Here is a 72,089-nt window from a genome sequence, read left to right as displayed (position 1 = left end):
CAGTCCGAGACCGAGCCGGAGCAGTTAGATGATGAGGATGATGATGAGGACGAGGATGAGGAGGGGGAGGAGGAGGATAAGGAGGAAGCACAAGACGAGGAGTGGGTAGCCTCAGAGGATGAGGGCGAGGACGCAGCTTGATCAGGGAGTTTTTCCTACACCCTACTCATTTGTTTTCTTGTTTTGTCAGTTGTCGTCTTAGCCTATTAAAAAAAGAAGTAGAAAAAAATTAGACTCTTCCCGACGATGGATCTCCTAGACAGTTTTCTTGAGGGAATTAAGTCCAAAGAAAAATAAACCAAAAAGATTTTCTTGTAGGTAGTGTAGTAATTCCCCCTTGGTTTTTTTTTTGAGTCGCGGTTCTTTTCCAAGGGTTTTATTTGTACCGGGTGTGGTTAGTTTTAATTTTTAGGAGTAGAAATCACTAGGCTATGAATTGAATTGCAGCGATATCTCTTAACTTTATTATGCCTTGAGAATAGTTAGTACTCTCGTTGTGATGCTTAAGCTCAGTTTTTGACTCTAGTATAAGTACCTTAAATAATAGAATCTTAAATTTGCTTGACTGCTTTGACTGGGGTGTCGTGATAAAACCAATCCTGAGTGAGTTATGTGCCATGTGTGTGTGAGGTTTGTGTGTTATTCTGTGCATTGCATTTGATGTCTAGAACTTGCCCCGTGTGTTTGCAAAGCGAATTAGTAGTTTTGTTCAGTCTTGGAAGTAATATAAGCGTTTCTTTGTTAAGCCAGATATATATAGTTTACCCGCCTAATTGTTATGTAAAGTAATTAACCCCTTTGAGCATGTAATCCTGTTTTTTGGCAACCACATTATAAGCCTTACCCCTTTGTTTGAATTAACCATCTATTTGAACCTTTTCACCTCTCATGAGCACTTGAATTGTTATGAACTTTGTAAAAGTTAAAGTGTGGGGTGGTTGGTTTGGCTTTTGAGTGCAACTAATGAAATAAGGAGAAAGATGCACTGTTTTGAAAAAATAAAAGCCACTTGAATTGAAAAAAAAATTAGTTGTATTATTGTGAAGAATATTCCTTGATGGTGGTGGCTTTTGATGTAATTGTGCTTAAAGAAGTATGGGGTAATATACATTGATGTGAAGGTGGAGTTTTGGTTTGACATAAGTATGGGCTTGAATGTTAAAGTATATGTATTAAAGTGCTTAAGGGATGTGTAGTCACTCATATCCAAATGTATCCTACCCTACCCGTAACCTACAGTACAACCAATTAAAGTCCTACTTGATCCTAGACTGAATGAGCTCGATTAGTAGAGTATTACACTACGGGCAAGCCTATGGTGCATCATTTATGGTATATGAATGTTATTTCTGAGAGCGAGTGAATTTTTCCTATATTGAGTTCCTACGTTCTTAAAATTCATTGTGTGTGGAACTAAGCTCTTTGTTGGGTGAGGGTACGTGATTCATAAAGGAAAAAAAATGTCATTGACCTACATGTTAGAGTAAGTAAATGAATTGTGAATAAGGTATGGTATTTATGAGTCAAATCTTGAGGTGAGGATGTTACACCTTTGTGCTTAGACTATTTTAAAGATTCTTGGTGTGATGAGTTAAGGGAATTGCTTAAAAAGGTTGTGTCTATAAGTGTAGTTTGATTGCTCGAGGATGAGTAATGTTTAAGTGTGGGGTATTGATGTATGGCTATAATTCCATAGTTTCGTACATTATTCGCCTTGCATTTTATATACTTTAATGATAAATTATACTTTATTTGCGCGTAATGGAGTCTATTTTATGTGTAGGTGAATTGGAGATGAAAGTAGAGCAAAAAGAATAATTAAAGTCTAAAGCGTGCTCGAAAACAGTTGAAAAGAAGAAAGAAAGAAGTGAGCTGCGGATAAATGAGAAAGCTGGCGAAGCAAGCTTAATAGCTCGTGTGGGAGCTGGCTTGGCGAGCCTTTTAGCTCGCATGGGAGCAGGCTAGGCGAGGCAGGAGGCGAGGTCCACCTCGCGTTAAGGCTGGCGACGCCAGGTCTGGGGTGAGGTCCTGCTCGCGTGAAGCCTCGCGGGGCGAGGTGTGAGGCGCGCACACTCCGAACTTTGAAGGCTTATTTCGTCTTCTGGTTTGACTAGGACTTGGCCTATGTCGTTTAGGTCTTTTTCTACATATATAAATAGATATAAAATGCCATTTTTGAAAGAGCTTTGCAACCGGAGGCAAGGATAGCTCGTGAAACAACCGTTGGTAGTTAGAATCATTGATTTCTACATTATTTCATCTTTACTTTGTAATTTAATTATGCAAAACATCTGGGATATTGTTACTATGAGTATGAGTAGCTAAACTCCTAATCTAGGGTTTTGATGGAACCTATAGGAGGATGATTTCATGTTACGTTAATATAGATTTGCCGTAGTATTTTCTCTATTTGTTCAACTATATTATTATTGTTGTTGATTGAAGGGCCCTCAATCGACTGTGCCTATTTAGTGTGTATTACTCGTGAGAGAGTGCATATTTAGGTAATTGTTGAACAACATCACTCCTAACGTATATGAGGAATCAATACAGAGGGTTTAAAGGTGGGATTAGGGATAACGAAACCTTGGTGCGATCCGAGTGAGCCGTACTTAATGCCAGCTAGCGTAATTCGGGAGAATATGTCTAGTAAATTGTGGTAGTTACTCGGGAGAGAATTACAACACTCAGAGCGTTCATGATCGGTAGAGAAGAATAAGGCAAATTTATAGAATACGTAACGGAAAGGATTCCGACAATAGGGAAAATCATAACCTTAGATCATTCCAATTCTTGCCTACAACCCGTTCGTAGTTAGTTATTAATTATTGCATTTTCATTACGTGATATTTAGTTAGTAAACATCAAATTTGTTACTTAAATATTTTTGAAGATTGATTGCGTGAATTTGTGCGAGTCTAGTAGTTGTGTTTAATAGGTTAATTCCCTGTGGGATTCGACTCCGGACTTATTAACTGGAATATATTTGCAACGCGCTAAGTCCTTTTTACAAGGTATAGTTGGGCGTGATTAATAATTCACAGGAATCCTAATCTTGTAAATACTAAAGAATCAATGCAACAAAAGAAACAAATAAAAAAATAAAAATCTGAACAATTAATTCTTTAAAGTTTAAAATTAAAAATCTTAGCTAAAGAATTAAAATGAGAAATTCAGAAAAATTTAAAACTTACTCTAAGGATTAAGGTCTGAAGATGAAGAGTAACTGCTGAGAGAATTGAGAGAATAAAGCCATAGGGTGACTTTATATACTTAGTGGGTAAAGTTATAATTTTGTTAAAGTTTATTGGGTTATCGGTTAAACCGTTAATAAAATTGGGCAAACCGAGACCCGAATCGATAACCCAATAGTCAAAGAACATTAAACCGTTATCGAATCATTTACCCAATAACCCGATATTGATAAACCCAATAGCATTTTATTGGTTCGGGCTATCGGTTATCCCAATAAATGCCCAGCCCTACGTGACTTGTTTAATAAGCTGGTTTGGTTGAACTAAAATTAAACATGTTCTATCATTTTTGTATGGTGCGGGCTTATTTGGGCGGCAAGAGCTATCTCTAATCTTTTCTAGAGCCATCTCAAACTCTGCAGAATTTATTCTTTTTTCCCTCTTAGTTTCTACAATCCCCTACATTTGAGGGTAAATATCCACCTAAGATTCTAAACCAACGAAAAATATAGAAAGTCATACACTGTCTGACAAGTGACAACTTATCCGGATTGAAAATTTAAAAACTCGATCAATTTTTAAAGAACTTATTGAACTTTGGAAACTATGGGTTAAGAATACAATGATTGTTCCAATTTTAGTGATTTTATTATGTTTCATAGTATTAAAGCATTGAGTATGGTTTAACTTGAACTCCATATCACAAAAGCTCTATCCGCCTATGTCTGGGCCCTGAGGAGAACCACCTCCTCCGACCCAAGTATTGGGATGGTCCTTCTACCATACAAGTCGTAAACATCAATTTCAGTGACAACAAATTTAAATGTGTACTATATGTTTAAAATTGAATTGATTACGAATTTTCATTTGAAACTCAAGGCAATTTTCATGTAGAAATCAAGCCAATGTTGAAAGCTAATTCCTCATTTTTAATATAAGTCTATGATAGCTAAGTATCGTGAGCCATAGTTACCCAAAGCTCGTAGCTAATCATAAATTGTCATGTCATGCTACAGATAGCTTAATTTATTTGCCAAAATGAAATGATGCAAACCACAAATTTATAGCAACAATGAACTTCCGTAACTAATATGAAACTTTGCCATGTATTTGAAGTTACGATAGCAACAGTAGCATTTTCTAGAGGCCCCAAGGCAAAACCAGATCAACATTTTTTCTTTTCGTGCTCTTTATATACCGCTGGTTGGTGTTTTTCTGCTAGCCCAAAAACTAGTAGTCACTGAAAATTCATCACACTTGCTGTCAAATAACGGACAAATCCTCTTCCCAATATCAAATATAGTACTTAGTATCTGGTTTAGCTGCAAAATTTTAATTGGAATAAAGAAAACCTTAAGCCCATAATTTAGACGGCCAAGAAAGAAACTCCAAACCACTAGTACTTGAACAGATAATGAGTAATTCAACAACCTAACGAAAACAGAGAAATCTAAGAATCAGCAATGGTGACCTCAACCTCAACACCGGGTTCAATGGTGATTGAGGTGATCTGCTTGACAACATCTGCGGAACTGAAAAGGTCAATCACACGCTTGTGCACCCGCAGCTCAAACCTGTCCCATGTATTTGTGCCTGCAAGAAAAATAAATATTAATTAATACTGTACACAAGGAGTTCCATACAAGAAACAAAAGCAAAAATCAGATCACTTCATTATATCTACTATATATACCTATATTCTAAACTATTCCAAGTAGGAAATTCTACACTGTTGTCCAATAGTAAGCAGTGTAATCAAAGGCGCGCTTAAAGCGCTCTTAAGCCCTGAAGTGAGGCTCAAAACATGCAGAGCGCTTCGCCTCGCTTAGTGGGTGCTTCAGTGTTGTCATCAAGGCTCTAAGGCACACTTTTCCTTGCCAATGAGCGTAATCTTGAAGAGGCGACACTAAACAATTGATATTTCACTTTATCGTAAACTTTCTTCAATTTCTTTGTCTATATATTTGGTATTCATGCTTATAGATATTAGTGTTGGACTACACATACATATTTGTAGTTTTTTTCTATTTGTGATGTTCTTCATTAAAGCCCACCGTTTATTTACACTTTGCGCTTAAAGCCCCAACAGACCTTAGAGCTTTTTTGCGCTTTTCACCTTTGATAACACTGATAGTAAGCACCAAAAATATCATTACAAAGAAGTTGACACTGAATATATAAACAAACAAGGATGAACCTGACTCACTCGGAGTCTCAGACAACCTCCGCAACTGACAGTGGAGACAATGTCCTTCAGACTAACCAATGCTCTAAACTAGACAAAGGGGATCAAAAAAATTCACCTAGTAGTACCATTTTTACTTTGTTTGGCACACAATAAAATGTTTGTGACAACCAACTTCAACCATGTAAAGCTTCATAAAATTGAACTAAGAACCAATTAAGCCCTGGAAAATACTAAGCGATTGAAACAGGAACAAGCAATTATTTGAATCTAGACATATCATAAAATCATAAAAACAAGCTCACCCACAGAATTGATACAAGCAATAGCACCTTATCGACAGGGAGACTCTCTACTAGTAATGTGAAGAAACTTTGTGGGCATCTGCATAGACAGGGCCCTTCAGACTGACAAATGTTCTAAACTGAGCAAAGGGGGTCTGAAAATTTCATGCAGTAATATCATTGTTATTTCGTTTAACACACAACAATATGTTTGTGACTGACCAGTCTCAACCATGCTAAGCTTCACAAATTGGACTAATAAGAAACTGAATCCAGGCAAATACTAAACAACTCAAACAGAAATACTTGAACCTAGACATATCATAAAATCATATTGATAATTTGATACTAGCAATAGTACCTTCTCCACAAGGAGACTTTCTAGTGGTAATGTTGAGAACCTTTGTGGGCATTCGCACAGGTCCTTTTACCCTGAGCCTCTTGTCCTTGGCACCACGAACCAGATCAGCACACACTACATTTATTAGTCAATACAAACAAGAAATTACAAGTCAGTTATTGATGCAAGATACAAGCAAGTCCATTCACTACATTGATATTAGAAAAACATAACACCACATTATCAAACTTCTGTTGCAGCTAAATAGCCACTTTATACCTATTAAAAATTCAATGTTCGAAAACCCAAAAATAGTAGTACTAGCTTTTTTATGACTGAGAAATAAATCTGGGAAACTAGGGATAATGGGTACACCTGTCTACCCTTCACCACTTAAAATGGTATAGGGCTCGAACTTGTGACCGTCAACCTTTGCCACCTGAACTAAGCCCTGGGCCAAATAGTACTACTAGTAGTATAACACCTAAATTATGCGAAAAAATTTCGGATTACTTAAGATGACTTATCTTCGTTGTTTTTCAACATGTCTGCCTCACAAATCTCTCCCTTGTGGAAATTCTCCTACTGATTTCATAAACTATTTGCAATGTAAAATATTCCCAATATGGAGGCTCGCAGACAGCCATTTATCGCATACCATCTCAATGAGGTATGGGTTAAGAACTTAAGATCCTCGTTTAAGATGTTCAAAATCCTGCATTTTACTACCAAACTAGATATTGATTTTCACTATTATAACGTTCAAAGTCAAAGGCACACTCTACTTTCCTCAATAGACAAGATCTTTTCAGCTAGAAACTAAAGCAAAACATTTCTTAAGGTTCTTGAATGCAGAAAACATAATCACACAGCAAGATCTATAAGTCCCAAAAGCTTAGTCCTAAATACTATTCAAAAAAGATAGGCAAAAGAGAGAAACCTTTCTCAAGATTCTTAACGTTTTTGGAAGAAAGAGTGATTCTAATCTTGTGAATCTGCTCCTGGGGCTCCTCTAGCCCTGGTTTTGTTGCCTTCATTGCTGCATACGCCATATTTTGATTTAATTTGTGGAGAGTGATGCGACGAAGATGCAAAAGACGTAGCCGCAGCTTCGATTTTCTTTAGGGAGGATAATGGGAAAGTTGATTTTGAGTGTACCAGTTTATATGTATAAGATTAGGGTTTCGCTTCCATGGTTTATTACACTTTAGTCCCCAATGTATTGCTTACTTTACCTTTTCATCCCTAGTAAACTAGTTCATTCATTAAACAAAAGTATTTCATTTGTTTTATTTAATTTTATTTCCCTGATTACAAGCACGCAATTCAACTAATTTTATGGGTATCTACTACCTCTCATCAGCATAGGTATAGTATGTTTGCCAATTTGAACTTAATAGCTCATGATTTTCAACTTACTTCATTGACTATTAGGCCACACCTTTGATGCCATTATATTTTAATTTTTATGTAATACAACATTACTATTTGAAAAGTTAGATAAATTTTTCTTTTGCTAATATTTTCTTAAATAATTTTTTGATAGTTTAAAGTATTAGTTATTGTGACTTATAATATTTTTATTTATTTAAAATATTTAATATTGTATTTTAATGAGATTGAACATTCTATGCTCGAATCCATATTAAAAGTTAACGCATCTATATCTATATTATATTAAAAGTACGAAGGTCATTACCGAAATGTCGTTCGCCTTTTTTACCCATTAAAAATAGATTTCATAGTGAATAAATTTATAATTTAATTATTAGTTTGAATCAATTAAAATATTAATTATTAAGTATTAATTCTTTCCTTATTTAAACTATGTAGAAAATCTAAATATTTTAGGAATTCAAAATCAACTATGATTTTCTTTACATAAATTTTTTTCTTATTTGAAATATGTAACATAATTTTTATTCCTTCCATATTATTTGACCTGATAGTATAAAAAGGCTTGCTAATCTATAGTACTTCGCCAACGATATATGCATTGCTCCTTAGTAGGTGAGTTCTTTATATTTTTTCCGATTGTTCTATACAATATTGTTGTAATCTTTGGAGTTTTTTCTTGTTTTAGTTTGTTGTTGTTACTTTTATTTTTAATGCTTTTATATGGATTTTGGAAGAATTATCTTCCGTTAATGTCTTTTTCTTTTCTTATTGACCATCCAATTCAACTTTTTTAGGAGTAAAAGATTATGCTGATTTTGGATTAAAAGAGGTTACACGTTTAAAGAAATATTTAAAGACTAATGTAGATCAATATGGATTTATGTGACTAATCTGCAGGTTTTCATTCTTAGTCAGAAGCTTCTTTCAAAATCTTTGAGGCTACCTTCTTTTCTTATTTTCCATCTAATTTAATTTTCTTTTAGTAATTAAAAATTATGCTGTTTGAGATTTTTGGTTAAAAGAGAATTCCTCACGTTTGACAAAAAAAACCAAACACCATTGTCGCTAATTTATAAAAAGAGCACCACTCTAGCAACATATATGTGCAACAAAATGTTGATTCTTCTCCTAGCATTTAGTAATTAAAATCAATTAAATTATAATTATTTTATATACAACAATAACAACCGAGTATAATCCTACTAGTGGGGTCTGGGGAGGGTAGTGTGTACGCAGACCTTACCCCTACCCTGGGGTAGAGAGGTTGTTTCCGATAGACCCGGAGCTCCCTCCCTCCAAGAACCCCCTACCTTGCTTTTGGAGTGACTCGAATTCACAACCTGTGGAGGGTGCTCACCACTAGAGCAACTCACTCTTGTCAATAATTATTTTATATAGTTTATTCTTTTTATTAGAATAATATATCAGTATTGTAACCCCTTCGACGTTACAGTCAAATATTTCACGCTTAAGATAAGTTAATATTAAGAATTTTAATCAATAAAAATAAAATTAGTTCCTTTAATTTTGAGGATAAATAATTAAATATTTGAGTTAATTAATTAGCAAAAGAACTCAATTCAATTATTTTTTAAATTCATCTTATAAGTAAAGATTATTTTTTTAGTTTACAAAACTTTTAGAATACATAAATTTATGATTGTATTGACAGTAAAACAAGTCAGAAAAAAAGAGTAAAACTTGAAGCAATAAGAATGAAACAATAAAAGACGGCATATTAAATTATTATTAATTATTTTTCTTTCTCTTTTTTGCATTAATTCCAATAAATGATATTTTTCTATATATTTTTTTACAGATTAGGTTATTGGTTTTAAATTATAACTCAATAATATAATTATCAGTTATCACTATTTTTGATGAGCAACCTTTTTATTTCGGAATCACAAACGACCAAAAAAATAATATTTTAATTTGTGTTATTTGACAAATCTCTGAAGAATCGTGATAAGTTTTTTGTATGACTTTTTTATTTTTGTCATAAAAATAATATCAATTTCATAAGATATCTTACAGAAGTCGTCAGAAATCACAATAAAACATCTAAGAACTTTTATGGGACATAATATTTTCCTTTATAGTGCTAGCTAAATGTGATCAATATTCATCACTTTCAAATCTTACACTTTTTTTAAAACAAAATATTTTATAACTCAAACACAATATTTATATATGATTGATGTACGTAAATTTTATAATTCTAGGTATTAAGTGACACGCAAAGCGCGTACATTAAAAATAGATTTTATCTATCTATATATACTATATTAAAAGCACGAAGGCCCTTAGCGAAATGTTGTTCGACTTTTTTACCCCTTTAAAATAGAGTTCACAATAGATAAAATAGTAATTTGATATTTTTTTAAACTATTACCCTAATATTTAGGAATAGCTACTTAATTATCCCTAATATTTAGTATTTTGACTTTTTAGTTCCTTTTGGTTCTAAAATTCCTACGTTTCTCAATTGGAAAGTTTCACCGCTTTGTAAGGGTTTTTTTTTGTTTTTTAATAAAAATTTTACTTTCTAACTCTATTTTGATAAAAAGAGAAGGAACTAGAATTTTACGTCCTGTTGGGGTCACTTACTTTTCTACCACCTTTAAATTTATATAAGGAGCACTAGACATGGACGTATTTGCAATTCAAGAGTTCTCAAAACCCTTGTCTTCTTCTTTCCTACAAGTAGCTGTCAAACAAATTTACAGGGTTTGCTAATGAATAGGCGACAATTAGTGGATTAGAATAGTGATGAATAGCTAATTAAAAGCTTTAGATTTTTCTTATGAGATACTTAATCTTCTGATAAACTCTATTCTTGAGTCCAATCTTGATTAATATATTCCAACTCGTGTGATTTATATTTCTTTTGTCTTTGCTTAATTTCTCTTATGATGTACTCCATAGAATAGTAAGATGAATCTCTATTATGGCTATCTTTTATATTCCCTTTATTCATCATCTTTTAAACTGTAAAAATGTCTAGAGAATACGTATTTTATCGCGTTCTAAATTCTATTAGCGACGCTTACATGATATTTTAAGAAAATTACCAAAAATTAACCGAACCATACCAACACCGAAGAGAAATCGAGATGACCGGGACGGTTTCAAAAAGTCTATTTTTGTTATACAAAATAGAGTAATCGAAAAATTGCTATGATATAAATTTAATAAAATAACCAGCTGAATCGAACTATTAAATTTATCTTGCTTGCTTGGATTTTTAATAACATTTTAACTTTTGTATTTTATTGTATAAAGCGAATATAAATATAATACTTAGGTGCATTTTTTAAAAAAATTAAATTTATTAAGGCAGTGTACACACGCAAAATACATAGCTTGTTAAAGCACAGACGTATGCAAAGTAGCAGTAAATAACTTTTTAAGTTTTTAATGATAACAAATTGCAACTCTTGAATCTTATTATGATGAGTTGGATCTTAATTAAAAATCAAATTCTTGAATCATATTAGGATGACCGATGAGTGGCATGACATGAACCAACTAGAATAAGAGGATGAACCATCGTGAGTGGATTCAAATTCCTAAACATAATCACATTTATAATTTTAAGGAACTTGTAATTTTACTCAATGTTTATTTTACAACTCAAATACATATATTTTAAATATTACTATTTATATTATTTTTAAAAGAATTTATTTTCATTAATTCTGGGAACACGCGCAATCCGCGTACCCTAAGACTAGTACTAATAGGTTTATTAACAAGGACTTATTTAATTTCTAATCACTTGCCATGTTGCATTCCACGTGTGCCATGTTGCATTGTACGTGTATTATTATTCAAAAACAATAATTTAACCGCATATATATATTTCAAAATATTTATTTGTATTATAATCAAAGAGTTAATGACTTTAAAAAACCCCAAACTATCACTATTTTACAAGTTTCATACTTAAACTATCGAGTGTTTATGTTACCTCCCGAACTATAATTTTAGAAGATTACCCCCCTCTCCCTCCTCCCCTCTCCCTAAAGAGTTCGTGATGACTTTTTGAATGGTGTGTGAGATATCACACTGGACTTTTTAACATCTAATTAAGTAAAAAATAGTTTTTTCCAATTCTAAATTTTTTTTTCTCTTCTTTATTTCTTTAATAACCCTTTCTTCTTCCAGTTTTTTCCCATATTATTAAAATAACATCTTCGTCAATACCTTTCTTTGATTTCATTCAATCTTTTTTTGAAAAGCAAACACTTTCTTGAGGATGAAAATAAGTATTTTATGTAGATACAGGTAGCCAACGTCAAACCTAGGAAAACACTATTTTTTGAAGAAAAAAAACCTTAATTGAAATTCTAAAACATAACGTTCTATCAATCTGTTTACCCGAAAAATCGGATAACGTTAGATTTGTGTATGGTTCTAAGGATATGCGATACAATTTGATATAAATCGTATAGAGAAATAGAAATATATATATTCTTGACTATGAGAATGAAAATAGTGAGCAAAAAGAACGAATAAGATAAAATAAAACAAGCAGAAGGGGATATCTTTCAATGTGAGAAGCCATGTTTTGTTACAGTCTATGTCCCTCTTATAGTAGAGGGATCATACTTTATATACAATAAAAAATACGTAGTGAAGAACCCATGATGCATTGTCTCTTCCTCGATTTCTGTCAAGATTCTCTCCCATATTGCGGTTGCAACGGTCCTAGTCCGCGAGCTCGATACTGGCTCGAGTTCGGTACTGGATCGAGCCCTCGGCCTTGGTCCGAGCTCGATTCTGACTTGGGGTCTCGGTATTCGAGGTGAGTGTTGATCGGTCCATGCATCTTCGATAATCCCCGCTTTGCCTCGTAGTTCGGTTTGGATATGAGCTCGATAATGATATCGAGCTTGTCATTGATCGGTCTTAGATCTCGAAGCTCGCCGCCCTTACTTCGGACCTTGACCGAGCTTGTCATACAGATATCCTTTGATCGAAACATTATCGTCTTGACCAGTCCGTACGACTGACTCAGATCGGTTTTGACCGTACACAGATAGTCCCCTCGTTTTTTGGAAAAGGATATGACGAGAAAAGATATGATTTTCCAACAGCTCGATCAGATATATACTGACGTTTTCATCGATTCCGACCCTGAAGTATGTGATAGTTGTCACTTCGATTTGGTTTTACCGAGGCATTTAATGTGTTAGACGGTGGTTGGCCACCTCTGATATTCAACCGTCACTATTCCAATCTATAAATAGCCTTTCCTTCCACCATTCATCATTTTTACGTCTTCAATCTTCCAAATTTTTCAAGTTCCTTTTCGTCTTTTCTGAGTTTTCTGCCTGCAAACCTGTGAGTTTTACTGCAAACTCTTCCTTAGAACACCAAATACTTCCGTTCTTTGTTTACGAAATTTTAAATGGCAAAAACGTCTAAAACTGTTCGGCAAAAAGAGACCGCTTCTTCATCTCGACCTGCTGGTGGCGAGGATGTGGAAGAGCCTCATCCTGAGGAATTCGTTCCGGTTGGGTGTTCGACCGTAGGCGATTTTAAAATTGAAAAGCCTTCTCCGAGACCGAGTCGGTATGAGCCGATGTCGAGGTACCAATGTTCAATCACTGAAAAGGTTCTCGATAAAGTCATACAAGAATGCAACTGGGATAATAAACTTGTACTAATCTCATCGCCCGATGAATCAATTACTACCTACGTCAAAGGGTTCTTAAGTGTTTATAATTATCCTTTCACGTTGGGACCCTTAGACCCTGTCATCGTTGCCTTTTGTAAGAGGTACGATGTGACCCTCGGCCAAATCCACCCTTCCTTTTGGAGGATAGTGATTCTTCTTCAATTTTTCTCGAGCAAGGTCGAGGGGCCTTATCACAGCCGTAGCTCGAATGTCGGAACCGATCCTGGATCTTAGACAATGGGTCGAAAGCCTGGTGTTGCAGAGGCCGTATTCCGAGCGTGCTTGGGTCGAATTATCAAAGGGTCGATGGGAGGCCAGCAGTCATGGTAAATTTTTTTTTTGTCGACTTGTCCCTTCATCTGTTTGTATAGTAAATCTCCCTCTTCCCTTTTGTAGGACTTGGGAAAGATGTAATCATGAGGCGCCCATCTGGTGGCGAAGAAGTTCCAGTCCTGAAGCAGGTAAAAGAAAGGAAGAGAAAAGACGTATCGAGCTCCCCGAGCTCGAAAAAGAAGAAACCGGCTAAGAGATCTCGAAAGCCGAAGTGGGGCTCTGGTGTTATATCTTCGGAAGCGGTCCACCATTCAAGGGACGAGCCCGAAGAAGGAGAGGAGAATTTAGCCTGCGTACGGGCTAATGTTGTGATTCAACAGTCTTCCAATTTAGTGGAAGCAAATCAGGGAACCTTGGCCATAATCCCAGAACAAGAAGAAGCCGAGATTGTCCCTTCTCGAGCTAAGATGATTGAAAGGGATACCGAGGGTGGATCCTCTCAGGCAGTAGCAGATATTTCAAGGGATGAGTTCAAGATAGTTGACATTGGCGGATTCCCTCAAATTTCGGATGCCATGATTCGAGAGGCCATCATGTTGGAGGATCGGTCCTATGAGGGTATTCAGGAGTCGGCCGATATCCACGATTTTCTGGAGGGGCTCGAGTCAGGTGCCTCGGAGGAGGTTACCGGTTTTGGTGGAATGTCGGTACCCCAAAACGCATCGTGGTCGGGTTCCACTGAGCCTTCATCGATTCATAAACTGGTGGACCGATTTCTGGCCCCGAGTATCGATCCCGATCGAAGGCGGAAGATAGTGCTTTCTGTACCTGCGGATACCCGAATTTTTTCTTCCCCTATGGGGATTGCCAGTTGCCTTCGGTCCTTGGTGATCGAAGAAGATCAATCAGTGATGAATGCGGTGGGGCCCGCCTGTCTCTTCAATGAGGCCCAACATGCTTTGAATCGGGTAATTCTGATGGCTTTTTCGCCGCTTCTTTTACATAGAGTTGCAGGTAATTCTAATGTCTCTCATTTTGTTTGCAGGCTTCGGTGTTGCATCACGAGGCCTTTCTTCGAATCAGGGAGGAGCATGATGCCGAGGTTCGGAGCCTCACTGAGAAGAGTGACTCGTACAAACTTCTTAGTGAAGAACTTCGAGCATATTTGACAGCGGCTCGGGAAGAGCATGAGGAGATGGCTGAGCAGGTATTTCGAATGTTCCATGATAGTGAAGATGAAAAAGAGATAACCACTAACGATCTGATTCTGCAGGTTCGGCAGAGGGTCGAGCAGATTGGATGGCTTAACTCACAGGTAGATGCGCTGCTGGCCGAGGCAGAGGAATTTAAAAAGTATATGTATAACCTTGCCTCGAAAAAGGAAACCGTCGAAGCTCAGTTGGAGCTGTCCGATGCCCAACTTTGATCTACAAAAGAAAATGCTTTGGGGCTGATCGAAAAGATGAGAGAGCTTCAGCATCGGTTGGATTTGGCTACTTTAGATAAAGCAGATTTGGCCAAAGAACTCGAAGTGGCCAGATCTGAAGTGATCGAGGCCAACAAAAGAGCCGATGCCAAAGTGGCTCAGTTCAGGATTGATGTCGAGGTTAACCAAGCCAAAGTTGCGAGCATGGTCGAACATGCAAAGTGGAAGGCTCGGAGAGAGGCTCTCGAGGAGGTCAGAGCTCAGGGCTTCGATGTTGGGGCCGAGATTAAAGTCGCCAGGGCGGAGGAGAATAAAGCTCGAAGGTTGGCCTTTCCTGAGGAAGACTCCGATGACTCGGGGGAGTCTGAAGACGAGGACGATGCCGAGAATACGGCCTCCAATGAAGATTGAGTCATTTAGGGCCTTAGGTCGATCGCTTCGTTCATTCGATACCGCTTTTGGTTTTTGTATAAAGAACTTCCTTTTGGAAGAGTAGCCGCATCTGTACAAAAAAAATTGTAAATATAAATCTTTCTTCTTTTTCAAGAAAAATAGCCTTTCAAACTAAATAGATAGTTTGAATTTAAATCTCTGTTGCCTTCGGGCCTCGTGGCTAGTCCCCTTTGCTTTATCGGGCTCGAACATCCTTCAGCTTAAATAGTCAAGTGTTCATTTTAATTCAAAGAAATGAGTAGTTTTGCTCGAAATAATGTAGCCCGTAGGCTTAATAGTCGAGTGAGTGCTTGCTCGAAATAATGTAGCCTGTAGGCTTAATAGTTGAGTGAGTGCTTGCTCGAAATAATGTAACTCGTAGGCTTAATGGTCAAAGTAGCCCGTAGGCATAATGGTCGAGTGAGCGTTTGCTCGAGCTTGAAATAAAAGTAGCCCGTAGGCTTAGTAGTCGAGTGAGTGATTGCTCGAACTCGAAATAAAAGTAGCTCGTAGGCGTAATGGTCGAGTGAGTGTTTGCTCGAACTCAAAATAAAAGTAGCCCGTAGGCTTAGTGGTCGAGTGAATGATTCGAACTCGAAATAATGTAGCCTGTAGGCGTAATAGTCGAAGTAGCCCATAGGCTTAGTAGTCGAGTGGATGATTCGAACTCGAAATAAAAGTAGCCCATAGGCGTAATGGTTGAGTGAGTGCTTGCTCGAACTCAAAATAAAAGTAGCCCGTAGGCTTAGTGGTCGAGTGAATGATTCGAACTCGAAATAATGTAGCCCGTAGGCGTAATAGTTCAAAGTAGCCCGTAAGCGTAATGGTCGAGTGAGTGTTTGCTCGAACTCGAAATAAAAGTAGCCCGTAGGCTTAGTAGTCAAGTGAATGATTCGAACTCGAAATAAAAGTAGCCCATAGGCGTAATAGTTCAAAGTAGCCCGTAGGCATAATGGTCGAGTGAGTGTTTGCTCGAACTCAAAATAAAAGTAGCCCGTAGGCTTAGTAGTCGAGTGAATGATTCGAACTCGAAATAATGTAGCCCATAGGCATAATAGTTCAAAGTAGCCCGTAGGCGTAATGGTCGAGTGAGTGCTTGCTCGAACTCGAAATAAAAGTAGCTCGTAGGCCTAGTAGTCGAGTGAATGATTCGAACTCGAAATAAAAGTAGCCCGTATGCGTAATAGTTCAAAGTAGCCCGTAGGCATAATGGTTGAGTGAGTGTTTGCTCGAACTCGAAATAAAAGTAGCCCGTAGGCTTAGTAGTCGAGTGAATGATTCGAACTCGAAATAATGCAGCCCGTAGGCGTAATAATCAAAATAGCCCGTAGGAGTAATGGTCGAGTGAGTGTTTGCTCGAACTTGATCTTGTTTGCATAATAAATCTTGAACATAGATTATCGGTAAAGAACAGGGATTTCTTTGCAAGTCATTATACATGGGTTCATGTTTTGCGCCAGGGCTCGGGCCAACTACACAAGCATAGTTCGTTTTGACTATTTGGCTCTTACGATGCTTCCTGTTGAGACATTGTTTGTCATGAAGTAACTTCCTTTGCACCGAACTTGATAATCATCACAGATGCGTTCAATGATAAAGTCCCCCAGTATACGAGGTTGATTTTAAAGAGGCCTCGGATACTCAGCAGTAGTGTCATTTTCGCTATATGGCTGGTATCGATCTCTGGTCGACTTTTGCTTTTTCGTAACAGACCTAGAAATCAATTGATCATCTTCGACTCTTATTTTGGATTGATATCGATTGTGCACATCGGTCCAAGTAATAGCTGGGTACTCGATCAGATTTTGCCTCAGCCGCCATGAAGCCATCGAGCTCCGCTCGTTTAGACCTTGAGTGAAAGCTTGAACAGCCCAATCTTCTGTGATTGGTGGCAGATTCATTCGTTCTATTTGAAAACGAGCTACGAACTCTCTTAGCATCTCGTTATCCTTTTGTATTACCTTGTAACATGTCCAACTTTCTGGTTTTGACCTTTATGGCTCCGGCATGTGCTTTTACGAAGCAATCTGCAAGCATAGCAAAAGAATCAATAGAGATAAATGGTAAATTATGATACCATACCATTGCCCCTTTTGACAGGGTTTCACCGAATGTTTTCAATAATACAGATTCGATCTCATCATCTTCCAAATCATTGCCCTGGATGGCACACGTGTAAGAAGTGACATGCTCGTTGGGGTCGGTCGTTCCGTTATATTTGGGTATATCGGGCATACGAAATTTTTTGGGGATTGGTTTTGGGGCTGCACTCGAGGGAAAAGGCTTTTGAATGAATTTCTTCGAATCTAGCCCTTTTATCATTGGTGGAGCTCACGGGATCTGATCGACCCTGGAATTATATGTTTCTACTTTTTTATCGTTGGCTTCGACTCGTTTTGTGAGTTCCTCGATCAATTTAGTAATTTCGGGAGTAGTCCCCGATTCTGGCTCATTTGACTTCACTATGGCTGGTTCCGTTCTGTGGGTGATTTCTCGAAGCGGATTGAGCTCCGGCCTGCTTTGTTCCTGAGTTTGGCTCTGCGACTGAGCTATCACTATTTGCTGGGCTTGTAACATCTCGAAGATCATCCGTAAGCTGACTCCGATCTCCTCAACATTATGGGTGTCTCGAGCTACGGATCGAGTACCGCCCTGAATGCTTTTTTCGGTTCGGAACGTTGGTTCGCCTCAAGAGCCACTTGTGAATTGACATCTAGCGGTAATTCGACTCGAGCTTCGGTGACATCGTTAATTCGCCTTCCGGCCCTGGGTGTCAAGTCGTTGGTTTCATCTTGAAGGCCGGCTTCGTGGTTGATAGGTAAAGCCATCAGTCGAGGGTTTGCCATTGTTGATTTGAAGTTGTAAACTGGTGTGTATTGCAGATTTGTATCAAGCAACCACTGTTACCCTTAGCCCCACGGTGGGTGCCAAACTGTTTATCCGAAAAATCAGATAACGTTAGATTTGTATATAGTTCTAAGGATATGCGATACAATTTGATATAAATCGTGTAGAGAAATAGAAATATGTATATTCTTGACTATGAGAATGAGAATAGTGAGTAAAAAGAACCAATAAGATAAAATAAAACAAGCACAATGGGATATCTTTCAATGTGAGAAGCCCTGTTTTGTTACAGTCCATGCCCCTCTTATAGTAGAGGGATCCTACTTTATATACAATAAAAAATACATAGTGGAGAGCCTAAGATGTATTGTCTCTTCCTCGATTTCCGCCAAGATTCTCTCCCATAGTGCGGTTACAACGGCCCTAGTCCGCGAGCTCGATACTGGCTCGAGCTCGGTACTGGATCGAGCCCTCAGCCTTGGTCCGAGCTCGATTCTGACTTGGGGTCTTGGTATTCGGGGTGAGTGTTGATCGGTCCATGCATCTTCGATAATCCCCGCTTTGCCTCGTAGTTCGATTTGGATATGAGCTCGATAATGATATCAAGCTTGTCATTGATCGGTCTTAGATCTCGAAGCTCGCCACCCTTACTTCAGACCTTGACCGAGCTTGTCATGCAGATATACTTTGATCGAAACATTATCGTCTTGACCAATCCGTACGACTGACTCAGATCGGTTTTGACCGTACACAATCCCTAATTTCAACAGGAAAGGAGTAGCAAAAGAACTAGTATTTTTCAAATTTTATGGCAAAACCAACGACCGGCCCTTCTCTAATTTTTATTTTTGGTTATTTAATTTGTTTTTTCTTTTAACTAGTTTATTCAATTTTTGTTTATTTACTTTGATAGAGTTTTAATTTGAACTAAAAAATACAATACCAAGTGTAGTGCCACTAGGTGCATTGAGAAATATTCTTCTAGTGGTTTTTAACCTTTAAAAATTAAGTACATGTTAACTACAAGTTTGTATAATCCATCCAGGCAGTCGGTGAAAGTGAGAAGTTTAGGATATATTAGTTGATGTTTCTTTCTAGTTGATGTTTCTTTCATAAATCATCCGAATCTACATCATATAGAAGATCATGCTTTTGATTGTCATTCGTTTAACTCTTAATATGTCTGATGTCAAGCCCCAAAATCGGATGACTGGCACTCGATATCTTATCCGATCCGGACCAACCCATATAATAATACCCATCTATATGTCTAATAGATGCATGCGAAAACCTTTTTAAAGTATCATCATTTCAATAAATAAAACAAAGCATAAATATCGCCTTTAAGTCAACCTTCTTCATTTAAAAAAAATTCATAAAGGTAAAGAGTTTTATTCTTGCGTGCAATATGAGTAACCATAGAATTACAACCCAAAAATAAATACTACTATTGTCTCTGGAATCTCTATGACAAGGAATGAAATAGTCATCCGAGGCATACCTCAGTGACTCAAAAGAATAAAAATAAAGTCCTCCACGAGTAAAAGTGTGGAGTTTCACCAAAAAGTAACAACAAGAGATGTGAAGCAATTCTACCACAACGCTCAAGCTGCTAATGTCCGGTCCCTGAAACAGATAAATAAAAATTTGACCAATGGGCCTAAGCTCCACATGCCTAGTACAAATCATAAACCATTTTTCCAAATAAAGAAAATGGGACAAGATTCGAGAAATATTATATATGCATAACAATTGATATAAGAAGGAAATATTTATATCAATTAATAATTCGGACAATGAAATAAGGCAATAATATGAAACATATTTCAAGGTCTTCATTTAGCATCAAGCTTTAATAAAATCAAGTGAGATTTATCTTTAACCGGGAGCACTATACTCGCACCAATATAATAGAACAACACTAGGTGATCAACCTAGCAACAAGTATTTGACTCTACTTGTCCGGGCGGCTTCTCGTAGTGCCGTACGAGTCAGTTTAACCTCATTACATTAATTTATGATCAATTGCCCTCATAATGGAAAAACTTTATCCCACAAATCTCGGCTTAGCCTTGGAATAAGTCCCTATACCGGTACATATAGTTCCATGGTAACAAACTCAACATTTGAACCAATCTCGGTGATCTCCACTAGTAACTCCGAAAATATTTGATATTACAAACAGATTCATAGCCTAAAATCTTTAAAGGATCCATTTTATCAAATCACGGGTGTTCATAACTGATCCAACTTTTTTAATAAAATCAAGTAAAAGTCCTTTCTCAATTTTTTATAATAGTAATTAACAAATGAAAATTTATCTTTTTATTCAACAAGTATTACCTCAATGTGTAAAGAATTTTTAAATATTTTTACTTCACACTTTATAATAAAAATTACATATTAACACTTGAGTCTTTTACAATACAAGGAGTGGTGCAATCCCAACGGGCTCGTCCCCACAAGGTAGGACTCACATTAAGAATTCATTTCTAAATCGATTTTTTATATGAATTTGGAGAAAATTTTTAAAGGGTAGTAAGTTTTAACGTACCTCGATATGCTTCCTAACCTCACCTCAACAATCCAATATCACCAACAACCCACAATCTACAGTCTATTTATTGCTTACAAGACCCATTTAGAGTTCCAACTTAGTGAAAACACCCCTAAATAACCATCATCGGACTTAAACCTTAATATATCTTGTACCACTCAATGTATAATTATATATAAGCTATTGAAGTTCTTATAATCACCCAATAATAATATAAGAATCACCAAGTCACTATTCATCTTCATCCTTATTCAAGAGCCCTACTTCATAAATACTCATTTCAAGAACTATTATTATTCCTTAACCAAATGGTGATTTCTATCTCATAGTACACCTCAAGTACTCATCCCACAGTTGTTCTCGAGCATTGAGTAGAGATTTGACCTCTTGGAGTCAACACACTAGCGTGAAGACTTAAAGAAATTTCTTGAAGATTGGAGGAATCCATATGAATTTTGATCCATTATAGTGTTAATTCTTGCATTAAATGATGTTACATAATTATGATTGCACCATAAGTACTCATCTGAAGTGTATTGAATGCCCTTGGATGAGATCTTCTCTCTTTAGAGTCTCGCCTTTTTAAATGGGGACCTTAAAGGTATTTTATAGGCAAAAGCTAAAATTTGACTTTCAAGAAATATGGTTGGGGCAACCGTAGGGGGCAAGCGACACGGTTGGCGACACGATTAAGGCAACCATAAGGTAGACGATATGGTTGGCAACATGGTTGGGACAAGGCCACAACTGCACTCTCGTTTCCTCTCTGAAACGAGAGTTTGTGGCAACATGGTTGGGACATGTACCATGATCTTAAGCGGATTTACTGGTGGGACGGAATGAAATGTGACGTAGCAGAGTTTGTGGCCCAATGTACTAACTGCCAGCAGGTAAAGTTTGAGCACTAGAAGCCTAGCGGTTTGTTATAAGCGATAGAAATCCCAATATAGAAGTAGGAAGTAGTGAATATGAACTTTATCACATACCTTCCTCATATGCGAAGCATGTATAATTCTATTTGGGTTATAGTTGACAGGCTTACTAAATTAGCTCATTTCTTGCTTGTTAGAACTACCTATACAGCAGAAGATTATGATAGATTGTATATCCGGGAGATTGTATGCCTCTATGGTGTTCCAGTAGCTATCATTTCAAACAGAGGCACACAGTTTACAGCTAACTTCTGACGATCATTCTAGAAAGGTTTGGGGACGCAGGTGAATTTGAGTATAGCCTTTTATCCCCAGACAGATGGACAGGCCGAGCGAACCATACATATGCTCGAGTGCATGTTAAGGGCATGTGTGTTAGATTTCAAAGCAGTTAGTATGAACACTTACCGTTGATAGAGTTTGCATACAACAATAGTTATCATTCAAGCATATAAATGGCGCCTTATGAAGCTTTGTAGGGGAGCAAGTGCAGATCACACATAGGATGGTTCAAAGTTGGTGAGTCTTAGTTGATAGGCCTAGGTTTTATCCAACAGGCAGTGGATAAGGTTAAGCTGACCAGGGAGAGATTGCTAGCAGCCCAGAGTTGACAGAAGTCATATAAAGACAACCGATGCCAAAATCTAGAGTTTCAGGTTGGCGATTGGGTATTCTGAAGGTGTCACCTATGAAAGGCATTATGAGGTTTGAAAAGAAGGGAAAGCTTATCTCTAGGTATATAGGTCCATACCAGATCATCAGACGAGTTGGTTGTGTAGTATATGAGTTGAACCTTCCAGCAGACCTTCAGGAGGTACATCTAGTGTTTCATGTCCCCATGCTTCGAAAGTGTGTTTGAGATCCTTCCAGAGTTGTACCAACTGATTTTGTACATATCACCAAGCAGTTGACTTATGAGGAGGTACCTGTTGCCATTTTAGATCGGCAAGTTCGTCGGTTGAGGGCAAACGATATTCCTTCAATGAAAGTGTTATGGCGGAGCAATAATGTGAAAGAGATGACTTAGGAAGCTGAGAAGGATATGAGATCCAGATATCGACATATCTTTACTACTCTAGGTATGTAATAGCTCTTTGCTTAATGCTTCTGTATACCTCAGTCAACATTCGAGGACGAATGTTCTGAAGGGGGGGAGGGGTGAGATTGTTACACCCCGTACTTCTGTGGTATTGTACATTGTGTAAATGAATTTCTAAGAATAATTTAAATGAGTTTAAAATCAAAATATTACTATATATGATGTTTGGATATAGAATATAAAGTTTGGGAAAAATCATATTTAACTTGCGAAAAAAACGACTAAGGATTTGCTTTATAACAGAATATTTTAAGCAATTAATTTTGTGTTAAATGAGGTCTTTTGGGAACATATTATATACCAAATTGAAGGTCTTGGAATTTAGTTTCCAAATCTCTTGACCGTTTATTCATAAGACGTCTGGATAAAGAGCGTCAGAAGAAGGGCTGGTGAAGCACACATATGGTTACTATAAATATAAGGCTTAGTCTTCCCTTTCCTCATTTTTCAGGAAATTCAAGAACAAGCAGAGATTCCATATCTCTCCAAGAAGTTTCCTTAGGGTTTTGAAGCAAGTCCATCATCCACAATTCAAAATTAAGAAGCGAACACATCAACGCGATCCTTACGACATAGGTAAGACTTTGTCGTCCTACTTTCTCCTTATAACTCGAGTTTTGGAAAGAGATTCGTGGCTAATCAATATTTTCACCTCTGTATTTTAGCAATACAAGCATAATTAAGGGTGTGGATCAAAGGAAACAAGGTTTGAAAGCAAGAACATAAGAGGTATGTAGGGTTTTCGTTTTATTTTCGGCATGATTTAGTTTAGTTGTGTTCTAGCCTTTCTTCTTGATCTTTTAAGAGTTTTTCAAGAGAAATTTCAGCATGTATTGTATAATTTTATATCATTCATTTTCATATGTGAAGTACGGAATAAACTAGTTTAGGTTGGAACTTCAAAACACAACAAAAACAAAAAGGGCGAATCGCCCATTTGGCCTATGTTATCCGGACTTCCGTTTGTTCCGTTCCTTTGATATTTTTATGTACACCTAAACCCCATATGATCCTAATAACTTCATTTAAGATTATATAAGCTTAATTATCATGTGTTGATGCTTATATTATTCCTAAATCATAGTTAGACTTTTATGTCACAAGTTAGCCACTATGAGTCAACATTACGTTCATAATTCCGTTTTGTCGATCGTTTGACACTATTGTGGATAACTGTATCTCCTTTTGTATGATTTTATCATCTTGTTCGGGTATCCATTCATGTTGTGCTTGCTATTTTCTTTGGGGGGATTATCCAGTTTTAGGTGAAACTCTGCCGAATTTTTTAGAAATTCGAAGAGTTGGATAAATTTTGAGTTTTGTGGTTCTAAATTGATTCTAGAGGGATCATAATGAGTTAATTAACCTTATTATATCATGTACATACTCAGTTTCTCCCTAAAATAGGGATAGGCTCGTCCGTTCAACTTATGGACGATGAGCGTCAGATTACGTTTGTGATTCCGTTTATGATTTCCTTCATGATCTCTTCAGTCCATATGATGCTTCCACATGTGTTATGCCTCATACATGCTTACATTGATTATGTTGGGGGATATAGCCCATAACTCCAGCGAGGCCTATTGATTATATGTTGGGGGAGATAGGCCATAACACCAACCGGGCCTATGGATTATATATTTACCTACTAGGGGGATATAGCCCATAACACCAGTCAGCCATATTATATACGTGTATATAGATATAGTTTGAATTTCATGACTATACATGCAGCTAGTTTAGAAGTATATTTACATGATTTGGGGGATATAGCCCAGAACGCCAGACATGTACCAGTTCAGATAGTAGTTCAGTTTCAGCACAGTTTCAGCTTAAACTTTGGTTCAGTTCCAGATCAGTTGCTAGTTCAGACTCCTGTTTAGCTGTAAGCTTATATTCAGATTTCTAGCTTACAATCATACTTTAGTATGCTTTACGTATGATTTTCAACCTACGTACTTTGTACATATCATACTCACGTCCCTTCCGTAGAAATGCGTTTCATGCCGCTCAAGTACAGATAGATCAACGCTTGAGCCACATTAGTAGGCCATCCACCTGCTGTTGGAGTCCCTCCGCTTACTCCTAGAGTTCCTTATCTTTTGGTATGTGTACAGTCAGCTAGTTTGGTTATGGCGGGGCCTTGTTCTGTTTAGTACTTGTTCAGTTCAACACTCCTAGAGGCTTGTAGATATGCACATGTGCAGTTAGTATGTTTTTATATGTCAACTTGTGTTAGTCTTATCAGCTTTTCAGATTGTATAGTTTATATCAGCTATGTTTATGCTTGTTCAATTTATCAGTTTATATTCATGATTAGTAGATTATCAGTAGGTTAGTGATGATCGACATTTAGTGTCGGTTGTCTGTTGCATCCCTAGGTTGGGTCATGATAGTACTGTCCTAGTCTTCAGAGCGGTGTGCCGCAGCAGGATTCTCATGTCATGGTTCCGGAACTGGTTGCTCTACTTCCCGCTTATTCAGTTAGAGCGGGGGTCAGGCAACCCGGGGTGGTGGTCATGCCATTAGAGGTGAAGGCTAGCCAGAAGAGGTCGTCCGAGAGGTCGAGGCCAGACTGGTGGGGCTCAACCCCGTTTCTTTGCATTTCCAGCTAGACCTGAGGCAGAGTCATCTCATCATATGTGTTGTTCCGATTTATCATAGAGATGCATTAGTTTTATTTGATCCGGGTTCCACTTATTCGTATGTGTCATCCTATTTTGCTTCATATATCAATGTGTCTTGTGATTCTTTGAGTGCTCTTGTCTATGTGTCTACGCTTGTGGGAGATTCTATTATGGTAGACCATGTTTATCGTTCGTGTGTGGTCTTTATCGAAGGTTATGAGACTATGGTTGACCTTCTTTTACTTAGCATGGTGGACTTTGATGTCCTTTTGGGCATGGACTGATTGTTACCATATCACGATATTCTAGATTATCACGCTAAGACCGTGACATTGGCGATGCTGGGATTGCCGAGATTGGAGTGGAGAGATTCATTGGGTTATCTTTCCGGTAGGATGGTGTCTTATGTGAAGGCACAGTGAATGGTCGAGAAGGGAAGCTTGGCATATTTAGCCTTCGTGAGGGATGTTAGTGCTGATACTCCTACCGTTGAGTCAGTTCTAGTAGTAAGAGACTCTCCAGATGTGTTCCCAACAGATCTTCCTGGCATGCCGCCTGATCGGGACATCAATTTTGGTATTGACTTGGTGCCGGGTACTCAGTCCATCTCTATTCCACCATATCGCATGGCGCTAGTGGATTTAAAGGAATTAAAGGAACAACTTAAGGAGTTGCTTGATAAAGGCTTCATCAGACCAAGTGTTTTGCCTTGGGGTGCTCCAGTTCTATTTGTGAAGAAGAAGGACAACACTATGAGGATGTGTATTGACTATAGGCAGCTGAACAAAGTTACAGTCAAGAACAAGTATCTATTACCGCGTATTGATGATTTGTTTGATCAGCTTCAGGGTGCTAAGGTGTTCTCGAAGATTGACCTGAGATCAGGATATTATCAGTTGAAGAACCGGGCTTTAGACATTTCGAAGCCGGCTTTCAGGACCGCTATGGTCACTATGAGTTTTTGGTGATGTCTTTTGGGTTGACCAATGCCCCAACAACCTTTATACACTTGATGAACAACGTGTTCCATCCATATCTTGATTCCTTCGTCATCATGTTCATTGACGACATATTGGTGTATTCTCACAACCGAGAGGATCATGAGCAACACTTGAGGATCGTGCTCCAAATTTTGAGGGAGAAGAAGTTATATGCTAAATTCTCCAAGTACGAGTTTTGGCTTGATTCGGTGGTATTCTTGGGCCACATGGTGTCTAGTGAGAGGATAAAGGTAGACCCGATGAAGATTGAGGCAGTTCAAAACTAGCCTAGACCAGCATCAACTATATAGATTCGAAGCTTCTTGGGTTGGGTAGGTTATGATCACCGTTTTGTGGAGGGTTTTTTATCCATCGCAACTCCTTTTACTAGATTGACCTAGAAGGGTACTCTTTCCAGATGGTCTGACGAGTGTAAGGCGATCTTTCAAAAGCTCAAGACTGCATTGACCACACCCCCTATGTTGGTGTTGCCTACTGGTTCGGGATCTTATACCGTGTATTGTGATGTGTAGCGTATTGGGCTTGGTACGGTGTTGATGCAAGACGGTAGGGTGATTGCCTACGCGGCTCGGCAGTTGAAGGTTCATGAAAAGAATCACCCTGTACATGTTTTAGAGTTGGCAGGCATTGTTTTCACGCTGAAGATTTGGAGACACTATCTATATGGCATTCCATGCGAGGTCTATACCGACCATCAGAGTCTCCAGCACCTGTTCAAGCAGAAAGACCTTAATTTGTGGCAGCGGAGATGGTTAGAGTTGCTGAAAGACTGTGATATCACCATATTATATCATCAGCGGAAGGCCGATGCATTGAGTAGGAAGGCTGAGAGCATGGGCAGTTTGGCATATTTACCGATAGGGGAGAGGCCACTAGCCATGGATGTTCAGGCGTTGGCCAATCAGTTCGTGAGGTTGGATGTTTCGGAGCCTAGCCAGGTTCTTACTTGTGTTGTGGCTCAATCATCGTTGTTGGAGAGTATCAAGGCTCGCCAGTTTGATGATCCTCACTTGTTGGTATTGAGGGACACGGTGCATCGGGGTAGTGCCAATGAGGTTGTGATTAGAGATGGTAGGGTTCTGCGGCTTCAAGGCTGCCGGATTTGTGTTCCAAATGTTGATGGGTTGAGAGAGTTGATCCTTGAGGAGGCTCAATTCGCACTATTCCATTCACCCATAAGTCACGAAGATGTACCGTGACTTGAAACAACACTATTGGTGGTAAAGAATGAAGAATGATATTGTTGCTTATGTCTCTTGGTGTTTGAATTGTCAACAGGTGAAGTACGAGCATCATAAATCGGGAGGGTTGATTCAGAGATTGGAGATACTGGAATGAAAGTGGGATCGCATCACTATGGGTTTTGTGGTAGGCTTACCACAAACCTTGAAGAAATATGATGCAGTATGGGTTATTGTGGACCGGTTGACTAAGTCTGCACACTTCATTCCGGTGATGACTTCCTATTCTTCAAAGAAGTTGGCTCAGATTTACATCGGGGAGATTATCTGCCTCCATGGTGTTCCCATTTCCATCATTCTGACCAAGGCACGCAGTTCACATCGTATTTTTGGAGAGTCGTGCAGCGTGAGTTGGGCACCCAGGTCAAGCTGGGTACCGCATTTCATTCTCAGATGGACGGATAGTACGAGAGCACTATTCAGATCTTATAGGACATGTTGCATGCCTGTGTTATTGATTTCGGAGGTTCATGGGATTAGTTTCCCTCGCAGAATTCGCCTACAACAACAGCTATCAGTCGATCATCCAAATAGCTCTGTATGCGAGGCGATGTCATTCGCTGATCAGTTGGTTTGAGCCTGAAGAGGCTAGATTGTTAGGCACTGACTTGGTCCGTGATGCTATGGAGAGGGTTAAGGTGATTCAGGAGCGACTTCATACAGCTCAGTCCAGGCAGAAGAGTTATGCGGAACGGAAGATTCGAGATGTAGCATACATGGTGGATGAGAAGGTTTTTCTCTAAGTGTCGAATATGAAGGGTATGATGCGGTTTGGGAAGAAGGTCAAGCTGAGCCCGAGATTTATTTGCCCGTTCGAGTTCTTGGAGAGAGTTAGGGAGGTTGCTTACAAGCTTGCATTGCCTACTAGCCTAGTAGGGGTACATTCGATATTTCATGTCTCTATGCTTCGGAAGTACCATGAGGACATGCCACATTTTCTAGACTTCAGCACGGTTCAACTTGATGAGAATTTGGCCTATGAGGAGGAGTCGGTGGCTATTCTAAACCGGCAGGTTCGAAAGTTGAGATCCAAGAGTTTTCCTTCTGTGAAAGTGCAATAGAGAGGTCAGCCTATTGAGAAGGCTACGTGGGAGTCCGAGTCCGATATGCAGAGTAGATACCCACACCTTTTTACCGGTCTAGGTACTTTTCTATGTCCGTTCGTGGATGGACGTTTCTTTTAGAGGTGGCGAATGTAATGACCCGATAGTTTGTTTGAGTACTAGCCCTTATTTCCGTGTTTCGAGACCTCTCATAGCTTCATTAGATGTTATATGACTTGCGTGTGTGGTCCGTTTTATTTTCAAAAAGTTTTTATGTGAAATTTTGAAGAAAATGTGATTTTTGGCCTAAAATAGGACTTGAGTTGACCACGGTCAATAATTTTTGTAAAGACCTTGGATTGGTGTTTTGACGATTCTGGTAGGTTTATATGATATTTTTGGACTTGTATGCATGTTTGGTTAGGATCCGGGGTGAAAAGAGCGCGTTTCAGCGTATTGTGTGAAAGATTGTGAAAAATGAGTTTTCAAGTTGAAATCTTGAGTTTTGATGATCGATTCTCGTTATTTGATGTTATTTCGATGATTTGAGGTAGCGAGCAAGTTTGTATGATGTTGTTACTCTTGTGTGCATGTTCGGTTTGGATCTGGAGGGCCTCAGGTGAGTTTCGGATTGGTTTCAGACCATTTTTGGACTTAGAGAACTACTGGTTTTTCTTCTGGTGCACAGTGCTTTGCGATCGCGAAGGGGAATATTTGGGCTAGGGGATGGTTACTCTTCTTGAACGCGAAGTATTGGAGGGATTACCCTTCACGAATGCGAAGCTTTGGGGATAATCTGGGGGATGGTAGGGGTCTTCATTGCGAACGCAGATCGAGGGACGCGAATGCGAAGGCTTGGCTAAGGAATAGCCTTCGCGAACGCGATGTGGACTTCACGAACGTGAAGTCCATTGGGCCTGAGTGCTTCGCGAACGCGTCAGGTGCTTCACGAACGCAAAGAACATCTGACGCCCAGTTAAATGAAATATCAAAGTCAGGATTTTGTCATTCTACACCATTTTTGAAAGCTAGAATTGAAGAGATTTTCATCCCTACTTCATTGGTTAGTATTTTTTTTTTAACTAGTTTTGATGTATTTCCATAAACACCCATTGATTTTTAACCTTTAATCTATGAATTTTATGGTAAAAATTAGAAATTTTGAGTAGAATTTAGAAATTTTATAAAATTGAGATTTAGACCTCAAATTGAGGTTGGATTTCAAAACAAATTACATAACCGGGTGAGAGTGAATGGATAAACATGATTTGGTCAGAATCTCAGATTTTGATCAAGCGGGCCCGGAGTTGACTTTTGTTGACCTTTTTAATTTAGTTAAAGATTGAATCTTTTTCACTCGTGACTAGTTTCTAAAGCTTATTTTGAATTGTTTGAATTATATTTGGTTAGATGTGATTGGTTTGGAGGCTTGTCCTCTAGAAATAATCGTGGTTGATCATTGATTTGGTTACCGAAGAGGTAAGTGTCATGGTTAACCTTGACTTGATAAAATTAGGACTTGATTGATTTATTTGCTGCATAATTTATGTGTGGAGATAGCGTATATGCAAGGTGACGAGTGTATATACATAGTCATGGGTTAATCATGCAGATTGGGGTATTTATTTGTCTTCAATTATTTTATGCCTTCAATTAATTCATGTTAATACTTGTAAATGCTTTAATTGTTACTTGCTCTTACTTGTTAAATTTATGCCTTTATTCGTTACATGCTTTAATTTTTAATTATTTTCATGTACCCGTGCCTTTATTTATTGACTGCCTTTATTTATTCATGCTTTTATCTATGCCTTTATTTATTGATTACCTTTACTTGCTTTATGACTTTGTATGTTATTAGATAACTACTTTTATCTCCTTGTGTCTTTAATTATAAAATTCTCTTTATAATGGAAATGGAAACTGGAGCCAAGTTTAAGTGGCCGTATAGGTAAAGTGTTCAATAGGAAATGGGCTTAGTTAAAGTGTCAAAATAGAAACTGGAGCCAAGTTTAAGTGGTCGTATATGTATTTGGCCTATTTATATTCATTTTTTAAATTATATATTCAATGATATAGACACACGCGCAAAACGCGTACCCTAAGACTAGTTAACCAAAATGTCAAGACAATCGCCAACTTTTCCCTAAGAGCATAATGACTTCCGACTACTACATATTTAGATGACAAAAGATTTCTAGATGCAATAATAACATGTATATAACTTTACTAAAAACTAATGAAATGCAAGCTCATGCATGTATGTCAATGCACCCGAAAAAATTACCTTAAATGATAATTATCACATGATCATCGGAAAATTATGTTAAAAGAATATATGAAAACCAAAATCGAAGATGATGTATCCGTACATTTCATAGACTAACAAAACAAAGATATTGCTATCAAATCATACAATGAAAAATCAGAAGACAAAAAAGGAACGAGAAGAAAACAGAAAATGAATGATATTGTAGTAATTAAATTATTTAGGGAATTAACAAAGAAATAGAGTGTACCATAAACAGATTAAAATATTTGATGGTTCATGTTTCATGGATTTCTCAAAACTTTTATCGATTGAATTATCCATAAACTTTTACACGGAAATATAACAAGGTAAAATATCATTAATTATCTATAGAATTAGCAAAATACTCATAAAATAATTTACCTGATTTGGCACTTGTAGTTGGTATTGTATGTTGCAGATGATGAGCAGATATGCCAAATTTGAAAACGATTTCTTTAAAAAAAATTAAAATTGATAGTGGCTTAACAGTAGGAACAATTGCTAGGAACAATTGCTTGGTTGACTTATTTCTCCACCTATTTTATATTCGAACACGATTTAACAAAAGAATGAGAAAAAAATGACGTACATTTGTACATATAGAGTTACTTCAACTTCCCAAGTAATATTAACTTCTCAAAGTTTGTAATTATTGTTGAAAGTAAGAAAAAAACCCCAACATATTAAATAGACATTCTAAAAGTTGCAATAAGTATTGGTATATATGAAAGAAATTCAAACGTCTTGATAGGCTATAGTAAGTGAGGGTTGCAGCCGGTCAAGTTGTATAGGGTAAAATTGGTTTATATTAAATGCTCGAATGATTGCGTGACACGTGAAACCGGAGGCGGACGGAAGATAAATCGAATGAAAATCAAGACCGAGGACAACAACTTCGGTTGGTACCGGGTAGATCCCGAAGGGAACGCGGTCAACGGAAGCAAATGATCATTTGCCACTAGAAGACATTTAATAAAGAATATTTCTCGGTCAGTTAAAATGTCGACTACAGGACAGGTGACGGAGCCCTGCCGGAGTCCTGAACCAAGCAAAAAATAAAGTTAGAAAAAGTTATCTACGTTCATACAAAGATAAAAGGATGAAGGACTCGGTTTACCATGGTTCTTGGCCTTTCACCCATATTTGGGAGCCATCTCCTTCCATAAGGGGTTTCTGATATGAATCTTCTGAACCCACTGGTCCAGATATTGAACCCCTGGTGGTTCCCACCAGGTAGCTAAAACAAAAGAAACGAAGAGGTCAACAATAACAGAAAATAATCTTTTCACGAAGGAAGGAAATGAATCAAAAACTTACGAAAACGGTTCCACGACTCAGGAAAAGGCAGAGTTATGGATGGGATGATGTCTCTGGTGGCGATGATGACAAATTGCTCCATCCACCTACGATCGTTGTCATCGTCCATACTGGTGAGAAGAACGCGATGGCCATGTTTGCTGAAGTTTATTACTACCACATGGAAAATTTTGAGGGAGTAGAGATTCATCATGTGTGCCAGGGTTAGGGTTTTTCCGGTCTTCGTGCACAGCTAGCGTAGGCAAGCCACCATTCTCTATATAGACGAGCCTACTTGTGCTAAAAAGATCCGGTACCGGTGGCAAAACTCCAAAATTACGGGGTCGAGCCCTTCACTTGTCCCCAAGGAAAACAGACCCAAAGTAAATGGGTACGTATAGACTACGTAAAACCCTCATTGGTGAAGGCAACCCGCTCTATCATATCCGGGGCGAGGATGTTAAGGTTATGGCAGTTGCAGTCCTCCTTCACAGTAGGAATACTGGACAGGCGAATAGAGGAGAGGTACCTACTAACGGCCCAAGTTCGTGGAGACGCAGATGTGACCTTCTCTTAGAAGTCGTTAGCAATACTCAGGTGTTTGGGTATGATGTGTTTACAGTGGGAGACTCGGAATCAACGTCAGCTACTTTGTCTTTATTTCTCTTCGGGCCTCCACCAAAAAGAAGACCAGAGTTTCTAAAAAATACAGTAGAAGAAGCCATGGTAGTAAGAAGGCATTAAAATTTTAAGAAAAAGTTAGAGAAGATGAAAGTTTTCTAAGCAGGAGAAAATTGAGTGCAGAGAAGACGATAATCTTATGGAGATTTTGGAAGTGAAAGAGGTGAAATGATGAGTACAAGTAAAGATATAGATGGCAAAAATCGTGGTCATGATTACCTTGAGAACCGACAAAAATATTGCTGAATAGTGGGGCAACACGTGTTCGGGGTATGCGAGAAGACGTACGTTTTTTCGAGCGTCAGAAACTGTTAAGGAGATTTCCCGCCAAGAAAGGGATCTTCAATAACTTTCCGGTGACACAAAGATATGTCATCGGAAAGCAGAGGGACTATCTGTATAGGGTAAAATTAGTTTATAATAAATGGTCGAATGATAGCATGACACGTGGAACTGAAGATAGGTAAAAAGTGAATCAAGTAACAACCAATACCAGGAACAACAGGTGCAATTGACATCGGATAAACCCCGAAGAGAGAATGGTCAACGGGAGCAAATCGAATATTTTCCATCGGATAGCATTCAATGAAGAATATTCTCTAACATTAAATGGGCAGCCGTTGCAGAGAATATTTGCATTCATGGCCTGTCATTACATATTCATCAATGACTCCTTTATTATCATTTAAGTGGGGCTTGATCCTAGGATCTTGTTTTCCTAGATATAGCTATAAATAGCAGGCTCAGCAGCCATTATAAGACACGAAATTCTTGGCAAAATATAGGCTATATTTCATTTTTTCTCTCAATTAAATACCTTTATTTGCTCTCATTTCTGTCTTCGGAGACACTACTCTCGGAGCCAGGCTTGTCATCTTCTTCAATTTCAATTACTAAGCTTCACTTTTTAATCTTATTTCATTATTATTTTGGATTAAATTAGTTTGCTTGTCTATAAACCACGTAACAAATTTAGTTGTACCGTTTTACGGATAAACAATAACTAAATCCATTTGAGATTTTACATCTTCATATATCTGGTTAAGGTTAACAATACTACTCTCATTTTTTGATGAGTTCGCCCAGGAAGGTAGATGAAGAAGTTGATTTGACTCGCAAACAATTGTAGTTGGTTGTTGCAGAAAAAAAAGCTTCAGTGCTAATTGAAATGTTGGGATGACATAAAAAAATCACACTTTGTGGCTTATATCTCAGTTTTCAAATGGATGTAAAAATAGAACTTCTATACTTGAATTTAGGAAGTGTATTAATTATTTTAAAACATCAAGCGGACCTATCAAAGATTTGTTACATTATGAACTGCAACTTCCACTCTTACAAGAATGTTAGCCAAAGACCTAATGAGGTCTATCTCGAATGGTAATGCAAAAACCCTTGAAATTTAAAGTCTTGAATTTAACTATACTGAAGTACGGTGCCCCTCAGTATTTATTCTTTTGGCATGTAAATAACTGTATGATAAGTGGTGATTTTACCATATATTCTAGTCTCATTTTCTTTAGTTTTTGGTTCATTTATTTATAAAGTGAGGTTATTTATTATGTTAAGTTAGCATTTCAGGTTTGTTGAAGATTAATTGATGTTGGAGTCAAACGAAGGTTGAATGTTCAAAAAGATAAGACAATTGGATGAAATGCCTTCAGTTGTCGCACCTGCGGATAATGCCCCGCACCTGCGGGCTCGCACATGCGATCAAGATGATCGCATATGCGAAAAATGGATAGATTCAGCACCTTCGCACATCTGCGGAGTAAAAGAGTCGCATCTGCGAAAGTGGACTGAGCCAAGTCCTTCGCATCTACGAGGAATTCCATCGCACCTGCGCCCCGGTACCTTCGCACCTGAGATATAAGAATCCACATCTGTGATGTTGGAGGGAATCAAGCCCTTCGCATCCGCGCGGGCTTTCACGCATCTGTGTCCCCTTTTCTCTTGCACCTGCGATGCAATTCTGCAGGTGCGATCGACAATCTTTAGTTCAAGGCAGACTTGCCATTTCACATTTTCGGATCCCAAATCACATATACTCGACCTAGCTCATTTTGAAACACATCTTTGGCATTTGAAAAGAAAATACAAGCTTTGGAGCTTGGGTTTCTTGCACCAACTTGGGGATTGAAGATTTGAAGACTTTGGATGAGATTTTGTTACCCTTTTTACTCATTTTTTAATTCCTTGTTATGTATTGAATATTTAAGTGTATAGTATTTATTCCAATACTTGAAACTTGTTTATGAAAATATTCATTGTGAAAGTTTGGATTAAATCTCTTGTTATGCTTATGTAGTGAATGATTTTTATTAATTATGAAGTGAGTTAAATATTTCTTTAATTATTCTTATTCTTTAATGTTTCCAAAGGGATTAGCTAACCCTAGAACTCGCCCATTAACTTCGAATTAATCTTGGAAAAGGCAAACTCGGGGTTGGGAAAGACTAATTAACAAACAGTTGAGGCGTTGATAGTAGGCTATCACTATGTAGTTTGGCCACTATTTGCACTCTAAATTGGCTGCACTTCATTGATGTTTGAGTGCTAAATGATAATAAATTACTTTGATTGAGTATTTTTATGCTTTGCAGGAGCAATTCCGGGCTACAATGAGGTTAAGGAGTGTTTTGAGATAATATGGAGCGTTGAAGGCCAAGTAAAGGCTTATGGAGTAAATTTGGAGTTCGTTCAAGGATCGAAGGAAGTTAGTGCATTTAAAAAGAAGAACAAAGAAGAGTGCAGAAAATCGCCTAGGTGCGCGACCGCGCACTGACCGCGCAAGTCAGGCAAAAACTGGCCAAAGTGCGCGGCCAGATGCGCGGTCACCTGCATAGGTGCGCGACTGCGCACGTCCTTCCGAGAAAAATTAGTCCAGGGCTAAAATTGTAATCTCAGAGGCGACTGTCCTTAACCTATATGAAGCCCAGCTCGCCCAAAAAGAGGGTATCTTGGTTTTTAGGAGAATTTTGAAGGCAAGAACAGGCAAGGATCAAGACGGAAGATTCAGAAACGAGTTTTTATCTTTCTTTATCCCTTTTTTATCATTGATGATGAATTCTTATGTTGTGATTGTTAAAACAAGTATGAGGACCTAAACTCTTTATTCTAGGGTTTGATGGAACCTCTTGGAGGATGAATCTTTGTTGTGTTTAATATAAATTTGCCATTGAAATTTTCTCTACTTGTTCAACTACGGGATTATTGTGGTTGATTGAAGGTCCCTCAATATACTATGCCTATTTAGTGTGTATTACTCAGAAAAAGGGTATACGTTTAGGTAGTTGTTGAACAACATCACTCCTAACGTATATGAGAGATCAATACAGATGGTTTAAAAGTGGGTTTAGGAATAACGAAACCTTGGTGCGATTGTAGTGAGTGGTAAACTAGTGCTAGATAGCGTAATTCGGAAGAATACGTTTAGTAAATTATTGCATTTACTTGGAAGAGAATTACAATACCTAAAGTGCTCACGATCGGTAGAGAGTATCTAGGCAAATTTGTAGCAGACGTAGCAGGGAGGATTCCGATAAGAGGGAAAATCATAACTCTAGATTTTCCTAATCTCGTCTACAACAGTTGCTTTGTTAGTAATAAAATTTACAGCTTTTTAATTACCTTGTTAATTGTTAGTAAACACTCAAGTCATTATTCAATCTTGTTGGAAGTTGATTATTTGAATTCTGGCTGAACTAAAAGTTGTGATTAGTACGTTAATTCCCTGTGGGATTTGACTCCGGACTTGTAAACCAGATTATATTTGCAACGACCGCTTCATCCTTTTTATAAGGCATAGTTGGGCGTGATCAGGCGTTAACCCTCATTTTATAGATTCTACCCAGGGATGAGAATGAACTACTTATAGCCACATTCAGGTGTACTTAATCCTCTTAATTGTTTTAGGATAATTCAATTAGGAAGTCTTGTTAGTCTTCGGAAGAAGCTAATATAGAATTATTATCCGAGGTTAATTAACATAAACTCATTCATATTTGTGAAATCATGAAACATATTGGATCACTACTTGAGTGTAATTCCCCTTGTATCCATGCTTGTAGCCATTGATCATTTTACTTGCTTTCTAGGCTAGTTTATATTTTCACATTAGTTATAATATTTTCTCAAATCCCCTATTAGTGTTTGACTTAGCATAATAAGCGATAATTCTCTTACTTGCTTAATCGCCTATATATTGTTCCCTGTGGGATTCGACCCCGACTCATAGTTGGGTAAATTATATTGCATGCGACCGTATACACTTACTCTTTGAGGAATGATTTGAGCGTTATCACTGTACACCTTGTAGATTCACTCTTAATTGACAACATTTACGAAGATCAATGTTTTTTTGTCCTGGTGTTGGATAATTGTATCGTCACTTGAAAAGGAATAAACACCAACGTGTAATCTAATTAGCATTAATAAAACCAGAAAAGTACTCGTTTTGGTTGGAACAGATATCTTACATCATACAGTTGGTTAAAGAAATATCTAGCTCTAGCTATATCAAAAGTCTAATATGACATCAAAAGTTGAATGCTGGTGTGATTCCGGATTCCCCTGCCTTTCTACCGTAGTTTACACTTGTCCGTCCAAATAGTCGACCCTTCACTATCTCAGCCCTGTCAGCAAGAGCATCCTCTAACAAGAAGAATTCACTTTTTGCAACTACCCTAGTGTAGAGATTCTGGCAATGGTAACGAAATTCAGACACTTTGCCAGTTTATTGTGTTTCCTTCTTCTACGCGTCCATGTTTGAAGCAATTGACTAATCTAATGCAACCAAAAGCTTCACTGTAGCTAAGATAGAGGACCTCTCGTACATTACAGCAGCCCAAGGATTAACCATGTTAAATACACCACTGTATATGCTTGAATATTGTTTTTCATCAGCCTTCCCTTGCACCTGTTATTGTGTGAGAGGAACACATTCAAGCTCAATCTCTAGTATTCCCCTTTCAACATTCTGCAGCTTCACAGTGATATCCTGTTTCACCTTACCATCTATTAGACTGATAATGCCATCTTTAACTAGAGTGTTTTCTTTGCTTGCTTTCCATTTCCCAAGCAGCATTGATTCACTGAGTGTTGAGTTTTCAGATGCTTTTGCAGCAGTAACAAGAGGCTGAATGTCAATCTCAGCTTCCCCCATGAAGTCGTCAGTTGTAAATGTATCCTTGTCGTAGACAAGCTGCGAAACCATGCCTAAGGTCATTAGGGTGGCTTGAACAATTTAGTGAAGCAACTCTCATATATGCTGATAATTACCTTTTTTATATAAAAAAGGGGCAGCCCGCCGGTGCACAAAGCATCCTGCGTTGACACAGGGTCCGGGAAGGGCCGCACCCCAAGGGGGTGTAAGGTAGACAATTTATTAAGGAAAAATGTGCAGAAGGTGAAGATTCATATGGATATTAGCATTTTCTCTCGAGTTTCTTTCACGTATCATCCATCATATGATACTAAAAAAAATGACTAATCATGTCACTAGAAGGCAATGTAGAAAGTTTTAACAATATTTTTCCTTCATCCAGTCTGGAGTGTCATCTCTGGTTGTGATTGAATTTGATACAAGTTTAGAACACCTCACAGAATCAAAACGACAATCATATTAAGTTAGTTAACAAGATGAAGAGAACAGAGACATGAATGTGATGTGGAACCATTTATATTGAGAAAGCAACAGAAAACATGAATTTACGGTTCATCTGTGTTATTAGGAGATGAAAGCTAAGATGAGAAAGGAGAAGGTATTGAGGCAGGTTTATTATTAGTTTGTTCATATAATTGTCCCTCTTCACATTTAATAGCTAATAAAATTAAATGATAGAAAAACACATACCACTTTCAAAGGAGGAACATTTTCTGGAATTGACAACATTAGCTTTTCATTCCAGACAGGGTTAAGATTGTTCTTGATGACACGCGTCTTGACTGACTGCAACCAAAAAAAGTTCAGAGCTGGGTTTAGTATGAGGATTTTAATGCCATATGTCACCCACAGGTGGTAGGAGAGGGAGGGAAGTTCCAAATAAACCATCAGCCCCATTTCTTTTGGGTGGCAGTAGTTTCCAGTAAGGATGCTACAGATCTGGATAAACTTCAAAAGTTTAGTCGCACTAATACAAACAATGACAAAACTCAAAAAAGAATTAGCATTTACCTGGCTCCCCAAGGAGAGAATTACATAAGGATCACTTGTTACCACATCACGGACAGCTAGGTTGGTCCCTCTCACCACATTGACTTTTATCAATCCTATAAATTCAACCATACCTGCCTATAGACAAAATACGTAGGTGTATGATTCTGTTTTACAAATTGAAAGCTGATTTTGTGATAAATCATGCATGTGTTAAGTATGATATTAAGTCAATCCATGATCTTACAGAATTGCATTATTGTCTTTGAAATTACATAAGAAACCATCTTCTTTGCTCTATAAATTACATAAGGAACAATCCTTAAAACACAGTCTACGTTTTGGTTTCGAGCAATTTTGAAACAAAAGCACCAGCTGGGACATACATTCCGCTAAAGAGCACTATTGAAAATGGGGTTCGGGAGGCCCTCGAAAAGGCAATAGAGCACGAAAGACTTTCCATCCCGTCTCCAAAAGTTTGCAATATAAGTGGCCCTGATTCAAAGCCCCGGAAATGCCCCACCCCCACCTCACACTCTCTCTAAAAGAAGCCCTTCCCCTTTCTTTAACAAGAAATTCCCGCTTTTCAAATAATAATTGACCTTACCAATATGCCTTCCATGTAAGTTGAGAAGCAGAATGGATACAAGAAAAAACATAATTCACTCAGGTTCTGTTAACACAAGTATAGAAGATTTTGTTCCTTACAGAAGAAATTATTACCATTGAGTTACTTTTCTTGGTGCTCCTGTGTTCAGATTCTTTCCTTCTCCAGCTATTACGAAATGCATGCCCTATGCCATGGATGCGATGCCCAGTGGATTGCTTCTCATAATGTCTCTTATCCAGGGCCAAACTACAAGAAAGGCTTAAAGAATTGCAGCGTGAGGATGATGATGGTGGGAAGGGGCAGATCATCTGCACATCAGAGTTTAGAAATTGCTGCAGCTCGTATTTTCTCCTGAGTATCCAGCAAGTGAATTTTCAATTCAGAATAGAATGTGACAATACATATACCTATATCGTATGGTTACTGAAAGACATTACCTGATAAAGTCAGTACGCTCTTCTATTGATGCATCTGGTCTGGGCTTCCGATAACTATCAGGAATGGAAGCTTCATACTTCAAGTTTGCTGCATTATTTCCACCCATATCTATCAAACTATCAACTTGGTCGTCTGTCCATTCGTCGAGCTTCACTGACAGAACCTGTTAATAATGATAGACTAGTTAACCGTCGCACCCCCTTTTAACTTTTATTTTGTTCCCATTGGAAAGAGGAAAGATTATCAAAGTGAATCAAGTACAGGAATGGTGCCTACTACCCAGTCAGGAAAAAGCAAGATCTTGGAATGACAAACATAGAAGATTATGTAAGTTGATATTTTGCAAACTTTAACACACTTCTGCAACATACATGAAGAGTACATACCCTCTATACAACAATATTCATCTGAAATACAATAAAATAACAGCTTGTGAATCAGTAAATTCTCCTAACTTTTAGCTTAACCTAGATAGAAAAGGCTAAATCATGTTTCAAAATGAATAAGATGGAAATAACTGCATGCTTTGTGGAAATTTATTACAACCTAAATGAAATAAAATATTGATACGAGTTTTGCTCTGAACATCAGTTAAGTTGGAGCAACTTGCTTCATCCAGGCAAAGATGAATAGAGAAGTTTAGGTTCTTTCTTTCCATAGAATTTTCCACGAGGCAGCTTTCTTACCCGTACTTCGACATTTCAAGTATCTACTCCGTTTTAGGTTTTCCAATTACAATTTCAGTTCATATAAAGGGGGGGCACGAGAAAAAAAAGGAAATAGATGAAACATTATTCTAATACATTCAACAATAACAGGATATATGGCGGTTAAGACAAACAGCAAGGTTTGAATATCCAACCTTCGATATGTGCACTCCAAGGCTTCGATGTACTCCGGAGCACTTGATACATATAAAAACTCCAAGACTTAAAGATCTGAATATCACGAGATGAGATAGATATAGCAAGCTATTTTAAGACCAAAGAGGAATATACAAGGCTAATTCAATTAAAGGAAAATCTTCAAAGCAGGATTCCTTTTTTCAAAAAACAAAAGATACTGCTAGGTATTAAGTTTCTTGAAATGCAATATAGTGAGGGGAAATAAAGAAAGCATTTTTTCAATAATGTCAAACAACTGATATTCTCAAGTTTGGATGATTTTAAATCTTCTCAAACCATTGTCAACCTCAGTATGTTTGCTGAATGGGAGGAGAGACTATACATGGACACACAAAACAGCAAAACCCCAAAAAAACTAGGTGAAAAAGACTAAATTTACTGTTCCAACAACATTTGAGATACATAAAAGTACCAGCACAAAGGAAAACTTCAGAACACGAAGTAAAAGGTTTCAGTAATGGATGGTCCCTAATCTTTTTCTTTAATTAACGTTCAGCTACAAGATGAAACAAAAAAGAAACTAAAGAGATTGATCAACCTTTTTCTTTAATTGCGATAGGAAACTGGTATGTCATAACTTCTGATACTTACACCCATTTTGGATCAGGAGATCCACAATCTGCACAGAATCTATTGCCAGATTCACTCAACAGCCTCTGTAGTCTGTGTCGAGGACCTGATAAATATAACACAGGAGTACTAGAAACACTTACAAGCTGTGAAAGTGACTATATTTGCAAATCAAGCTTATTCAATCATGTAAAATATGCATTGAATCCAACCAATTTAACAGCATAGCATCAAATATCCAACATTTGATTTAGGAAAAGAGTAAAACTTAACAGAATTGAAAAGAAAGTGACTAATCCTAGGCAACTGATCATGTATATCGTGAAAAAAAGGAAAAACAAATAAAAGAAAAATCATCCTGTGAAAATGTTAAGGAAGATGGTAAGTAAATCTTCAAAATTAGTAAAATTTGGCATTCATGTCATGCTGAGAATAAGATATTACATACTCGAAGAATGCTTTCGTCTATCTGGTTGAGGACCACTACAATTTGAAGATGATTCCATTTGCAGAAGTTCATAGAGGCAAGAACCTAGGACAAATAAAGATGAGCTATTATTACGCTACACTATCCGAACCATGGTCTGCATTCTGTAGAAATAATTGTAACAGCTAGTCAATTCAACACAGAAAAAGGAATTTGGTAAGCAAGTAGCATAAAGATCAACAACCATACCAACAGATTGAAGAAGTAGATGATGTTTTTGGTCTTATTTAGTTGTGCGAAAATAAGAAAAAGAAGTGCATTCTTGTCACAAATTATCCAACATCATCTTATCAAACAAACAAGAATTCAGTGAACCCTGCTAGATAAAAGCCCATATGCAAAACCTGAGACTGAGGATCATGTATAGAATTGTCTAAAAGCTGCACACGTATGTATGTATATTCGCTCATTCCAAATTTCTTTCCTCAAATAGAAAATGCTGATTATAACAAAATAATCTAATCCTAGACAAAATTTAAATTTGGATAATTTTGTTTTAATTAAAGACAAGTGAGAAAGAATACCTGAAACATTGTTGCTATCAGCATTTCCCTCATGAGGAATAGACATTTTCCGTCCTCTAAATTGATTATCCCAAAAAGCTCTATAATTGTAAAGAATTCATCTTCTTTGATCCTTGAAAGGAATTGTCACCACGAGAACCCAAATTCATCCATCAATTCCCTCATGGGTAATGGGATTGTGAGAATGTTTCGCTCCTCTAATTGATACGATTATCTACCAAAAGGAGAAATGTATAATTGTATCTATATGGGAAACAGAAAAAATAAGATAGTTGTTAAAATTCGATTGTGTCTCATGACATGTTTTCCCAGAGCAAAAGAAATCAAATGTTGGGATGGAATGCATTTTTCGGGTGGTTGGGGACAACTACCCAACAAATGATTTGAGGAGATACCAAAGTGCCGTTTTTGGCGCGTACGCAAGATTTGTTTGCATTGTACGATCTCATCCCTTTCAAATTAAAAGGCTCCTTTGTGACTTTATGCCAATAAGGCTTTGCCTACGGGCATCTTTAGAGTCCAAAATTATGAGACTTTTGGATTTACTCTCAATTTAATACTAATTTCTTGTACAATGTTAATACAAAATTGTGACACTGTATTAGAATAAACACTAGTCCGGTATACCATTCAATAACTTGTACCGGTAAAATTCGGTCTTAACACGCTACTCGTTACTGCAGTGACACATAGCAGGAATGGTTCGGTACCTAGAAGCATGAAAGCTAAAGCCGGGAGAGCCAGAAGAACTACAATGGGGATTGTCCATTCAAATTCAAATCCAGAACAAGAGTGACTAGAAGGGACTCGCCAACTTAACACCTTTGGTCCGAACTCCAGTATACCCAAGATCCTCCCGGGAGATTATGGCCCCTACCTGTTATGCCATTGTAGTTATTTCTAGCAAGGATCTCGCCACCAGCTAGCCATATACATAACGTGTAGGCTTGAAACTCGTAACGGTCATATCCTATAGAGACTATACGTACTTTACTTCATGCACTTGTAAAAATCATGCACAACACTCCACAAGTTATTATTTCAATTATATTCCTGAAGAATTGTACTGCATTCTTGTGTAGCCCCATCAAAGGCCGACATCTAATAAGAATCTCTCTATTTAGCTCTTTAATTCAACTTTAATTGTCATTTTTATTTCTTATTTCATTCAAAGCACTTTAGATAAATCTATTTGCTAGCCTTATAATATAAATTTAATTATGTATTCTAAAACTAATTTTTAGGTTAAACAGTTTTGCGCTCATCGTGAGGCCTAGCAATTGAGCATTTGATCCAAAGTTATATCACATCTTCTCAATTTTATGTTATTCTCGCTTGTTAATTATTCATTCAAGGGAAACTCCATGTCTAGAGTCAATAACCAGCCAGTGGACCCAACAGCTCAACTAACAGCTTGTTTGGATGATTGTTACATATTGTATTGTATCGTATTGTTACTTTAAATGCTATGTTTGTTTTGATTGTTACTTAAATTTTATTGTATCGTATCGTTAAATCCGTCGTTACGTAACGATGAAAAGTGCCACTTTACGTAACGACCGATTTGGTGTGGTCGCGTCGTTACCTTATTTTTTTCTCTCATCTCGCCCTTCATTATTAATAAATAATCTTATTTTATCATTTCTCCTATTTTATTATATAATAATTTTTCCTCGTATAATAATTTTTCTTTATAATATTGTAAATTTATTCTTTATATTGCTGGTGCGTGATATCATAAAATGATGGCAAACGATACAGTCATTCCAAACATTGCATTAATTATACGATACAGTACAATATAATATAATACGATACGATACATTATGAAACGATACGTAACAACCATCCAAACAAGCTGTAATGGATCAAACTAGAGGAAAACAAACTCCAAATGATCAATCTCCTAGAACTTCACCGTCCAGCTCAAGAGAAAATTTCAAATGATCAATCTCCTAGAACTTCACCGTCCAGCTCAAGAGAAAATTTCTCAGCAAGATCCACTAGCAGGGGTGAAGAACAACATCGGTTAAGGAGACGGTGAAAATTTTATGTCTCAGTAATAACAATTGAACACTCAGATTGGAGAGGCATCAAGGGTCCTGACGAGTGGTGCAACAACCCCGACACCAACCTTACCTTCGAGGGTATATCTTGATATACAAACCCCCAACTTCAAACTGAGGAATACAGGGACGGGGGCTTCCAAATGACACCGAAGCTAAAGGCTCAGGTACAACCGAAAACTCTGAGTTATAAAATTTGATTCTAACCTTATAACAACAGGTCAATGAATAGAACGAGTGGATCCAACAGATCCTAGGAGTTCCACACATCATCACGAGAATTGACAAGAACAAGTACTCTTGACAACCGTGGAAGCCAGGTGCCACCCCATTACGAATCCTGAAGAAGTTCAAGATGTCGGGTTCCTAAGTGTGACAGAACTTCGGATCCGCGTGACCACGTCATGGAATACATGATTGGAATCAAAGGGAACGATCTCACGAAAGAAAAAATTGAATATGTGCTAGTCAAAAAGTACATAGAGACCCTAACATAAGAAGCTTTAACCTGGTACTTCCATTTACCTGAAAATTCTATTAGTTTGTTTGCTGAACTTACAGATGTGTTAATCAAAGTGCACTCCGGAACACAGAAGGTGCAAAAACGCATGAAGGAAATTTCAAAATCTAACAAGAAAGTACAGAATTGCTCCAGAAACTTTATAAATCATTTTTAAAGGGAAAAGATAATGCTCCCCATCATACCAGATAACTGGGCGGCTATGGATTTCACAAGGAACTTGAACAAAAATAGTTCAAAAGATACAAGGAGACTGGAAAATAGTCTTTGGGAATTCCCACCCAAGACATGGAATGATGTGCATCACAGGTATAACACTAAACTTTGAATAGAAGAAGAAATTACAACACTCTCCGGGTTCGAAAGCAATGAGACAAGAGGGTACAGTCACCAACCAGAGATGGTTGGTAGACGAGAAGATCACAAACACAAAGACTCTAGCCTCCGGTGTGAACCTTATTCTTGACCACTACATCGGGAAAACAACAGAAGACAAAGGCCGAGCCGAGATAGAAAAATTCATGGACAAAGAAATAATATGATGTCATATCGAGCAGGGAAAGAACCAGAAACATAAAAAAATAGTGATTATCATTTCAGACCAAAGTTAGTCGACTACAACTTCAATGTCAATGTGTCCGAGTTGGTAGCGATGCTCAAAGATATAGGAAGCAAAGTAAGGTGGCCAAAAGAAATGAGAACAAATCCAAGTAAACAGAGCCAGGAGTTTTGGTGCGAATTCCATAATGATCACGACCACAAGACCACCAATTGTAGAGTCCTTCAAAATGAAGTTGACCGCCTTTGCAAACAAGGTTATCCCACTAAACTCTTCAGTGAGAAGGTAAGCAATCTTATATGAAGAACAGAAGTAAGGAAGAGCCGCCCTGAGTCCTGTCACCAAAATGAATAGTCAATTTCATATTTGACGGAGAAAAAGTGAACGAAGTGACTTTGACAGCAGCGAAGAATTTCCCAAAAGTATCCATTTCACATGAAAAATATACTCGATGGATGTTATCTGGAGAAAGTATAACTTTTGATGATGAAGACATATATGGACTAACCATGCCATACAATGATACTTTGGTAATAACCCTGCAAATTCTAGATGCTAATGTTAGACGAGTTTTGCTGATCCAAGCAGCTCGACAAAAGTCATCCAATTATGGGTGATCAAAGAGATGCAACTCACAAGCCAGATCATTCCGAAATCATGGCTACTCTCTGGGTTCAACAATTCTAGTGAAATGACCCGAGGTGAGGTTGTTCTAAGAAATTTTACGGAAGGGATAGTCAAAACAACCCAATTTCAAGTTGTAGCTGGTGACATGGCTTACAACACCATCTTTGGGAGGCCTTGGATTCATGATATGGACGCAGTTCCATTGACACTACATCACGTGATAAAATTCCCATCAAAATGGGGGATATGAGAAACCTGAGGGGAGCAAAGAGCAACTCGGGAGGTCAATTCGATAGCAGTTGCAAGTAGCCTTCCCAAAGACAAAGCATCAAAATAGAAACCAAAACAAACGAATTCTAGAGCATTGCAAGTCCATCAGCTGAAGTTGATCCAAAAGGAACCTAGCAGAAGACACTAACATCCCGAATAAAATCGTCGAATCGAAGGAGTCCAATTCTTCCAAGTTGACTTTTGAGGAATTGGATGAAATGATCCTCTTTGTTAATTTCCCGAAAAGAAAGGTTTATGTGGGCTCAGGACTCAGCCCGAGTTAAAATATAAGTTGATGTGACGATTCGACCAGTCATTTTGTGTAATTGCACACCGTTTCCCCTTTTTATGCTTTACACATATGTGTTTGTGGTTTTATAACTTATGGGGTTGATTAGTTTCATTCCGGAAAGATTTCGGATTGATTTGGACCCTTTGATTCTTGGTTTAGAAGCCTAAGTTGTGTATGTTGACCAATGATTGACTTTTGTGAAAATGACCTTGGAACAGTGTTTTGATGCCCCCAATAGCTTCGTATTGTGATTTTGGACTAGGGCTTATGCCCGGAATAGAATTCGAAAGTCCGTAGGTTGACTTGTGTCGTTCTGTCAAAATTTGGCAATTTAAAGTTGAGAAGTTTGACCGTAGGTTGACTTATAGCTATCGGGTTCAGAATTTGATTTTGGGACTTGTAATAGGTCCGTTTTGCTATTTAGAACTTGTATGCAAAATTTGGTATTATTTGGAGTTGAATTGATAGGATTCAGACACTTAGTTGTAACTCTAGAGGTTCTTGAAATTTACTTGGAAATTCATGCGTTTTGGTGTCCGATTCATAGTTTTAGATGTTATTTTTGTGTTTTGATCATGCGAGTGAGTTCGTATGATGGTTTTAGACTTGTGTGGATGTTTGTTTTGGAGCCCCGAGGGCTCAGATGAGTTTCAGACATGATTCAGAATGGTTTGAACTAAAAATGGAATTGCTGGTATGTTGGTGCTCAGTTATCGCAATTGCGCGCACCAGCATCGCACTTCGCAATTGCGAAGCCTTTGTCGCAATTGTGACTTTTGTTGAGGCTGTCAGGGTTTGCAAATGTGACCCCTGATTCGCAATTGTGAGTGTTTGCAAATGCGAACCCTATGTCGCAAATACAACATCTGTAGCTAGTCATAAGGGCTGGGAAATCGGGATTTCACCTCATTTCTCATATTTTAGAACACTAGACTCGGTAAGAGGCAATTTGGAGAGGGTATTTTTATCTACAAACATTGGGTAAGTGATTCTAATCAATTTCCAACTATATTTCATCAATATATCTTAGATTTAACATCAAAATCATGTGAATCAAAGCAAAAATTTGTGAAACTTTGTCAAGTTTTTGAAAAATAAAAATTTGAGTTTTGAGAGTCGATTTGGACTCGAATTTTGAAACTAATCACATATATAAACTCGCAGGGTTATGGGTAGTCTAAATCTATCCCTGGACCCAGTTTTGACTAGGCGGGCCCCGGGTTGACTTTTGTTGAATATTTGGAAAAAATATAAAGATCATATCTTTATCTATTGTAATTGTTTTCCCTTGCATTGTTTGATGATATTAAGTCAATTTTGGTTAGATTTGAGTCGCGTGAAGGCAAATTTTAGGGGAAAAGCTATTTCTAAGGGTTGAGTTGGCCTAGTTTAGGTAAGTATCTTGCCTAACTTTGTGTGGGAGAACTACCCCTTAGGAATTGGTTTGTTTGAGCAAATTATGTTATGTGAAAGCTGTGTATGCAAGGTGACGAGTGGGTACACAGGTTATATGTGGTATTTGACCGGTTTAAGTTATTTAGACTCTTTCCATGCCTTTAATTGAATTGTCACATCATGTTTTAATTCTCATTGTCAATCTAATCTTACTTGTGTTAGTCTATCCTTACATGCCTTATTTGACTTTGTTAACACTTGTTTTACATCTTACTAGATACTTTGCTCTTATGTTTTAGTTGAGGTTACTGCTTTCCTTATTGCCTTGCTACATCCTTAATTGTTGATTTACTTGTAATTGAAGTTGTTATTTCGTGAAATATCCTCTTGTTGAGTTATTGGTGTTGAAGTTGTGAAAGCCATTATCACATTGAGGCAAAGTTGTTAATTGTTGAGATGTCTCTCTTGTTGAGCAATTCACATTCATTGTTATTGTTGATGTTGATATTCTTGCACACATTGTGGTTAAGCCATGGACTATTGTTGTGGAAACATTGATATTGTTTATTATTGGCAAGTTGTGGCATATGGGCACTTGTGGTGCGAGTTGTGATTATGTTGTGATATTGATACACATGCGGTGGTATAAGGATTGGGGTTGATACGCATGCGGTGAGATAAGGTGGACTTGATACACGTGTTTCTAGTAGGGGAACTACTTGAAGACACGCGATGTGATAAGGTGGGCTAAAACATGGGTAGCTATTTCGAGAAAAAAATGATTTTAAAAACTAAATGTAAGGCTCCCACGGTGATATAAGGAAAGATTGTGATTGATATTATGAAAAGTGAATAAGAGGCGGTACCTTAGTTGTGATTCTTGTTATATACAAGGCGATACCTCAGTTGTGATCCTATTTGGAAGCTTATATGAGTTTATCAATCTTGCTTTACTATTTCTGTTTGATTATTTCTGTTAAGTTATTATTAATGTTAGGCTTACCTAGTCTTAGAGACTAGGTGCCATCACGACATCCTAAGGTGGGAAATTGGGGTCGTGACAAGTTGGTATCAGAGTTCTAGATTCATAGGGGTTACGAGTCCTAAGCAGGTTTAGTAGAGTCTTGCGGATCGGTACGGAGACGTCTATGCTTATCTTCGAGAGGCTACGAATTTGTTAGAAAAACTCCACTTCTTTGATTCCTTATCATGCAAATTAGTTGACTTTGGAAACTAAATATTTGACTTTCTATTCTCTCACAGATAGTGAGGACACGCACTGCAGGATCTGACGATCAGACACCCGCACCCCGTGCTAGAGCCGAGAGAGGCTGAGTCCGGGGTAGAGGACGAAGAGGGGCATATGGTACAACTAGAGCACCTAGCCGAGTTGCGACAGAGGAGCCACTATTAGCTCTAGTTAGGGGACATGCACCCGAGATACCTGTTGCCACCCCTGCACTTCAGGAGACCCTCACACAGTTCTTGAGCATGTTCGGTACTCTAGCTCAGGCAGGGTTGATTCCACTTGCACCAGCCACATCTCAGTCTGGGGGAGGAGCTCATACTCTCGCAGCCCGTGCCCCAGAGCAACGGGTTATTCCGGTTCAGCCTGAAGTTAGGGCAGTGGCATCTGAGGAGGAGTAGCTTATACTTTATTCTCCGCACCATGGGTATTGTGGAGACGAGAGAGGTTGGTTTTATTACATTCCAGCTGTCAGGAGCAGCGTACCAGTGGTGGTGGTTGCAATTTCACTTACATGGACTCAGTTTTCAGAGATTTTCTTGAGAGAGTTTGTTCCCTAGACCCTTAAGGATACATGGCACACGAAGTTTGAGCAGCTACGCTAGGGCACTATGACGATGTCAGAGTATGCTGTCAGATTCAGTGATTTGTCCAGACATGCATCTACCTTGGTTTCTACAGTCAGAGAGCAAGTTCGCCAATTCACCGAGAGGCTCAACTATGGTATTAGATTTAGCATGGCACGAGAGTTGGAGATAGATACCCCATACCAGCAGGTGGTAGAGATCGCACGAAGGTTGGAGGGAATCCGGGGCCGTGAGAGGGAGGACAGGGAGGCCAAGAGGCCTCGAGATTTTGGTGGATATAGTGGTGCTTGCGCCCAGTTATAGCCCGTCATGGTAGAGGCTATGTGAGCTGTCCAGTTCATTTAGCATTTCCAGCTTCTAGTGGTGCTCTGGTTATTCTGAGGTCTCAGGTTGCACACTTTTCTCAACCACTTTCTAGTGCACCTCCTACACGGGGTGTCTTTAGCGATCAGTCTAGCCGACCAGGCCTGAGCCAGTCTCAGCAGCCATGCCCACCGAGAGCTTTCTTTAGGTGTGGTGATACCTGTCATATAGTGAGAGACTACCCCAGACTCAGGAGGGGTGTACCTCCATAGACTACTCAGGCTCCACAAATTCAGTCAGATCCATAAACTTCATAGGCCCATGGTTACTGCTCCAGTTGCCACTACACCCACACAACTAGCTAGGGGTGGGGGGTCAGGCGGGTAGAGGTCACCTTAGAGGGGGAGGCTAGGCCAGATTTTATGATTTGTCGGGTAGGACGCAGGCAGTCGCTATAGACGCAGGCATCACAAGTATGGTTCCGGTTTGTCATAAAGATGCATCAGTCTTATTTGATATGAGATCCACTTATTCATATATGTCATCTTACTTTGCTCTGCATTTGGATATATCTCGTGATTCTTTGAGTTCTTCTATTTATGTGTCCATGCCTGTGGGAGATTCTATTATTGTAGACCATGTGTATTGGTTGTGTTTAGTTGTTATTGGTGGTTTTGAGACCAGAGTTGATCTATTGTTGCTCATTATGGTAGACTTTGATGTGATCTTGGGCATGGACTGGTTGTCGCCCTATCATGCTATTCTAGATTGTCACACCAAGACTGTGGCATTGGCCATGCCAGGTATGCCACGATTAGAGTGGAAGGGTACATTGGATTATGTTCCTAGTAGGGTTGTGTCATTTTTAAAAGCTCAGCGGATGGTTAAGAAGGGGTGTGATGCATATCTAGCCTTTGTGAGAGATATCAGTGCTGATATCCTAGCGTTGAGTCAGTTCCAGTAGTAAGAGACTTCCAAGATGTATTTCCAGCAGATCTTCTAGGCATGCCGCCCGATAAGGATATCGATTTTGATATTAACTTGTTGCCGGGCACTCAGCCCATTTCTATTCCACCCTATCGTATGGCCCCATCGGAGTTGAAGAAATTAAAAGAGCAGTTGCAAGAGTTATTTGATAATGGTTTCATTTGGCCTAGTGTGTTTCCTTGGGGTGCGCCGGTTTTGTTTGTGAAGAAGAATGATGGTTCTACGCGCATGTGTATTGATTATCACCGGTTAAACAAGGTTACAATGAAGAATAGGTATCCATTGCCATGCATTGATGACTTATTTGATCAGTTACATGGTGCCAGAGTGTCTCAAAGATTGATTTGTGGTCAGGGTATCATCAGCTAAAGATTTGGGATTCGGATATTATGAAGACTACTTTCAGGACTCGGTATGGTCATTACGAGTTCCTTGTGATGCCATTTGGTCTAACCAATGCCCCAACATCATTTATGCACCTGATGAACAGTGTATTCCAGCCATATCTTGATTCAGTTTTCATTGTGTTTATTGATGACATCTTGGTGTACTCCCACAATCGAGAAGATCATGAGCAGCATCTGAGGATCGTGCTCCAGACCTTAAGAGAGAAGAAGTTGTATGCAAAATTCTCAAAGTGTGAATTCTGGCTTAATTCAATGGCGTTTTTGGGTCATGTGGCGTCGAGTGAGGGGATCAAGGTAGACCTGAAAAAGATTGAAGTAGTTCAGAGTTGGCCTAGACCATCTTTAGCTACTAAGATTCGAAGTTTTCTTAGTTTGGCCAGATATTACTGCCATTTCATTGAGGGTTTCTCATCCATTGCTGCACCAATGACAAGGTTGACCCAGAAGGGTGCTCCTTTCAGATGGTCCGAGGAGTGTGAGGCGAGCTTTCAAACACTCAAGACTACTTTGACTACAACTCCAATATTGGTGTTTCCTACGGGTTTAGGGCCTTACATTGTGTATTGTGATGCATCACATGTTGGCCTTGGTGTGGTGGTGATGGAAGGCAGTAGGGTGATTGCCTACGCGTCTCGGCAGCTGAAGACCTATGAGAAGAATTATCTGGTCCATGACTTGGAATTGGCAGCTATTGTTCATGCATTGAAGATTTGGTGGCACTATTTGAATGGTGTCCCTTGTGAGGTCTATACCGACCACCATAGTCTACAACATCTGTTCAAATAGAAGGATCTTAATTTGCGGCAATGGATAAGGTTAGAGTTGCTTAAATATTATGATATCACTATTCTATATCATCCCGGAAAGGCCAATGTGGTAGCCGATGACTTGAGTCGAAAGGCAGAGAGCTTGGGCAGTGTAGCATATCTACCGGCAGTAGAGAGGCCACTAGCCATGGATGTTCAGGCCTTGTCCAACCAATTTATTAGATTGGATGTTTCAGAGCCCAGTCGAGTTCTTGCTTGCATGGTTTCTCAGTATTCTTTATATGATCGCATCAGAGAGTGTTAGTATGACTACCCCCGTTTGCTTATCCTTAAGGACACGGTACAGTACGGCGATGCCAAAGAGGTTTCTATCGGAGATGATGGTGTGTTAGGGATGCGGGGCCAGTTATGTGTGGATAATGTAGATGGGTTGCTTGAGTTAATCCTTCAGGAGGCCCACAGTTTGCGGTACTCCATTCATCCGGGTGCCACTAAGATGTATCAGGATTTGAGGTAGCACTATTGGTGGAGGAGAATGAAGAAAGACATAGTGGAGTATGTAGCTCGGTGCCTAAGTTTTCAGCAAGTGAAGTATGAGCATCAGAGACCAGGTGGTTTGCTTCAGAGAATTGAGATTCCCGAGTGGAAATAGGAGCGCGTTACCATGGACTTCGTTGTTGGGATCCCATGGACTCAAAAAAATTTGACGTTGTATGGGTGATTGTGGATAGGTTGACTAAGTCGGCTCATTTCATTCCGGTGGTGACTAGCTATTCTTCAGAGCAGTTGGCTCGAATCTATATCCGCAAGATTGTCTGACTTCATGGCGTACCGGTATCCATCATCTTTGACTGGGGCACATAGTTTACATCTCATTTCTGGAGAGCTATGTAGCATGAGTTAGGCACACGGGTTGAGTTGAGTACAACATTTCACCCCCAGACCGAACGCACCATTCAGATATTGGACGATATGCTTTGTGCCTGTGTTATGGATTTCAGTGGTTCTTGGGATCAGTTCTTGCTGCTTGCGGAGTTTGCCTACAATAACCGCTACCAATCGAGTATTCAGATGGCTCCTTACGAGGCCCTATATGAGAGATGTTGTCGTTCTCCAGTTGGTTGGTTTGAGCTAGGAGATTCTAGGTTGTTAGGCACGGATTTGGTTTGAGATGCCTTAGAGAAGGTCAAGTTAATTTAGGACAGGCTTCGTACATCCCATTCTAGACAGAAGAGTTATGCCGATCGGAGAGTTCGTGATATTGCATTCATGGTTGGAAAGCGAGTTTTGCTCCGGGTTTCACCCATGAAGGGTGTGATGAGGTTCGGGAAGAAGGGCAAGTTGAGCCCTAGGTATATCAGACCTTTTGAGATCCTTGAGAGGATTGGTGAGGTGGCCTACAAGCTTGCGTTGCCACCTAGCTTATCTGCAGTTCATCCTGTGTTCTATATTTCTATGCTCTGAAAGTAGTATGGTGATCCGTCTCATGCATTAGACTTCAGCTCAGTCTAATTGGACAAGGATTTGACCTATATTGAGGAGCCAGTGGCTATCTTGGATAGATAAGTCTGGAAGTTAAGATCAAAGAACATTGCTTCAGTGAAGGTTCAATGTAGGAGTCATCCGGTCGAGGAGGCGAGTTGGGATACCGAGCACGACACGCGGAGTCGTTATCCTCATCTATTCATCACTTCAGGTATGTCTTTATGAACTTTTGAGGACGAACGTTTGTTTTAAGAGGGGGAGAATGCAACAACCCGACCGACCGTTTTGTGTAATAATGCCCCGTTTCCCCTTTTATGCTTCACATATGTGTGTTTATGGTTTTATGACTTACGGGGTTGATTAGTTTTGTTCCGGGAGGATTTCGAGTTGATTTGGACCCTTTGATTCTTGGCTTAGAAGCCTAAGTTGTTTATGTTGACCAATGGTTGACTTTCATGAAAACGATCCCGGAACGGTGTTTTGATAGCTCCGATAGCTTCGTATCGTGATTTTGGACTAGGACGTATGTCCGGAAACAAGCTCAGAAGTCCGTAGGTTAATTTGTGATATTTTGCCGAAATTTGGCAATTTGAATTTGAAAAGCTTAACCGTAGGTTGACTTTTAGCAATCGGGTTCAAAATTTGATTTTTGGACTTGGAATAGGTACGTTATGCTATTTAGAACGTTTCTGCAAAATTTGGTATCATTTGGAGTTGAATTGATAGGATTCGGACGCTTAGTTGCAACTCTAGAGGTTCTTAAAATTTACTTTGAAATTTATGCGTTTTGGTGTCCGATTCGTAGTTCTAGATGTTATTTTTGTGTTTTTATTGCGTGAGTGAGTTCGTATAATGTTTTTAGACTTATGTGGATGTTTGGTTTGGAGCCTCGAGGGCTCGAATAAGTTTCAGACATGATTCAGAATGGTTTGAACTGAAAATGTAATTGCTGGTATGCTGGTGCTCACTTATCACAGTTGTGAGCACCAGCCTCGCAATTGAGAATGTGGCAGAGGGTGGTCAGATATTGCAAATGCGACTTCCCCTTCGCATTTGCAAAGTCAACAGGTTGAGGGCTGGTTTGCAATTGCGATCATTTGGTCGCATTTGCGATAGTTGCCAGCTTCGCAATTGCGAAGCCTTTATCGCAATTGCGACTTTTGTTGAGGCTGTCAGTGTTCGCAAATGCGACCCCCGATTCAAAATTGCGAGGGTTCGCAAATGCGAACCCTATGTCACAAATGCGACATCTGCAGCTGGTCATAAGGGCTGGGATGTCGGGATTTCACCTCATTTCTCACATTTTAGAACCCTAGACTCGGTAGGAAGAGATTTGGAGAGAGGATTTTCATCTACAAACATTGGGTAAGTGATTATAATCAATTTCCAACTATATTTCATCAATATATTTCAGATTTAACATCAAAATCATGTGAATCAAAGTGAAAATTTGTGAAACTTTGTCAAGTTTTTAAAAAATAAGAATTTGAGTTTTAAGAGTCGATTTGGACTCGGATTTTGAAACTGATCACATATATGAACTCGTGGTGTTATGGGTAGTCGGAATCTACCTTTTGACCCGGGTTTTGACCAGGCGAGCCTAGGGTTGACTTTTTGGGAAAAGTATAAAGATCATAACTTTATCTATTTTAATTATTTTTCCTTGAATTATTTGATGATATTAAGTCAATTTTGGTTAGATTTGAGCCGTGTGGATGAACAGGGAGCGGTATAAGGTGGCTTAGAAGGAAGCGAAGTTAGCAGTTACTGCGGCTAAGACTTCCGTATTTGAGCGCTTGTATGAAGAACTTGGAGAAAAGAGAGGGGACAAGAAGCTATACAGGTTAGCCAAGGTGCGAGAGAAGAGGGCACGTGACCTGGACCAAGTGAAGTACATCAAGGATGAGTAAGGTAGAGTGTTGTTGGATGAGGCTCCGATTCGACAGAGATGGCAGACGTACTTCCATAAACTTCTGAATGAAGAAGGGGATAGAAACATTGTGCTGGGTTACTTAGAAAACTCTAAGAATTGTCGAGACTTTAGGTATTGTCAGAGTATACAAGTTGTGGAGGTAGAGGGGGCTATACGTAAGATGAGCAAGGGGAGAACGACCGGGCCAGACGAAATCCCGATGGAATTTTGGAAGAGCGTGGGTAGGGCGGGCCTGGAATGGCTTATTGAGCTATTCAATGTCATTTTTAGGATGAAGAAGATGCCCGAGGAATGGAGATAGAGTACGATGATCCCGCTGTATAAGAACTAGGGGGATATGCAAAATTTCAACAACTATCGGGGAATCAAGCTACTTAGCCATACTATGAAAGTATGGGAGAGGGTGGTGGAGCTGAGAGTGAGGAGGATTGTGTCTATTTCAGAGAACCAATTTGGGTATGTGCCGAGGCGTTCAACTACATAAGCTATTCACCTTGTTAGGAGGTTAATGGAGAAATATAGAGATAGGAAGAGGGATTTGCATATGGTTTTATCGACTTAGAGAAGGCTTACGATAAAGTACCGAGGGAGGTGCTATGGAGATGTTTGGAGGCTAGAGGCATTCCTGTTGCATATATTAGGGCTATTAAGGACATGTATGAGGGTGCAAAGACTTAGGTGAGGACACTGGGAGGGGACTCAGAACACTTTCCGGTTATGATGGGGCTGCATCAGGGATCAGCCCTCAGCCTATTCCTATTTGCCTTGGCGATCGATGCGCTGACGCGTCAGATTCAAGTGGAAGTGCCATGGTGCATGTTATTTGTTGATGTTATTGTACTAATTGACGAGACGCGTTGTGGTGTTAACGAGAGGTTAGAGGTATGGAGAAAGACTTTGGAGTTTAAGGGTTTCATGCTGAGCAGGACCAAAATAGAATACTTAGAGTGCAAGTTTAGTGGCACAACTCAGGAAGAAGATGAAGACGCGAGGCTCGATTCGCAAGTCATCCCTAGGAGAGATAGTATCAAGTACCTTGGGTCCATTAGACAAGGGAATGGAGAGATTGATGAGGATGTCACACACCATATTGCGGCAAAATGGATGAAATGGAGGCTCGCTTCTGGTGTTTTGTGTGACAAGAATGTGCCACCAAAACTTAAAGGTAAGGTCTATAGAGCGATGGTCTGACCGACTATGTTGTATGGGGTAGAGTGTTGGCCAGTCATGAAATCCCATGTTCAGAAGATGAAGGTGGCTGAGATGAGAATGTTGAGGTTGATATGCGAGCATACCAGGTTAGATAAAATTAGAAATGAAGTTATCCGGGACAAGGTGGGTATGGCCCTTTTTGGAGGACAAGGTGTGGGAGGCGAGACATAGATGGTTCGAGCATTTGAAGAGGGGAGACACTGATGCTCCGGTGAGGAGGTGTGAGAGGATGTCTTGGGAAGGCCAACGGAGAGGTAGAGGCAGGCTGAAGAGGTATTAGGGAGAGGTGATTAAGCAAGATATGGCATTGATCTAGCTCACTGAGGACATGACCATGGATAGAAAGGTGTGGAGGTTGAGAATAAAGGATGAGGGTTAGGTGGCCGAGTGTTGTCCTTGTTTGTAGTAGTAGCTTTGATACACCACTTGGTGTCTTTCGTGCACCTAGACTTCTATTACTACTTGCTGTTGTCTTGTGTCTCGGTTTCCTGATTGCATTGCCTACTGCTAGTTTTGTATTTCTGCTTCAGTTATTAGATAAGTTTACTTGCTATTTCCCTTCCCCTCTCCCCGTATGAGCCGAGGGTCTATCAGAAACAGCCTCTCCGCCTTTCTAAAGGCAGGGGTAAGGTCTATGTACACTCTACCCTCCCCAGACCGCACTTGTGGGACTACACTGGGTATATTGTTGTAGTGTAATGCATTTACTACTGGTTCTCGATTGTAGTTGTGTGTGTTAGTGAGTGCATTAAAGCCCAATATTTATAGCCAAGATTAGGCTTTAGGGTTTGCCATCGAATTTTGAAAATCAGTAGAAGACATAAAATGATGATGAACACTGATTAAATCATATGACGAAATCAAGGTAAAAAAATGAGAAATCAGAAGGGAAACAATGTTAAGGATTTTACATATCCAGAGATGACGATCAGACTAGCCGTTTGAGGCCAACGGACTATCAGACAAAACCTTTATCCAAAGGTCCCTATGTTTGACCTCTGGACCATCAACTTTCATGGTGAGGTCAAAATTCTTACGAATCTGTGGCTGCATACGGCTCCTTAATGGCGATTTGAACAAACAAAGTGTGTGATGATGAGATTCCTTGCTTTTCACATTTAGGTATAGGGTTTCAGAAAGTTGAGGTTTGAAATTGAGAGATGGAAATGGAAATTTCGGCTGGATTCTCAGTTGATAAGGAGGATGATTCGAGCTACAGTTGTCTCTTAGTGACCTTGCACTAAATTTTGCAAGGTTTAAGAGATTTGCAGGGATGAGAGGTCGAAGAGGATGAGAGAAGAAAAGGGAAAGGGAGCGGATGGTGAGTGAGAGAGTGTCTCTAGGGTTTGGGGGTTTGGTTATTATAAAAAAAGAGAGTGATCTTGGGCCGTTGGATCAATTAGATTAATGGCTCAGATAGTCAGTATGTAAAATAAAATGAAAGCCAATTATGGGGATGAATTAAGAGCCGTTAGATAATTTTGATCCAACGATAGAGATAAGGACTGAGGGGATTTTAAAAAAGAGTAAAAATGTGAATAATCTGGGCCGTTGATGAATTTGATCAAAGGTCCCGATGAATTATGTTTGTTTTGTGAGGGGTTTTGAAGGGATGGCGTGTCAGGAGGGAATTGATGGAGAAGGTGTGGCATGGATGTCCAAGTGGGAATGGGTAGTGTGGGCTTGGACGGGTCAGGTAAATTTTGGGCAATTAATTGGGTATTGAAGAAGTAGGCTGAAAATAAAATTAATATTTTGGCCATTCTAATTAAAATCCACCAATTGCAATTATAGCCTATTTTAAATTTTAACCCCCTTTTATAATTAAAATAAATAAACTTATTTAATACTAATTAAATATAATAAAATGTAATTAACTGTCACGTCCCAAAATCCCACCTTGAGGATCGTGATGACACTTAGCACCTAGGACTAGATAAGCTTAACACATGCTGAAATTTAATATATTTAAACCATTTAACTAATAAATATAAACTAGCAAATGACATGACATAGATGAAAATGAACAATAGTTATACATCCCCAAAACCGGTAGTACGGAGTCATAAGATCTACTGAACGTACAATGGAAATCTCAAAAATACATCACTATTCTGGAATACAAATGTCAGTAATAAGGAAACCTACAGAAGGTGACCCTGAGGCATGCGAACGAGAACATCAGATATACCTTGAAGTCTCCACGACAATCTTGAAATCAGCTCACTAACGACCGGCACGCTCAGAGGTACCTGGATCTTCATAAAAATATGCAAAAGCGTAGTATGAGCACACCACGGTCGATACCCAATAAGTATCAAGACTAACCTCGGTGGAGTAGCGATGAGGTTCAAGTCAAGAAACTCACTAGTCAATAACCTGTGCAGAATATCAAGAATCGGCAAAAAAGGAATAATAACAGAAAGCAATAACTATAATCTCATCAATTTGAGCGACAACCATTTAAAATAAATAAAGGTCCCATTCCGATAATAAGTCATCAAATAAAATCACACACTCACGTCCCCTCGTACCCACATTATCAATCATCCTCGCACATCAAAGACGCCGTGCCACAACATAAGTCTCACTCGCACGACAAAGACCTCGTGCCACAACATTTATCACAACCGCACGACAAAGACCTCGTGCCACAACATATATCACAACCTGTGTCAATTTCCAATAACATGTTCAGAGAAATTCGTCAAGAATCAAATAAAGTAATACATGATAACAACACCCTTTTTATTTCAATCCGTTATGTTACCAATAATTCAACAGAATATGAGATAATAGTTCCACGCAGGTAAATCCATTTTGGCAGCCAAAGCACCAAGTAATAACAAAGACACAGAGTAGCACATTGGGAGCAACACAACAAATCACGTAAAATACATGACATATAAGGAAGTATAAAAACAAGCAATAATACCCCTTTTTCATTAACAACACGCCCCCAGACCATCACATATCATCCCCACATAACCACCCTTATCTCACAGCATGCGTGATAGTAAAGTATATGCCCGCTTGTCTCACCACACACGTTTTGATAATCATCCCACCTTGTCTCACCGCATGTGCAATATTAACAACAACAATAGCACGGCATAAACCTCGTGCAAACACCTGAATAATCTACCCAACAAGTCTACATGTGACGTAATCACAACACACAACATGACAACAATTTTCATCAAGACATAAACTCACAATCTACCAACGCAGTGCAAAAGGACAAACCAATAAAGTAAATGCGGATGGGTGTTCAACATATAAGCATAAATTCAGCTAACTCAATTAGCAACAGTCTCACAAATGCCTAACTTGGCCAATTTAGGAAGTTCAAATCCTAAAACATGATTTCTACCATGGAATATGAACTCAAGTAATCATCCAAAGAGGAAGCACATAGTGTATGGATATCACAATCACAACAAGGCGATAAGAGCAACCTCGGGTCAAATTCGATCATAAATCACACATACGACCGTGTACACACTCGTCACCTCGTGTACACGTCATTTCACACATATTACAAATAAGCAAATAGCCAAATCCTACGGGGTAGTTCTCTAGAAAAGGTTAGGCAAGATACTTACCTCAAATTCCCTCAATCAATACTCTAAAAATGTTTTTTCTCTAAAATTTACCTCCGCTCGGTTCAAATCTAAACAAAAATGACTTAATATCATCAAACAATACAAGAGAAATCAATTTCGATTAATAAAGTTAAGATCTTTACAAAGTTTTCCAAAAGTCAATCCCCGACCAGCTCGGTCAAAACTTGAGTCGAAGGGTAGATCTTGACTACCCATAGCCCCACGAGTCCAAATTTGTGTTTGGTTTTTCAATCCGAGTCTAATTTGACTCTCAAATCTCAAATTTGTATTTTTTAAAACATATCAAAAATCCCCAAAATTTCTCTTAAAATCTCATGATTTAGATGTTAAATCTCATAAATAATCATGTTATATAATCGAAATTGAGTTAAAATCACTTACCCAATGACTTTGTATGGAAATCCCCTCCTAAAATTGCCTCCTACCAAGTTTAGAGCTAAAAAATGTGATAAATGAAGCTAAATCCCGAAATGCCCAGCTATAAATAAGTTACAGATGTCACAGTTGTGACCTGGGGTTCACAAATGCGGCTTACCACAGATACGGAAAAGGCATCACAAAAGCGACCCTTGAGTAACTCTAAAAATGTCGCAAAGGTGACACAATTTTCGCAATTGCAAATCCTGATCCCTTCACAAAAGCGATCGCCTAATCGCAAATGCAGAAAGCCCTTTCTTAGCTACCCATCGCAAATGCGATCAACGAGTTCTCAAATGCGAACTCTCCCGCCCCAGAAACCTATCACAAATGCGGCACTAGCTTCGCAAATGAGAAGCCAATCAACACTAACCTCGCAAATGCGCTGCCCACCTCAAAAATGCGAGGTCCACAAATGCGAACATGATCTCACATTTGTGAGACCTGCAACACCAGCCTAGAAACCAGCAATTGCTGAACAATCCAAAACACCCCAAAACGAGTCCGAAACTCACTTGAGCCCCGGGGCTCTACGCCAAATATCTACACAAGTCTAAAAATATCATACGAAATCGATCGCGTACTCGGATCATCAAAATAATATAACAAACCACAAATAAAACACCAAAATGCATAGAAATCGCCATGAAACTCAAGAACTTCTAAAAACACAACCAAGCATCTGATTCCTACCAAACCAAGTCGGAATGACGTCAAACCTTGCACACAAGTCACAAATGACAAAATAGTCCTACTCCAAGTCCCGAAAAAAAAATCCGAACTCGATAGCATAAAGTCAACACATGGTCAAACATAGGAAAATTCTAAACCTTCAAATTGCGAACTGTCGCCACAAAGCGCTAAATCAACATAAGAACCTCCAAATCTAATTCCGGGCATACGCCTAAGTTCAAAATCACCATCCAAACCTAACGGAACCATCAAAACATAGATTCAATATCAAATACACAAAAATTCAAACTTGTTCAACTCTTCCAGCTTAAAGCTTCTAAAATGAGAATCATTTTTCCAAATCAATCCCGAATCGCTCGAAAACCGAAACTATAATGACCCGACCGGTCGTTTTGAGCATTTGTACTTCGCTTGGTAGTTTGAGGGCACGAGTATCTCTGCATGATGTATTATGACTTGTGAAAATCATCGGTTTTTCTTTTCAGGTTGTTCGGAATCGATTTGGAAGAATGAACTTCATGATTGAAGCTTTAAGTTGGAAGGGTTGACCAACTTTGACTTTTATGTATTTGACCCCGGATCAGAGTTTTTATGGTTTCGTTAGGTCCGTATGGTTATTTTGGATTGGGCGTATGCTCGGATTTACATTTGGATATTTTTTGAAGGTTCTAGTGTTAATTGACGAAAGTTGGCAATTTGGAGTTTTGGAATGATCATAAGTTTGACCGGAAGTTGACTTTGGTGATATTGGATTCGGATTTTGGTTCTGGGAGTTGGAATAGCTTTGTTATGTCATTTGAAATTTGTGTGCAAAATTTGAGGTCATTCCTAGTTGATCTGGTATGGTTCGGCACGAGTTTTGGAAGTTGAAAGTTCACAAGTTTATTAAGTTTGATTTGAGGTACGATTCGTAGTTTTTATATTGTTTGATGTGATTTGAAGCTTCGAATAAGTTTGTATTGTGTTTTAAGACTTACTGGTATGATTGAATGGAATCCCGAGGGGCTCGGGTGTATTTTAGAATATTGGTTAAGAAACTATTTAAATTAAGGATTTGGAGTTTGGCCATGGTCAATATTGGGTCAAGATGACCTCTTTTCGGTGTTTTGAGTGCACGAGCATGTTCGTAGAATATTTTATGATTCAAATACATATATGGTTTGTGTCCGGGAGGTTCCGAATGCATTTTGGAGTGCTAAAACGAAAATTCTTTCGTTGCTGATTTTCTGGTGTAAAATAATTATGAAAATGTCATTTTTTTATCCCTTAAATTACCAGACTTCTTTTAAAATTTCAAAACATCATATCTCCGTCATTTAAAGGCCAAATTGGGTGATTCAAAAGCCTAACTTGACTGAAATTTCACAAGGAATCTATTGAAAGCATCAAAAGAAAGTTTTGGAATTTTTTGGCATATGAAACGAGGCAGAACATCTGGGCAAAAATATTTAATATCAAGGGTTTGTTCATTTGGTCATATTTTGAGTTGGGAGCTTGGATTTCGGCAATTTTTGAAGCAATTATCACCATATGGATTGGAGTAAGTGTTGGTTTTGATTATATTTCGTGATTCTATCTTCATTTTTGGTAATTGGATTATGAGTTTTAAAGAGAAAATTGGGGATTTTTGTCTAAAACTTCATAAAGCGAATTTTTGAGTTTTGAACGTCGATTTAGAATCGGATTTGAGTGGATCTAGGATGGTTGGACTCGTAATTGAATGAGTTGTCGGATTTTTTGAGTTTTATCGAGTTCCGAGGTGCGGGCCCTGGTTCGACTTTTGGGTCGATTTTGGGCTTTTGATTAAAGTTTGACCTTTATCATTTGGAATTATTTCCCTGGGCTTTATCTGATGTATTTGAGTTACTTTTGGCTAGTTTCGAGCCGTTCGGAGGTCGGTACGCGTGAGATGGCATTTTTGGAGTATCGCTTGGCTTGCTCGGTATTGGAATTGGCTTGTTCGAGTTAAGTAACACCTCTAAACTTGGTATTAAGGGTGTGAAACCCCGAATTACGTGTTATGTATTTGGTGTTGAGGTGACGCACATGCTAGGTGATGGGCATGTGGCCGTGCACTGTGTGAATTGTGACTCTATTATTCTGTGGTACTGTGTAGTTACCTGATCTTATCTGTAACCATGAAATCTCTACGTACTAGAGCTATTGAGCTGTGATCCATGTTAGAAACTATGCCTAGGCTACATGCTTATTCTGTTGGGACCCACTGAGGTCATTTCTGCTGTTGAGTTATTTGCTTACATTGCAATTTCATACTCAGTCATGTTCATTCATTTCATATTATATCTCAGTCTCTGTTGCTACATATTGACACATCATATCATCATTTTTGGGCTAGTTTGATGGCATTGTGAGCCCGAGAGACTGGAGAGATTGATGACTGAGTGAGGCCGAGGGCTTGAGTGTTAGTGATATTATGGGATCGGGCTGCACGCCGCAGCAAGTTATATTGATTTATGCCTGGATCTGGCTTATTATGGCACTTGGGCTGAAGGAGCCCCTCTAGAGCCTGCACACACCCCTAGTGAGCGCAGTTGATTTATATTGAGGGATGGGTTTTTCCTGAACATGGATCTTATCCGAATCATTTATACCTGGGGATGGATTTTTCCCATGGGATGGATTGGCCCTACCCAGTACTGAGTGACTGATGGTCAGTTGGTGTATATATTCCGGGATGGATCTTCCCTGGGCTAAATTGGCCATATACAGTACTGAGTGACTGAGCGTATCGAGTGATTGAGCATGATGATTGGAAAGTTTGAGGCAGTGAGATTGAGTACTCTGAGAGTGTGAGTACATGAGCTCATCACTGAGATGCATTGCATTTGACATGCATACTTGAGATATGCATTTCTTTCTACCACTCCGGTTTTGGTGTCATTCATGATTTCACCTGCATATTGACATGTAGACATAGAGACGTATTTTTCTCATGCCATTTGATAATGAGACATCTTAAGTATTGTTGAAAAGTTTTGGGAAAAATCACAGTTCTACAAACCTACTCATATTTTGGTGATTTCGGCAAAGGATTTGAGTTTTACTGTATACTTGACAAAGAAGCATTTATTTTCCAGAATTTTATACGAGCTGAGCATTTATTTATTGAGTTATTTCTTGCACCATCTTTACTATATTGTTATGAACTGTTGCTGGTTATTGGAGTTGGACTCTGACCCTTGTCCCAGCTCATCACTACTTTCAACCTAAGGTTAGGTTTGTTACTTATTGAGTACATGGGGTCGGTTGTACTCATACTACACTTCGGCACCTTGCGTGTAGATGTTGGATGCTGATGTTGCTGTGATCGACAGGAGCTGGATTTGAAGACGTACCTGCATTCCAGTTGTAGTTGCTTCTTGTTCATAGCAGCCTTAGATTTATAAAAATCTATTTATGTGCATTTAAGACAGATGATGTATTTATTTCATACCAGCTTTGTAAATTCTAATCTTAGAAGCCCATGATTTGTACTACCACTCCTTGGGGAATGTATAAGATTCAGATATTTTCTTTCACTTAATTGTCTTATTAAATTTCATTGGAATTGGATAGTTGTTAAATGGCTTACCTAGCGGGTTGGGTTAGGTGCCATCACGACTAGTTAGATTTTGGGTCGTGACAGAAACTGACCATACATGCAAGTCATGATACATCATGTGAAGCTACTCACGGCCTCGAACCACCGAACATAAATGTAAATAATCAAAATGACTGGTCGAGTCGTTACATTAACGGATGCATTATTAATTAATTATTATAAGCAAATTTTATATTATCAAAATAGTTATAAAATTAAACTAATTAAGATATTCATATATTAAACTATAAAGGCCAATTGTCTGATTAATTAAAATAATAAAGGTGTTATAATTATAATTATTTAAGACTAAATTGTTATCAAATAATTATAGACATATATTAATAACTACTATACTTTACTTATTATATTATTCATTTTTCCAAAAAAATAGATAATTTGACTTATAAATGTTTTTAAAATATCGTATTAAATTATTGTTATCAATAAGCGTAAAAAATTTAATTTAAAAGGGGAGGGTCGAAATTGGCCATCAACATGCTCCAAGTCATTTTCTAACTGATCGTCCACCATTTGGTGAACACTTGAGATGTCGTTTTGGTATGCAACATCTAACACATACTGAAAAGTGATCATTTACCTACATATTGTTAAAAAAATTCATAAGGTAGATAGTGTTAGAATATTATAAGGATAAACTTACAAATTGTTTGAATCACGTATCAAATCTCGTATATACAACATCATGGCCAAATTGACGCACAAAGTAACTGTGTGACATATCGATCTAATAAGTAAATTTATTGAAGTTATGCACCCTCTCCCAAATTTCTCACCCGACAACATTGAAGGTGGAAAATCATGTTCTAATGTATTCTTTTTTAATGAATTCTATATTCTTCTAAACTCATGAACTACTGGCAAAAACTGATGATGACAATCCATCATGACTGCTTTCGGCCATGTTTTATAGTGAACAATTTTCCATTTTTTATGCAGTGAGGACAAGCTAACGTTTTAACAGTCTTCCACCCAGACAACATTCCATACACAGAAAAATCATTAATAGTCCACGTTAAATTAGCATGCAAGTTGAAATTCTGCTTGATTGATATGTCATATAATTCAAAACCATCATACCACAACTACTTTAGCTCACTAATCAAAGGATGCAAATATAAATCAATCAAAATTTTTGGATTGGCAGGAATTGGGGATAATATAATTCAAAAATATATATAGACTAGTCATACAAAGCTCAGGCGATAGATTATACAATGTAAGAAAGATGGGCCAACATGAATATGGTATCGTGGATACAGAAAACAACGTGAAGCCATCGGCACACAAACCCAACCGAATATTCCTGGGTTCACTAGCATAATCTGGATACGTCCTATCAAAGTGTTTCCAAGCTTCTCCATGTGAAGGATGACATAAAACACTAGGCGGTCTTCTAATTTATGTGATGACCTGATAGGTTATTTTGAGTAATAGCCTTAATTTATGTGTTTCGAGAACTCTCTAGCTTCATTTGATGTTTAATGACTTGCGTACATGGTCCGTGTAATCTTTCGGAAAGCTTTTGTGTAAAATTTTGAAGAAAACATAATTTTTGACTTAAAATGAGATTTGAGTTGACCACAGTCATTATTGTTTGTAAACGATCTCGGACCAGTATTTTGACGATTCCGGTAGGTTTGTATGATATTTTTGGACTTGTAAGCATGTTTGGTTGGGGTCCCAAGTGACCCGAGGGCATTTTGGCATAAGTGTAACATTGGAAAATTTGGCATTAAGCTTGAAATCCTTGAGGTTTAATGATCAATTTGTGATATTTGATGTTGTTTTGATGATTTGAGTGAGCGAGCAGATTTGTATGATGTTATTACACTTGTGTGAATGTTCGGATTGGAGCCTGAGGGGCTCGGGTGAGTCTTGGAGTGTTTTGGAACTGTTGAAGCATAGCAGTTGCTGGTGTTATATTGCAGGTCTCGCATATGCGAAGACCTGATCGCAATTGCGAGCCTCGCATTTGCAATGTCAGGCTCGCAAATGCGAAATATGGGATGGGCAAACATGCTTTGCAAATGCAAAGAAATGGCCGCATTTGCGGATGACTGGGTTTCACTTTTGCGAGCTAAGTGTTGCTTTTGCGGTAGAGTGCTGAGTTGGTCAGCTTCGCAAATGTGATGCTGGGACCGCATTCGCGATGAAGGGTGCTGTCGCAATTGTGAGATTTTTGTCACATTTGCGATTTCTGGGGATTGTGACATTGATCGCAAATGCGATCAATGGCTCGCATTTGCGGACATCACAATTGCAAGCAATAGTTCGCAATTGCAACGTCTGCAGCTGGGTAAAAGTTGGGCAAACGGGACTTATCTCATTTTACACCATTTTCAACACTAAACTCTCTAGAGGCAATTTTTGAATAGGATTTTCTTCCCAAATTCATTGGTAAGCAACTTTAACAAGTTTTCAATGAGTTTTAATTACTTTTTCATGAATTTTAACATTAAATTCATGAATTTCAAGGTAGAAATTAGGGGTTTTGGATAAAATTTAGAGATTTTATAAATTTAAGATTTAGACCTCAAATTGAGGTCGTATTTCGAAACAAATCACACAACCATACTCGAGGGTGAATGGGTAATCGGGATTTGGTCCGAATCTCGAATTTTGACCAAGTGAGCCCGGGGTTGTCCTTTACAAATATGATCAAAATTTAACCTTTTTCATTCGTGTGTATTTTCTAAAACTTGTTTTAAATTGTTTGACCGATAATTGGCTAGATTCGGTTAATTTGGAGGCTTGTTCGAAAGTAAAAGGTGTGGTTGATTGTTGATTTTGTTGCGGAAGGAGGTAAGTGTATTGATTAACCCTTATTTGAGGGAAATAAGGTAGAATTGAGTCTATTTGCTATGTGAATTATGTGTTGGGGGCGACGTATATGCAAGATGACGAGTGTATATGCGTGGGCCATGGGATAAGCATGCAGGTGGAATATTCCTTACTTGTACCATGTTAATTTGCTTATTGTGTATTGCATGCATTACTTGTACCATGTTAATTTTCAATTCTTTGATTACTCGCTTTCAAGTTACTTCTTATATTAAGATTGTTGCAATGTTGGGTGTTGAAGATGTGGAAATTTTTGATTGGTTGTTGGCTCTAATTGTGGAAAGATTCTCATAGGATGAGTGGAGTTCAATACTATTGTTGAAGTCAAATTTGCTTCCCACCTTGCTTGGCAGTGTGTTATTGTGATTGCTTGGTGAGGAAGAGAAGGCCTGGGAGTTCATCTGGGAAAACATCTGGAAATTCATTGACCACGTGGATTAATTGTAGAGTAGGCGGCTTCGCCTCCGCATCCCTAACGCGAACAAGATGATAAATGTAACCTTTTGAGATCATCTTCCTTGCCTTAAGATAGGAAATAAACCTACCTTTCGGCGTAGCAATGTTCCCCTTCCATTCAATGGCAGGTTCACCCGGAAACTGAAACCTAACCATCTTCGTACGACAGTCAACATTTGCATAGCATGAGGACAACCAGTCCATTCCCATTATCACATCGAAATCAACCATTTCTAACTCAAATAAATTTGCTGAGGTTTGATGACTACAAATCATCACAGTGCAACCTTTATATACCCTTCTAGCAATCACAGAATCTCCTATCGGAGTGGATACCACAAGTGGTTTACTTATCAATTCAGGTTCAATGCCAAACTTATTAGCCACAAAGGGTGTAACATATGATAAGGTAGATCCTGGATCAATTAGCGCATATACATCATAAGAAAACACAGACAATATACCTGTAACAACATCCGGAGATGACTTGAGATCTTGTCGACCTATTAGAGCATAGGTTCGATTTTGAGCACCACTCCAACTCGGCACTGAACCTCTACCTCTACCACGACCTGTCGACTGTTGAAAACCTTGTGCTGGAGGTCGAACTGATGAGGAAGAACCAGACACAGATACAGTCGGTTGAGCCATACCACCACCTCCTCTGTTAGGACAATCCCGCATCATATGGCCACGCTGTCCGCAAGAATAGCATGCATCGGAACCTCGACGGCACAGTCCAAAGTGGGCCTTGCCGCACTGATCACAATGAGGTGTTGGGGGTCTCGTCTGACTAGTATCTCTATGAAATTGTGAGCTTGTTGCCCTCAAACTCTGACCTGAACCAGAATAGGTAAATCGATCATACCGAGGTCTCTGAAACTTTGGAGGAGCACTAGCTACAGGTGGCACCGAACTCCTCGAAGATTGGGGCCTGATACTGCCTCTGAACTCATCAGAATACCCTGCAAATCTCGCCCTCTTATGCTGGCCCCTATCCTGCTCCCTATCTGCCCTTTGCTGGCGCTTACGATCCTCTAGGGTCTGGGCATAAGCCTGAATACGGGAAATATCCATGCCCTCTACCAAGGAGGCTGTTGTGCACTCATTTATCAGATGTGGTCCCAACCCGTTCACGAACAGATGCACCTCATCACTCATCTCGGCCACCATATGGGGAGCATACCTTGCTAAAGAATCAAACTGTATACTATACTCTCGTACACTCATATTACCCTGTCGAAGGTTCAAGAACTTATAAGCTCTAGCTCGTCGTATCTCAACTGGCAAGTAGTGACGAATAAAGGCCCCAGAAAATTCCTTCCACACGGCTAGAGGAGCGTTCGGACCCCTAGATCTCTCCCAACTATCATACCAGAAAACTGCTAAATCCTGTAACCGATAAGAAGCCAACTCTACTGCCTCCATATCACTAGCATGCATAACCCGCAATGTACGATGAATCTGATCAATAAATGTTTGTGGGTCCTCCTTGGGGTCTTATCCGGTAAACACTGGAGGGTCTAGATTAATAAAATCACGAACTCTCGCACTAACCGATTTATCAGTAGCACCGGTATTCTGCCTCTGAGCCTGAGCAGCTACCAAGCTAGTCAATAATTGCACCGCACTGCGCATATCGTGGTCTGTAGTGCTAGACGGAGGAACTGGATGTACTGGGTGCCTTATCCTCTGGAGGAGACGGAGAGGTATGAGACGACATCTCACTCTGAGCCTCACTTTGGCCTGCTCTGGCTGGAGGCACCTGAGTGTCACCCTCTCCCACAGCTGTATCAAGCCATTTACTAATTGCTTGCTTCCTAGTCGAAGGCATCGCTGAAAGAAAACAAGGTGAATATTAGATATGAACACTTACTACTCAACTCTACGCACGATCTAGATTCAGGAAGAAGGTAATAACCCTAGATGTCACGTAGCCTCCTGATTATAAATGTGGCGTGCTACACATCCATAATCAAAACTCTACTAGACACGGCTCATAGACAACCCCTAGGACAGACTTGCTCTGATACCAAGTTTGTCACGACCCAACTGGAGGGTCATGACTAGCACCCGGGCCATACTTGCCGAGCACCAACGTACATTTTATCTAACCTTCCTTATTATCTTTAAGGGCCGACAAGATCAATATAAATAGTAGACATGGATCATGAACATCCAACAATGAAAGATAATGTCATGAACATATATAACATGGGACGACAAGACTGTCAAGAAACTATATATAAGGTACGAGCTATCATGATGCCATGAACGACTATACAACAAAAATCAGCCGAAAAGGCATTCTAAACCATACATAAGTCAACACCTGTCTATGAGCCTCTAAAGAAACATAAGTGCTACAACATTGCCGGAATAGGGCCCCGACATACCCATAATGTCTATAACAAAAATGCATACCAAGACCACGGCAAGTCCAGAGAAGGGATCTCGCCAATAACCGCTGAACTGGACAGCCTACTGTGGTGGGGGAGCTACGTCTACCTGTCTATCAGGACCTGCAGCACGACATGCAGCGTCCACAAATAAAAAGGAAGTCAGTACGAATAAAGTACTGAGTATGTGAGGCAAGAAAGCATAAGTAAGAACAGTAATGTAAACAGGGATAGAGAATATACAACCTGTGACATCTGGGTACCTCTGAGGGCTACTGACATGAAATACATGATACATACATATATATACATAAACTTTTAAAACATACGCCTTTGTGGGCATCACCATCATCATATCGTACCCGGCCATAATAGGCTCGGTAAAACGTACCCGGCCATCATAGGGCTCGGTAGAATCGTACCCGGCCACGTGGAGCTCGGTAAAACCCAACTGATCAGTGGTTGCACAATAGGTGCCGTACCCGGCCGACTATAGCGCGGCTCGGTAGAGTAAAATAGATACATATATATGATGCATGCTGGACTCATTGGAATCACATTTTGAACCTTTCGGAGTGACATAAGGTTGGTATCCTTCGTACACATTATTAGGATTAACTCTTCATCAAGAATCTTATAAGAATCAGGAACTACCAACAACATTGATAATATAAGAATAAGAGAAGTAACATCAATATCAATCGTTTCATAAGAAGGGCAGCAATGTAAGTATTGTTAGCTTCTAAGAGTAGAGTATCTTTGGGAGCTCGTTCATTACATTATGTACAATCGGAGTCGTGCAAAAGAATGAAGGGGATAGCCTCACATACCTTGTATATACTGCCCAACCTCA

The 72,089-nt window shown here is 38.8% G+C and overlaps 2 protein-coding genes across 3 annotated transcripts; both read right to left on the bottom strand.

The window, feature by feature from the left end:
- Nucleotides 1-4,457: 4,457 nt before the first annotated feature.
- Nucleotides 4,458-7,153, bottom strand: LOC107765328 (small ribosomal subunit protein uS10y). Of its 2 annotated transcripts, XM_016583960.2 has the most exons (4): nucleotides 6,944-7,153; nucleotides 6,025-6,138; nucleotides 4,626-4,787; nucleotides 4,458-4,516 (listed from the first exon to the last, which is right to left on the bottom strand). In XM_016583960.2, exons 1-3 carry the CDS (start codon nucleotides 7,053-7,055, stop codon nucleotides 4,645-4,647), a joined length of 369 nt encoding a protein of 122 aa, XP_016439446.1. In that variant the 5' UTR covers nucleotides 7,056-7,153; the 3' UTR covers nucleotides 4,458-4,516; nucleotides 4,626-4,644. The 2 variants fall into 2 exon arrangements, with proteins under 2 accessions (XP_016439446.1, XP_016439445.1); XM_016583959.2 differs by having other exon boundaries at nucleotides 4,458-4,787.
- A 30,096-nt stretch (nucleotides 7,154-37,249) lies between these two features.
- Nucleotides 37,250-42,965, bottom strand: LOC107765329 (putative ADP-ribosylation factor GTPase-activating protein AGD11). Its single transcript, XM_016583961.2, has 9 exons — nucleotides 42,524-42,965; nucleotides 41,961-42,044; nucleotides 41,534-41,618; nucleotides 40,900-40,975; nucleotides 40,037-40,200; nucleotides 39,713-39,950; nucleotides 39,011-39,127; nucleotides 38,690-38,785; nucleotides 37,250-38,038 (listed from the first exon to the last, which is right to left on the bottom strand). The coding sequence occupies exons 1-9, from the start codon at nucleotides 42,567-42,569 to the stop codon at nucleotides 37,757-37,759; spliced, it is 1,188 nt and encodes a 395-aa protein (XP_016439447.1). The 5' UTR covers nucleotides 42,570-42,965; the 3' UTR covers nucleotides 37,250-37,756.
- Between the last annotated feature and the right edge of the window lie 29,124 nt (nucleotides 42,966-72,089).

The sequence above is a fragment of the Nicotiana tabacum genome, chromosome 15 (assembly GCF_000715075.1).
Source record: "Nicotiana tabacum cultivar K326 chromosome 15, ASM71507v2, whole genome shotgun sequence".
NCBI lineage: Eukaryota > Viridiplantae > Streptophyta > Magnoliopsida > Solanales > Solanaceae > Nicotiana > Nicotiana tabacum.
The sequence above is the reverse complement of the archived record's forward strand: the minus strand, read 5'-3'. Positions and strand labels throughout refer to the sequence as shown.

Coding starts and splice junctions, on each gene's coding strand:
- LOC107765328 (XM_016583959.2), bottom strand. CDS start 7,055: ATGGCGTATGCAGCAATGAAGGCAACAAAACCAGGGCTAGAGGAGCCC. Junction 6,139..6,943: donor CGTTAAGAATCTTGAGAAAG/GTTTCTCTCTTT, acceptor TAATAAATGTAG/TGTGTGCTGATCTGGTTCGT. Junction 4,788..6,024: donor AAAGTCTCCTTGTGGAGAAG/GTACTATTGCTA, acceptor TTTTTCTTGCAG/GCACAAATACATGGGACAGG.
- LOC107765329 (XM_016583961.2), bottom strand. CDS start 42,569: ATGTCTATTCCTCATGAGGGAAATGCTGATAGCAACAATGTTTCAG. Junction 41,619..41,960: donor TAGACGAAAGCATTCTTCGA/GTATGTAATATC, acceptor TATATTTATCAG/GTCCTCGACACAGACTACAG. Junction 40,201..40,899: donor TTGGAGTGCACATATCGAAG/GTTGGATATTCA, acceptor CATTATTAACAG/GTTCTGTCAGTGAAGCTCGA.